This window comes from Rhinopithecus bieti, unplaced genomic scaffold (assembly GCF_001698545.2).
Source record: "Rhinopithecus bieti isolate Rb0 unplaced genomic scaffold, ASM169854v2 scaffold_30785, whole genome shotgun sequence".
Taxonomy (NCBI): Eukaryota; Metazoa; Chordata; class Mammalia; order Primates; family Cercopithecidae; genus Rhinopithecus; species Rhinopithecus bieti.
The window spans coordinates 704,698-775,050 of record NW_016813379.1 but is presented as its reverse complement, the minus strand read 5'-3'; the positions used below and the strand labels follow the sequence as shown (position 1 = coordinate 775,050).

Sequence of the window (70,353 nt, the reverse complement as noted above, 5' to 3'; positions counted from 1 at the left end):
TAAATATTTTATAAAATATAAAATATAAAAAATGTAAAAATAAAAAATATAAAATATGACTATACACACACAAATGCATGTATAGATACATTCATAAGAATTAAAACACAAGGATTGGAACCTAAGAGTTATTACATTTTGTGGTTCAGAAACAAGCAGAAAACGCATGAGATAAAATTGCAGAAAAAGCTATAGCTTAGGACATTGGTGGAAAGTGCAGCTGTTAAAGATGAGAAAAACAAAGAAGATGATCCATGTTCAGAGGTAGTCTAGCTCTGGGGTCTCTGATGAGAGCAGTAAGGTAGCCAGGTTAACTAACCAGTCTACCACACACACACACACACACACACACACACACATACTCACACATGCATATGCACAAGCACACACAGAATCTGCCTTGAGAGGTATTCTTTCATGAATGTGGGAGCTTGAGACAGAAAGATGGGGCAATTCCTAGGTGCGAGTGGTGCGGATCCCATCCCTAGAAGCATGGCTGATGGTGCCAGGAGCCCCACTGCTCCCATTGGAAACGGTGGAGAGGGAGCTACAGTGATGGCTCTCAGATCTGCTCTCAAATAAACAGAAAGTTAAACTTGCAATCTTAACTGCACAAAATTACCACAAAATGAGAAACACTAAACATCCAAGAAAAACCTATTGCACAAAAGAGGCAATAAACTTGATAAACAGAACTTATACCCAAAGAGATAGAGTTAACAGAGCAATTTTAACTGGATTTGAGAAAAAGAATACACACTTTCTATATTATTTCTGAGAGTAAATCTCAGGCCAATAGATGAAAGTAACAGGCAGATGTCAGCATAGCATAAAGTGAGAACTTTTCAAATAATTATGTTCATCCAACAATGGACTTCAACAGAGTATACACAAGCTCTACTCTTGACTCTATCACACATGGCGATTTTATTTTATTTTATTTTATTTTATTTTATTTTATTTTATTTTATTTTATTTTATTTTTGAGACAGAATCTTGCTCTGTAGCTTAGGCTGGAGTGCAGTGGCGATCTTGGCTCACTGCAACCTCCACTACCTCCCAGGTTCAAGTTACTCTCATGCCTTGGCCTGCCGAGTAGCTGGGACTACAGGCCTGTGCCACCACGCCTGGCTAATTTTTGTATTTTTTGGTAGAGAAGGGGTTTTGCCATGTTGGCCAGTCTGGTCTTGAACTCTTGGCCTCAAGTGATCTGCCCGCCTGGGTCCCCAAAGTGCTGGGATTATAGGCATCAGCCACCGTGCCCAGCCCACATATGGCATATTAATCAAACTCTCAGTGAAAGATACAGAAAGGTGCATTATCAAAGAGCAGCTTAGCTAAATTTAAAACAAAACAGCTGAGCCAATATACTAAAATTAATTATCCTGGATACCACAGAACAAATAACTTTCTGTTTATTTGAGAGCAGATCTGAGAACCATCACTGTAGCTCCCTCTCCACCGTTTCCAGTGGGAGCAGTGGGGCTCCTGGCACCATCAGCCATGCTTCCAGGGATGGGATCCTGCATCACTCGCACCTAGGAATTGCCCCATCTTTCTGTCTCAAGCTCCCACATTCATGAAAGAATACTAGGAACAAATAACCTATAATTACGGAGCCTGGCACAAAGTAGCCCTATAATCAATATTTGTCAAATAAACTTAAGCATCATCAGGGCAAATGCATGTCCATCTTGTTCACCAGCAAAAGGACAGATATTTTGTTCACTGAATTTTCATTCTAATAGGGGAGATAGCTAACAAATAAATTTATGATATAAATGTAGGTAGTGGACAATTGCTATGAAGAAAAACAAGATGGGTAAGGTGTGAGAGAATAATGTGTGATCATTTTGTTTGGTTTGGTTTGTGTTAGAGACTACTTTAGAGAGGAAAACATTTGAGCAAAGATCTAAATAAATAAGGCATTGCTTCAGTTATCTATCACTACATAGATCTCACTGGCTTAAAACAGTATCTATTATCTTGCAGTTTCAGTGTGTCTAGAGCCTGTACTTGGCTTAGCTAAGTCCTCTGGCTCAGCCTGTCTCACAAGGCAGCAGTCAAGATGTCTTCTGAAGCTGCAGTCATTGCCAAGCTCTATTGAGAAGGATCTTCTTCTAATCTCACTCAGGAGGTTGTTGGCAGGATTTAGTTCCTCCCAAACTGCTGAACTGAGCGTCTGAGCTCCTGGTTGGCTCTTGGCCAGCAGCCTTGTCACATTGACCTTCCATAGGGCACTCATAATTAGCAACTTGCTTCATGAGAGAAAACAAGTGAGACAATCCAGAGAGAGAAAGTGAGCAAAAATGGACGAAGGTACAGTCTTACAATTTAATCTTGAATGTGACATCCCATCACTCTTGCTCTACTCTATTCTTTAGAGGCAAGTCACCAGGTCCACCCCACATACAGAGGAGGACATTCCACAAAGAGGTGAATATCGAGACATGGGGATCATTGGGTGCTACGTCAGAAAGCTGCCTACCATAGGCAGTGTGCTATATACAGATGTGGGGAAGAGCACTCCAGACGTTGGGGACAGTAAATGCAAAGCCCACGGTATGTTTGAGGAGCAGAGAAAAGGCTAGAGAGGAATAAGTCAAGGAGGAAGTGGAGCTTGAAGAGCAGGCATGGGCCCTGCCCGATCCTAGGTCATATGGAATTTTTTAGGTCTCAGTAGTCTGGATTTGATTATAAGTATAAAGAAAAGACTTTGGATGCATTAGAGCGGAAGAAGTTTAAAACTTTCTTTTATGAAATCATAGTGATGGTAAATGGTACATTGTATTACTTTTTGTCTTATTTTTAATGACCTTTCCATGGGGAAGATGACAATTACATGTCAGCTGTTCCCTGTATTATGAAAAATATTTTATTTTACTGGCTGTTAATACCCCAACTCTGACAAGCTAGTGATCTCTAAAGAGATTATTTGAAATCAGATTGTTTAGAATTTGAGCTCCTCTATGTTGTTTGGGGGAAGAATAATTCATTGATATTATTATTATAGTTGTTATTATTATTACACTGCAGTCTGTTGAGCTTGTGTCACGTCAACCTTACGCAAAAGCCAGGGAAAATAAAAAGTTGGGATAGGAAGAAATATGGTGGACGCAATCCCGACTGTGTATGTGGAGCCATCGGGGGAAGGTCTCCTACAGCCATAGATATTTAGAGAGTGGAAAGGAGGCCGTCTACTTCCTGCTGGAGAACAAACACTTGGATTGCCAATTCCTTCTCCCTAGTTATCTGGGTCAGTTAATCCCAGCACACAGCTGCCAGCTGAGCTCTTCCCTGGCCAAGCTGCTCTGCTTTGAAATTCTCCCCCAGGCCACCTCGCCCAATGATGTCAGACGGGGTGAGTGCACCGCCAGCCCTCCCCTCTCACAAGATGATGTGCAAGGGGAAACGCATGCTGTCTTTGCTCAGGAAACATCTGGTTGATCCGCTAGTCCTCAAGCGGGTCACTGGCTGTTTTATAAGTTAGTGGAACAGAATAGGATGGGAAGACATGGAGCTTCAGCGATTACTCAACCTCGCCATCAAGTTACAAACTAAAATGAGAGGTGAGGAAACGGCCTCCCTGGCAGGCGCTCTCCAGGGACTCGGCACCGTCGCTGAAGTCACATTTCCTAGCTTGTCATGGAAAACGAATGCTGTTTACAACAGCTTAAAGTAGCCGAAATGGGAACAAGAGCCAAACTGTGTAGTGAAGGGCGAACTCCTACTCGGAAGCTTTCAGCAGTCCAGTAATTATTCAATACCAGGCCTAAAACGTAGGCTTCTCAGGAAGAATATCATTCACTCTTCCTTGGAAAAATGAAACACCACATTCGCTGGTAAGCAGAATTCATGACCACTTAAAAGCAGATCCAGCCCCTCATAAGCTGTCTGACATATAACAAAAGTTGCTGTATGCCCTGCATGGAGTTCTAAGTGCTGTTTTTGTCCTGATTGGTTTCTATTGACTTTTTCTCAGTTTATGAACCACTAGAGAGGAATTGGATAAAACAGATAAGAGAAAATGAATTCGGCGTACTGTCCCCGAATTCATATCTACCCACAGCCCCCTCCCCATATCTGTCCCTGGGGGATACAGGTTTTCTTCTTTCAGGATTCTGGCCTGCAAATGAACAGATCTTCTCTTCTAGCCCTGTTTTGCCTCCAGCCTCTCTCCCTTCCCCAGTTACATCAGTGATATCATTCTGATGAGGACTTTTAGGGGCTAGTATGAGCTCTCCAAAGGTGTTAAATCAGAATGAAAATCAAAAAAGTTAATAAAGAACAAAACCCCAGAAAACAAAGCAATTCTAGCTTAAAAAAAAAAAAAAACTAAACTGAAAACTAATTTGTCCTCAATGTTCCCTCTTTGGTAAAAATTAGGTGGAACACAAGATTAAGAATACATTTTTTTGGACCTATCTTTCAGGCATTATTGGTCAAATTGAGATCCTGGAGCTTTGAGGTTGTTGCCCCACCATTGATTCATTTATTCCTTCAGCAGATAATTTAGAATATATTTGTGCTCTATGTATTGAGTATATAATTTGGGAATAAGACAAAGTTCTATACCCTTTTGGAGCTGAAATAAATGAACAGAAAATAAATACATTTAATAGAAAGTATTACATACTATGCAGACAAGGTAATGAAATAGGGAATGACTTCTGCAAATCTCTCAGAGGAGGTGACATTTAAACAATGACTTGCATGATTTAAAGATTTCAGGCTTGTGTGGATCAGGGAGCAGGGCACTCTGGGCAGAGAGCACAACTGGTACAATGATGCAAAAACAAGCTTGGCATCAGTCATTGTACCCAGAAGGAAAATTAAAAGGGTTGGAATGTGAGGGGGAATGTGGAAGCATGGGATCTAGGATCAAAGAAGCCTAGCTTTGAGTTCCAGTCTCTCACCTAACTAGCTGAGTTACCTTAGGCACATTATTTAGCCTCTCTGAGCCTATATTAATGATCAGTAAGTTGGAAATAGTATTTCCTATCTCACCAAAGACTAAGCTGTAAGTAAAGCATCCAATCTAGTGCCCAGCACACAATAAGAGCTTCATAATGTGAAATCATTTTCCTTATCTGAGAACACTGGGCTCTTACCAAATATAATGTTTAATTTTATGTGTCAACTTGACTAGGCTATGGGCTGTCCAGATATTTGGTAAAACATTATTCTGAGTGTGACTGTAGGGGTGTTTAAGATTAATATTTGAATTAAGTAGCCGATGGCTCTCCCTAACATAGGAGGTTCTCATCTAATCAGTTGAAAGCCTGAATTGAACAAAAAGGCTGACTCTCTTCTGAGGAAGGGGGAATGCCTCCTGCCTGACTGCTTTGAGCTGAGGTACTGGTGTTTCTGGCCTTCAGACTTGAACTGAAACATCATTTATTTGAGTTTCTAGCTTGCCAGCTTTTGGACTGGAACTAAATCATGAGGTCTCCTGCGTCTCCAGCTTGCCAAGTGAAGATTTTGGGACTTCTCAGCCTCCATAATTGTATGAGCCAATTCCATAATTCCACACCTATGCGCGCGCGCGTGCACACACACACACACAATCAGGTGCTGTTTAACAACAGAATACATTCTGAGAAATGCGTCAGGTGATCTGGCCATCGTGCAAACATCAAAGTATATACTTACACAACCCTAGATGATATAGCCTACTACACAAATAGGCTATATGGTGTAACCTGTTTTCCTAGGCTACAAACCTGTACAACATGTTTTAATTGCCTACAGTATTCAGTACACAATGGTATATATCAGTGTATCTAAAAAAGGTGCATTAAAAATATAGGATTATATTCTTATGGGACCACTGCCATATATATCGTTGAGGTTTTTAGTTTATTTTGTTTATTTGTTTTTAGTTAGTGGTATGAATTGGAATGCAGTCTGTGGTTGACCGAAACATCATGATGTGGTGCATGACACGGTATATCCTGATGGTTTTGTTTCTCTGGAGAGTCTGGACTAATACAGTGTCTATCAAAGATGATTAATAGAAGTTGCTCCAATCTGAAGGTGCTGGATTTCATGTATTCTGCACCATGATAAATTAGGTTTTTTCTAAATCCAAGGAATATCTTAGAGGGAATAGATTTACAGTAAGCCTTCAACTTTGTCAGAAATTTCACAAAACTTGGGGAAGATTTCTACACAGACAAAAAGAGTAGCCTGAGGCAAAGCATGGGGCAGGAGAACGGCAGGCAGATAGAGATGTACAATTGAGAGTAACAGCTAATAACAGCCAACACTTATTGACCACATTAAATGAAACTGGAACAAGTCAGAGAGATTTGCTGACCACTTATTAAGTGCTTGGCATAGGCCAGGAGATCCAAAGTCTATAGATGAGGAGGCATTTGAGCTGATTCCTGATCTCCTGGTCCAAAGGGACACTCTCTTTGAGCTATTCATGAGTTGGTATAGGCAAAGCTGCTGTTTTTTTTCACATGCTGTGGCTTAAATAAGAAAGAAGTCTATTTGTCTGTCTTATAACAGTCCAAGGGAGGCAGGGTTATTTTGTCATCCTTAATCTTAGGCTTTCATCCTTGATTCCAAGGCATTTGTTTCAGTTCTTATCATTTCCCAGACAGGGTGAAGGGGGTAAGAACAAGCTGAGTTCATACCTTTCCCTTTTGAGATCCTAAGCTGGAAGTGGCACATATTATTTATGCTCATATATTGACCAGAATTAAATCCCATGGCCACACTTTACTGCAGGGGTGGCTGGGTGGCTGTGCACTCAACTAAAATGCACTGACTTTGGAATCATAAGATACAATAATAAAACAACTAAGCAGTACTTGAGTGACTCCAAGTTTTCTACATGTTATGCCAGGTCCATTGCTAAGCAGTGGACTACGTGAATGTGGGGCGCATTCTTCCATTCAGGAATTATAGCAGTCTGCAGAGGACATGGAATATGTGCACAAGTGTTTATAATAATCAGAAAGGATGCGACCACCATCAGATGGAAGGAAAATGTAATACTTTAAGAGCTTGTAGCCAACTCATTGTCCTACAGGATCTGTTGTCTACTAATTCTAAAGTCATTGCATCCCACCTTTATGTACTCCACTGCCTGGCAATGGGCCTGGCATATCACCCAGGAAACTTAGAAAGTCACTTACATAGTGTACTGTTTAATTGTTGTTCCATTATTATATCTTATGAAACGCAGCATCTATGATGTGTATCCAAAGAGACATACATTGGACGTGTATACACATATATAAGTAGATGAGCAACGTAAATAATTTTTCTGAAGTCCTCCCATTTTGTTGGTTCTAAACTCTGCAACCTGAACAAACAATATGTTATGCTTCTGTCTTCTCAAGCAAAAAAAAAAAAAAGTTCTTCCTTGTAGTTAAGGATGAATATTAAAAAAGGAACTTGGGGAAAGTGGACCCGCTTACATTTTTTTGCCTTTCATTTTTTTCTCTCCCACTTCTGGCCCCTTAAATGGCTCTGCTCTGATGGGCTGCATGATGCAGATGTGTGGGAGGGCATGCTGCACCCCAACATGGGCCAGGAGAGACACAGGGGATGTGCATAGGTGATCCCCTCCCTCCAGCCTTTTGTTTTTCAGTTAAACTTCAGAAGCTGATGTTCCACTTTGGAAACTCAATTTAAGTATGGGCTACTCTGCATGCTGTCTGACAATGGAGAGGATTCAAAGTAATAGGGCTTAAAACACTTTGGGTAGCCTCACACAATGCTACCGGAGAGGCTGTCAGAGATGCTGGGGAATCATGGAGAAAAATGAGTGGTGTTAAGCATAATACATATTTTCAGGTCACTCGTCAATCTAAAATCTTTCAAAGCTTATTGGGACTCTTAGGATAAAGTCCCAAATCCTTATTGTTGCTCTCAGGACCCTCCATGGACTAACTGTCTACTTCTCCAGCCACATCCAAGATGCCTCTCCTTCATGTCAACGCCCCAGTCACACCGGCCTTCTGTCATTCTTCAGATGTGACTGACTCTCCTGCTGAGTCCTTCCTCCTTAGAGGTTTTGTGCAAATGGTTCTTCTGTCATGAACAGCTTTCTTCTGCAACCTTCACCCAGCCACAATTCCAACACGTTCTCCTCTGCTCCTCAAACTTGGTTAGTGCATTTTTTTACTAGCATCTTTTATTTTCCTTTTCTGAGCACTTATCATCCTTCAGCAGCTTGTTCACTGAGTTTCCATTAGACCATAAACGCCTTAGGGGCAGACACCATGTCTTTCTCATTCATCCCACAAACGCCATGCCTATCCCAATGCCAATGGACTCCAGCCTCTTGAGAAATATCTGTTAAAGAACTAAATGTCTCGATGCATTTAAAGATAATTCTCTGGGCTGACTGGGTGGTGCTACTAGAAATGTGAGAACTGAATGAGGCTCTTCCTGCCTCATCTCTTGCAAGTCCAGCTAGGAAGTGGGAGGTTGGAAGGGCAAGCATTATAGATGTGGATTCTGGGTGAGGAATCTCAGCCAGGGAGTCAGGCCAGGACTCTCGCTGTGACATAGGAACATTTTCAAGGGAAGTGACCCTCTGCTGGAACTCCTCGGTTCCAAGGTGGTCATTAACTTTGAATTGTTATGCAGTGTGAATAATTTGCCTGTGGAAAAAATTTAGCACCAACAGTAGTGCTAGTTTTGCCATTAAATTTCAACTGCAATCCTGACTCATCTCAGCCGGACTCAATTCTAACTGTGCCATTTCTGTAACATTAAAATATAACCCATAGCCACACCAGCAAAGCCCACCACTTAACAGAGAGAGGACCTTGGTACTTTCAAGGAAGGACCAATGGGAACCGGGGAAATCTAGAAACCACCCCCCACCCGGCACCCAACAAAACGCTGACTTGGGGAAAAATCTGGCTTGAATCCATGGGGATTGAGCCTCTATATCCGAACGGATTTAGTCTTCCAGGTTCATGCCATTTGGTCAATCTTCTCTAAATCATTTATTCACTCATTTAGTCACCATTCGAGTGCCTACTATATACTACCCCAAGGACCAGTAATCAAAGTGAAATAACTGCTTCTATCCACAAAATGCTTATTGTCTACTTGGAAAGACAGATATGGGGAAAATAAGCAGAACAAAGTCCTAGAGGAATGACAATATAACTTACGAATTCCAAGTGATACATCCAGCTGTTGCAGAAAAACATATCCTGAGAACTCAGGTGCAAACCCCTCTAAGTAAAGGCCTAAACCATCAGTTATCCTATTTTTTTTTTTTTTTTTTTTGTTTAACCTTTGGCACTTACTATAGCTCAAGAGTTTTTAGTTTCCTACATAACCTCAGCTCGTGAGGACTGTCCACTACTCCAAATTAGCAAGTAAAAATGCTAAAAGTCATAACTCCATTCATTACAGCAAATGCTGTGACCTTTTAAAATAAGTACCTTACCTAGAAACTCAGCATTCTTAGTATTTTCAGAGTTCTTAGCAAATTATTTAATGTTATTTAAAGAAATGGTTTACATGACACCATTTCACGCCAATTCTGTTTCAGTGACTATAATCTCAGTGCTTTTATTTGAAAGAATCTATTCATAAGATTTCAACTTGACTTCTATTAACAGGAGGCATTCAGATGTAGTTTATCCAGAATAGATTCCAGCTACATTACTGATAATGATATTTTAATGATAATTTTATGAGGTATTCACTTACTTGTATAATTCTATCCAGATGACCATAATGAGCAGGACATAGATAAGCATATGTTTTAGAGGGGCTCTAAATTATGGAATAGTGCAGGTCCTACTAGAAAGAAACATTGTCTTTTTTGTTTTGCTTGGCATGAGCCTAGGACGATGCAAACCTACCTATTGCTGTTAGTGACAATGCTACCAGCAAATGCAGACCAATACTAAAAGATCTGAATTCTCATCTCAGTTTGAGCACCTGTATTGACCCCTACCTGAGGCTACCTACACCTGACCTTGCATATAAGTAAGCCCAAAATTATGTTTTATGTTCAAGTCTACAAATTAGGCTGCATATCACTTGCAAATAAAGGAGATCTAACTGATGCATTCTCACAAAAGGAAGAAGGTAGGAAGGAAGTGGTACACAGGACAAGTAAAAACCACTCTATATTTATTCATTATAGAACACACTTTTCTTCCCAGAAAGAAAACAAACAGTCTGAGGTATCCCAGGTTCACAAATCCCATTCTATGGGTTTACATCCTGAATTTCTGTTATTAATCAAGGTTTAGCATCATTATACACAGTGATTAAAATTTTTCCCTGAGATCATCAAGGCTGTGCCTTTGACTATAGAAATACCTTACCCTACCAAAATTCAGGAGAAACCATAGAAAACTAAAAGACTTTTTGGTGGTAGAAAAGGCAGATAACTTAGGCAGAATTCCTGAGAAAAAGATGCAGAGTCTTTAAGCCACCAGTTAAATTTTACCTGGCTGTGAACTGTTATCCCTTCTACATTTCTAAATACTCTGGAAGGAAAATTCATCTTATTACATAGAAAGACACTTTTTCACAAGGCTATGCACAAAGCATCTTTGCTTTTGCTAACTGCCACAGCCATCTTGATGCCTCAGTTTCCAGTAAAATCCAAAGCTTGAGAGGTACAGGCAGCCTTTCCCCAGTGACATATGGAAAAGAGAAAAAAAGAGACATAGATGATGAGGAAAAATGGGGTTGTCATATTATGTGTCCCCCTTAGACCTGTGATACTTCTCCAAATGGTCTGGCATCATAATAGCTACTGATCCTCCACAAGTAGGAATGAGGAACGACTTACTGGATTATCACCTCAAATCCCAGCCTCATCAGCTCCACAAAGCATAAGGCAAATGGCCACCGGCACACGTCGTCCAGTTTGGGTGCACTGAAAGTCAGCTCTGAACGGAATGCCACTTCCAGCAGCCCCTCCCAAGTTGGAAGAAATCACAAGCTGCAAAAGAGCCAGCCTGCCCAAATAGTCATTCTTAAATTGTGTTGTGTCCCTCTGCCCACCCATCCCCATAAAACTACACAATGGAATGACTGTGTTCCCTACTGAAGACTTCCCCTCCTAATAGTAAGCAAGCAAAGGTTTCCCTAGTCTGCCCCATATTGAATTGCAGAAGAAGGCAGCCCACCCCAAGATGCGGGGAGTGAGAAAGGAAGCAGGCGAGTGAGCTGGATGTCAGGCGAACATGCTTAGAAGGGACGTGGTAGAGTGTGTAGGCCTCCGAAGATGGAAACAGCAGGGGAAGGCTGAGCAGCGGTGGGTGGTGGCACTTCCAGAGACATTGGGTGGCTGCACTTCCAGAGACATCATCCCATGGATGCAATGTTCCCAATTCTCTTTCTTAGGTTTTCTTGAGGTAGTTCTGACAGGCTCTTGCTATGTCTTTCAAGAAGTTAGGAACTCCATTCTGCAAAGGAAATGAGACTGTCATTTCTATGTCTTCACAGTGGTTACTCTTGATTCGTTGGGATGTGGCAGAAGGTAAACAATGTTGGCTTTAGGACTAACAAAAATGAATAGGCTCCCTAACTGGATTTCAACAGAATGTTGTTGCAGATGATGACAAAAAGTAGGACCCAGGACAAAAGGAACACCAGTCAACAGGAACTTCTGTTGCAAAAAGGCCTTATATGTTAGCTTTCTCTAGGAAAAAGCAAAGATGTTTCTGAAACAGTGTTTCTTGAAAAAAGAAAACACAAGAAATGGGGTTGGGCTGGATTGTTACATTCTTCCAAAGAAATGAGAGGAAGGACTTGCTTTACTGAATTAGAAAATGGTAAGGATTGGGGATCAAGGAGTAGGATATATGATTATTTAGTTAATGTTGAGCATTGGGCAAGACTTCTCCTGAATATTGTCTTATTTACTCCCCTTCTATGCAGTAGAAGACATCTATCTTCATTTTTAAAAAGGAAGAAATGCATGGCTTCCTTAAATACAACAAGACAGTCAGTAGCAGAGCCAGGATTCAAAATTGCATCTGTTTGACTCCAAAGTTGATGTGCTTTTTCACTCTTCCAAGGAATCTGTTGACCTCTCAAGTAGTAGATCTCATGCAAAGCACGCTGATGGTCCCCACAATGCCAGGCTCCTGGGCGGTCTCTAGTGATACAAACTACCACTGCGGTTCCCTCCCTTATAGGAAAAAAAAAAAAAAAAAAAAAAAGCAAAAACAACAAAAGTGGAAGCTTCCCCCAGGCTTGGACACATCTGGTTGTCTCCAAGCCAGGTCAGTCTGTCTTATTCCTCAATAAGCAGAGGAATATAGGCTCCAAAGGCACTATTGCTCCTACCAGGAGCAGACTATTGTCCAGAGGTTCCAGAGAGTGATTCTGGCGGGGTCTTGGGGCACAAGCAGGGAGAAGCTGGCATTCCAAGCTGACAATTCTTTGTCTTTTGTCCCAGCCTCCGTCTTGGATGTTGGCAACCCCAGCCCTAACCAGAGTCACTCAACCAAACTCTTCATAAAGAGCCTCATTACGCCTGAGACAATGTGTCTCTTCAGCCTGACAGCCCCAAGGGCTAAGTCAACATTTGTCAAACACACTTCCCCATCCCTCCCCCCTGCCCCGCCTCCTGGGATCTCACCTTGGCAGCCCAGTTAATGAGCCAGGACGGAATTTGGCCACCCGGGTTATCGAGGTAATACATGAAAACTAGAGAGGGAAAGAAAGGACAATTCAGAAAAAGCAAAAATACCAGAAAAATACAGCAACAAAACTGTGCAAACTTTATATCTTCATATTCAAGCTCAGAAACTGCAGAGGGAGGTAGCATATATTTCAGATGGACTTCTCTCCACTGACTTCACTTACAGCATACTTAAATATAGGCACTTTTGAAAACATAGCCACAGACACATTTTGCTGCTATTTATTAAATACCTGGCAAGTGCTGGACACTTGAATATAGCCTCTCATTCAATTATTCTTGCAATCCTAAGGAGATGGTCAAATTAATCCCATTTTACAAATGATGAAACAGATACTCATGAAAATTAGGTGACATATTCAAGGTGACCATCTAACTATGGTTCAGATTTTTGCCTAGGACGCAAGGCCACACTCATTCTGGTAGAGCAGGTGACCTCGCGCCCCACTCTGTCGGCAGCTTTCCTCCCTGGGGGCTGGAACTCAAGCTGGGCAGGTCTTGAGCTTCTGAGTTTGTACTGAGCTGGAGCTGAGATCTCCAAGACAAACCTGACAGCTTTCTTGCCTAACCTTAGGCCCAGTGTATGTATCCACGGGACCAGCTGGAAGTGAATTTCTAAACTCTCTGGTTTCATCTGGACAATCCATGAGTCTGGAGAAAATAGACTGGGTCAGAGTTAAACATCAACTTCATACTCTACTCAAGTCTGCTGGGGTGGAATGAGGCTCTCTCTAGGTGCTGATCCTGGTCTGCTCTGCATCTGTGCCTGTCCTCTGACCTTCAAGGATATGCTTCATGTACTCAACATGCCCCCACCATCGGCCTGGCCCTTCAGTGGGGACCCCTGGCTGGGTGCACTGACAGGCACCATGGGTTTTACCTTTGCTCCCCTTCTTGCCGTCACTCTCGATCGCCAGGCTCTGCTTGTATTGCTTCACCCGGATCACCCCAGACCTCTCGACAAGCTGAGGCACGGAGGTGCTCTGGGCCAGGACCACGTGGATCTTCCGCCCTTCCACGTCCAGGTCTCGCCGCTGCCGGAGGTAGACATACTGCATGGCCAGTCAAGGCAAGACACCAATGCCAGCATTGTAGACAGACAGAAAGAAAGCGCCACAAGCTGGAAGCAAAGGGAGGTAATTCTGTGCCTCCCACTTAGCATTTGCTCCCTTCTACTGCTAGTTCACTTACCTGCCCTGTCTCCCTACCTGCACTGTAACACTATGCCTCACACCACCTAGTGTTCTCACCTAAGAGCATGCATTACTTACCTGTGAGTGGTCCCTTCATGCTTTTTAATTATGTGAGGAAACCACTTTTCCTTTCTCCAAGAAGGCACTAGGAGATGACAGAGGAATGGTCACTTAATAGCTATGTGGTCCTAGGTAAGCTACTCAGCCTTGCTGAGACTCAGATTCCCTGTGTAGGAAAGGGAGTAACACTGCTTTCCAGACAGGCTTGGTGGGGCCATTAGAGAAAGACCTGGGCAGAATAAGCACTCGACAGAAAATGGTGTCATTCCTTTTTGTTCTGGCCTCACCCAATGCTCTAATTACTGACCTCTATGCATAGTAAATGATCAAGCAATGTTACAACTGATGACCATAGGAAGACATGGGACCACCTGAATATTTCATAGGCAGATGCCCTCTCTGGGCTAACACTAGTTCACCAAGAATAACAAAGCCATTTCATGTCCATCAGCCTTGACAGAAGAACCCTTAAGTTTACAGCACTATTCTAGGGAGGATAATGAAAGTCTATGAAGCAACAGGAATCACTACTTATCGAGCCCTTATCATGTAACATCATGCACTTGACATACAGCTTAAATTTCGATCCTTACAAAGACCCTGTGAGTTTGTATGAGTATCCCCATACTACAGATGACAAAAGTGAGGCTCAGAGAGGAAAAGAACCTTGCCAAAAATCCCACATCCCAGCCGAAGTGATGAAACCTGAATTTTTATCCCAGATCTGGCTCCAAAACCTACTTAGAATTTCATAGCTGGAGGAGGCTCGGATATTTAGTTTGTTAGTTACACTTTCATACAACAGAATTTTGGGTTTCGCACTCAAAGGAATCAAAACCTAAAAGAATCAAAAGTCACCACGCACAACACAATTACACTTACTATAACACAGCAGCCGTTTTAGCCCCCACCCACCTCAGTGTCTTTTTTTTTTTTTGAGATAGAGTCTCACCCAGACTGGAGTGGGGTGTCGCAATCTTGGTTCACTGCAACCTCCACCTCCTGGGTTCAAGTGATCCTCCCACCTCAGCCTCTGGAGTAGCTGGGATTACAGGCGCCCACCACACCCAGCTAATTTTTTTTTTTTTTTTTTTGTATTTTTAATAGAGACGGGGTTTCTCCATGTTGGCCAGGCTGATCTCGAACTCTGACATCAAGTGATCTGCCCACTTTGGACTCCCAAAGTGTTGGGATTACAGGCATGAGTTACCGCATTCAGCCCCACCTCAGTGTCTTGACAGCGCCCCCTGTTGCCCCACCCTCACACTGGACAGTCTGTGTCTCCATGCTCTTATGTACTGGTGAGTAAAGTTCTTAAATGTTTCAGGAAAGAGAAGATGTTGATTTGTCTCTGGGTTCCTTTCTCCTACACCTTTTACATTTTCCTTTTAGCAAATATTGTTGCACTCTCTCCCCCAACTTTCTCAGCTCATGTGATAGATATCATCTGATACTCCACAGCGGAAGAATTACCTTGATATAGTGATTAAAATTTGGCAGAACACCTTTGAAGTGTTGGCAGTTTATCTAATTCAGCAGCTTCCAAACTTTTTTCTGACTCCACGAGACCCTTTGCTAAAAGGATCTTATATGGAAATTGAATCTGTAAAACACCTCGCTGCTGGGATTGAAGAGGATGGTGAAGGAGAAAAAATCTTACCGAGGAGTCATCCTACCTCCATCCTACCCACCCCCAAAATTCCATCCTAGCCCCCCAGCTTAGTCCTAAGGGGGCTTCTGAAAACCTTACAGTGCCAGCCAAGCCTCCCTACATTTCATCCAACTGCTTCATTTCATAAACAAGGACATTGAGAGGAAGAAGCTTACAATCAGTGTCTAGAGCCAACAATCAAGGAGGGATTGCTGTGGGGTCTACTGAGATGGGGAAGGTGGAGAGAGCTGGAAATGCAGGGGCCTGAGTTCCAGCACCCACTCTGCCACTAACCACCTATGTGCCCCGGGAGCCCTTTATTTCTCTGTAGACTGAAGGAGCTGTATCAAGTACTCTTTATAAAAAGTTCCTTCCAGGTCCCCAATTTTGTGGCCTGACAATTTCAAGGCCTAGGAAACTTCTTAGGAAAGTAAGAGTTGCTCTCCAGTGACCATAATTACAGACACTCCATGTGGTCAGGCCCAGAAATCACACTCTGAGCTCTCCAAACACCACACAAGAAGCAACATCTTTAGCAAATGCTGCTGCAAGAATCAGAGACAATGTTATCTGTGCCTGCTGACAAACCAGCTCTACCTCTCTGCAATAGACTGCAGCTGAGGAACACAGAAACACTTAGAAGGTCAGGGAATGAGTATCTTGTGGAAAGGATACATCTCTGTTGGACATGGGAAAAGGGTACTTCACTTCCCAGTAGACCACAGTCTGTCCATTGCATTCTTGTTCATAGAGTTCTAAAGGAGAGCAAAAGAAGTTAATGCATCTGGAAGCCGTTTTAGCTACAACTAATAAGATGACCTCTTAGGCCAAGCACAGTGGCTCATGCCTGTAATCCCAGCACTTTTTGAGGCCAAGGCGAGTGGATTGCTTAAGTCCAAGAGTTCAAGACCAGCCTGGGCAATATGGTGAAACCCCATCTCTCTCTAAAAAAAAAAAAAAAAGCAAAAAAATCAGCCAGGCATGGTGGTGCATGTCTGTAGTCCCAGCTACTCTGGAGGCTGAGGTAGGAGGATCATCCAAGCCTAGGAGGTCAAGGTTGCAGTGAGCCACGCCATGATTGCACCACTGCACTCCAGCCTGGGTGACAGAATGACACCACGTCTCAAGAAAAAAAAAAGATAACCTCTTAGGGTATGATAAACCACTAACTCATAAGGTATAAAATTCTAGAAAAAAGTCAAACCGATTAATTTGCACTGAAAGCTTACTGCCTAAGAAGCCAACAAATCTTGTCCATTCTATAGCATAAATAATATTCTTGATAGAATGCAATGAAATAAAATCAGACATCAAAAAAACAGTCAGAGGTTTAAAATTCAGGATAACCACCAGATGTCACTAGAGTACCAATAGTTCTGCTTCTGAGCCCCTTAATTCCCCTTTAGGATTCCTTGACCCATTACAGCTAACCTGGAACCGAGTCACCCAGTATAGCACATTCACAGGTCGGAAATGAAGTTTCCAGAATGAGCAACATCCTTCTTAAATAGTTAGAAATCAGCAGAACTATGGCTTACCCCAAGTTTCTTTCTTCTCTCCCATGTTTCTTTGCACTATGCCACAGCTAGGGTGACCGAATTTCCCTAATAATCTTTCCATCTTACTATTATGTGCAAACAGCAGCCAACACTTGGAGGGAGATAGCAAAGAAATTTAATGGCATGCACACCCTCTGTCCCCAGACTGCTGTGCAGTAAACTTCTTTCTACCTCCAGTTACAGAAGGAGCCCAAAGTCCTTGGAGGAGATGCTAAGGAGGGATAATTTAGCTTTTGAAAAAAAATCTATTAGAAGCACACTGTAGATTAAGGAGCATGCCAGCCCATTATGGTCACAGGAGGCTGATGAGAGTCCTTAAAGGAAAGGGAGAAGTGGACCTCTGTTGCTTTTACATCCTCAGCATTAATCCCTCCTTGAACATCTCAATTTTCCTTCAGGGCATCACCCTTCCCCTACTTCTCAGCTGCATGGTTTCAGCAAGACTGACTCTGCAGTAATTTCAGGGCTGGGAAGCCGGGCGCGGTGGCTCAAGCCTGTAATCCCAGCACTTTGGGAGGCCGAGACGGGCGGATCACGAGGTCAGGAGATCGAGACCACCCTGGCTAACACGGTGAAACCCCATCTCTACTCAAAATACAAAAAAACTAGCCGGGCGAAGTGGCGGCGCCTGTAGTCCCAGCTACTCGGGAGGCTGAGGCAGGAGAATGGCGTGAACCCGGGAGGCGGAGCTTGCAGTGAGCTGAGATCTGGCCACTGCACTCCAGCCTGGGTGACAGAGCGAGAAAAAAAAAAAAAAAAAAAAAAAAAAAAAACTGTCAGGGCTGGGAAAATGAGCAAGACTTGGCCATGGTGACTAATTCAGGGATGGCAGATCTGTCCAGAGTCGTAATTAGTCACTCTAGCAAGTTGAGAGCAAAAAGTGATTTAGTAAAGCTCTTGGATGGACCAGAGTGAGATTCCAAACCTCAACACTGTTCTAGCAAAGCCTAACTGCTCCTTCCACTGGATCAGAACCCAGAGTAAAAGCTGTTGATGTTGGGGAGCAAACATCAGAGGCTCAGCAGTTGTTTGCCCTAAAATCAGATGCCTTCACTGGTCACTGAAAAATGGATCTTCCATGCTGCCTGCTTCCTCGCATGTCTCTTTTCCAAATTGAAGCCACATGTGGGTCTTATCGGCAGAGTCTATGTCACATGACTGTATCTTGGCTGCAAGGGAGGCCTAGACAGTGTCTGGCTGTTCCCTTGGACAGGTAAGCATCCCACTGCCCCCTAAATAGGAAGGGTATTTGAGAATGCTAAGTTGCCGAAAACCATGATGAATGTCCACAGAAAATAAGCACAAACTCCAAGCTGAGCTGACAAGAGCCAATCCTGGCATCTGGCTGCCATCCCTAGAAAAGTAGAATTCTCTTTCCTCTGGGGTTATCTGTATGGTTAGAATATAAACCTGGATTTTCTGGCGGACATCTTGGCCATGACATAAGAATCTGCCCAGGAATTAGGTCAACACAGAAGAAAACAGAGTCTAGAGATAGAGAAAGAAACAATCCTGATGAAATTATTTAAGTTCCCTGTTGCAGCTGTTCTCAAAGTTAGAAACACCTGAACTCTTTTTCAGTGCCATGAACTAATAAACTCCTTTTTCTCTTCTTACGCGGTCTTTAGTTGGCTTTCTGTTACTTGCCGCCAAGAGTCTTGACTAAAGGCTTTATGTGCCTTTGGCTAGTTCCATAGTTCCATTCCACTATGACTGGGTTGGCAGAGGCTACTCCAGCTCTAAGTGGCAGGAGAATTCCCTGTGTGATGTCTTTCATAACGTAACACTTACAGGGAAAAATCCAAGACCCATAGCCTGGTCACCATGCTAGGCCCTGGAGGATCTGGACCCAACAGCTGCCCTAGTTCACCTAGTAGTAGAAGCACCTACCCTAGCTCTTCGACTACTACTAGTACTAGTTCTATTAGCTAGTTCTACTAGTACAACAGTACTAGCAATAGTAGTAGTAGAACTAGTACGAACAGTAGTTGAAGACATAGGATAGGTTCTCTTACTCCAACCAACCCAACACCACCAAACTGCTGGTGGTTGTTGAACATATTGCTTCGTGCTTTCCTGACTTTACTAATGCTGATCCCTGGGCCTAGAATGCCCTTAACCAGTCATCCCATCACTCTCTCACCTCCTCATATACATGTATTCTTCTCTGTTTGGAAAATTCTGATTCAACTCTCAAACCAAAACTTGGATCGCACCTCCTCCCCTTTCATGACAACCTAGATACATGGGAGGATCACACAACTTAAAAGTGGCAGCAAAGGAGCCCCAAGAGCAAACTGTGGGGAGGGTCTAAGACTATGTAAGGAACAAGTCCTAGCAATAGCAAAAGTGCATTTCAGTCCCACATTTAGAATGCTTTTGTTTCAAAATTTAATAGGAAGCACTATGTAGTAGAAGTTAACTTTATTTTTTTCTACTGGCAAGAATAAATAAAAAGAGATTATACCTTTTTTTTTTTTTTCTTTTTTGAGACAGGGTCTCCCTCTGTTGTCCATGCTGAAGTGCAGTCTTGGCTCACTGCAACCTCTGCCTCTTGGGTTCAAGCAATTCTTAGTGCCTCAGCCTCCTGAGTAGCTGGGACTACAGGCATGCACCACCATGCCCAGCTAAGTTTTGTATTTTTAGTAGAGACAGGATTTCACCATGCTGGCCAGGCTGGTCTCAAAGTCCTGGCCTCAAGTTATCTGCCTGTTTCAGCCTCCCCAAGTGCTGGGATTACAAGCGTGAGTCACTGCACCTGGTCAGAATAGATCTACGTTCTAATGATTTGGGGGAAAAAAAAAAAAAAAAGTGCTGGGTGCAGTGGCTCATGCCTGTAATCCCAGCTCTTTGCGAGGCGGAGACAGGCAGATCACCTGAAGTCAGGAGTTCAAGACCAGCCTGACCAACATGGAGAAACCCTATCTCTACCAAAGATACAAAAATTAGCTGGGTGTGGTGGCACATGCCTGTAATCCCAGCTACTCAGTAGGCTGAGGCAGGAGAATCGCTTGAACTCGGGAGGGGGAGGTTGCAGTGGGCTGAGATTACACCACTGCACTTCACCCTGGGCTACAAGAGTGAAACTGTGTCTCAAAAATAAAAAAAAAAGCAAGCATCACTCACCTTTAACATACTGGTCCCATTGTTTTCTGTAGTCTAAGTCCATATAGACGTCTGCCAGTAGAGTTGGTGAGCAGTCCTCCAGAACACCAAAGACTTTATATTCATAAAGTCCAGTCTTCTATAAAAACAGAACAGGTAGAAATGTCTATTGGTTCCCAAGTTGAGGGAAAGCTGGATTCCACATTATATGAAAAGCAGCTGATGATGGAGTTCATGCCACACCAAACACTGACCTCCTCTGTGGTCTTAGTGACACAATGGTAAAAAAGCAGGTAAAGGCCCTACTCTCAGGGATCTTAAATTCAGGTAGGCAGCAGTGCTAGAGATAGCTGTAAGTGCCATCCAGGTAATTTAAATAGGGTAAGAAGAGTTGTGTGATAAATGGTGCCTTGCAAGGGCAGGGATGGGGAGGACATCTATGTAATCAGGTGATCAGGAAAGGCCTCTATGAGAGTTAACATTTATCAGAGCATCTTGTTCCAAATGCTAGAAGAAGTCAGCCATAGGAAGACAAGAAAAGCCCGTTCCTGGTAGAAGGAAGGTCCTCAGATTGATGGCCTGGCATCTTTAAAGAACCTGGGGTCTGGAGAACTCTGGATGAAAGAGAGAGTGGCAGAAGCTGAGTTTACAGAGGTTGTCAGGCTGGACCCCAAGGACTTTGGAAACCAGGGTAAGAGGTAAAGATTTTATTCTCGTTGCTATGGAAAACTAATGGATGGCTTTAAACAGAGGGATGACCAGATCTGATTCAGAATTCAGTTTAAGAATGACCCAATCAAATTAATTTTTTAAAGGTGATTCTTGCTGCTTGGTAGAAAATAGATCATAAGAGAACAAGGAGATGGGTGAGAAGACCAGTGCAATAGTTCAGATAAGAGATGATGGTGATTTGAACAGGGAGGTAACAACAGTGACGGCAAGGAGTCAGTGATTTAAGGATACATTTTGGAGGTAAAGTAAAAAGGAATTGTTGATAGATCCTGGGGAAAGGGAAAGCAAAGAATCGAGGATAATTTTTATAACCCAAGTTGGGCAGATGGGAATGCCATCTTCCAAGACAGAAAACACTTGGAGAAGAGGTGATTGGTGGGCTTTGGGCATAATTAAGAGTTCTCTTTTGAACAAGTTGAGGTTAAGATGTTTATTAAGCATCCAAGTAAGGGTGTCACATAGGCAGCTACAGTTCTTGGGACAGGTTATATTTACATAGCCATGTGGCATAGTGAAACCCAACACATTGTTTTATCAATTCCAAGACAGAATCTTTCAACAACTGCTTCTTTTTGATTCTGCATAAAAGACTAAAAATGAAAAACAAAAGAAATCTGCTTCAAATCATGTAAGTTCCTTTTATTTGGAAAAAGGCCTTTCTAGATTCCAAATGATAAGAGAGTTCCTTGTTTTCTTGGTAAGCCATGTGCTTGTCCATGAGGGTCCTGGCCTAGAGTTGCCCCAGCACACATTTCACTTTCTCTACGGTGGCAACTTACAATTCCTGACCCTCAGCTCTGCCTAAAGGCTCTATTATTAAAATTAAAGCAATGGCTGTTAGATTAATTTCAACACAAAGGCAAATAAACAAATGAACAAACATGAACTTTTGGATGAACTCTCGCGTCCATGTGCTAAGACCGTGTTACTGGTTAATCGTGCACGAATGAAGCCCTCTCCTTAAACACCGTGCCATGGACTAAGGGGAAGTCAAGGAATAAACATGCTGAATCTTTCTAGAGATCCTGAAGCTTTAAGGGTCATCCGGGTTGGGTGGTATAACCTAGGGATAAATACATCCCGGTTTAGGAATCTTAGATGTATGTGAAAGTACCTGGCAAAAAATGAACTTAAAATTGAAATGGAATCGATAAGAATCTTCCAGCTCTAAAAGCATGTGATTTTATACCAAGAATTTCCAACCAGCAAATACCAAACTAGTCTATCTGAACCCCTTATGTGTCATGCCATGGATACCCCAGTAGAAGGGCAGACCTCAGGGTCCAATGAGAAATGTCAGGAAGATAAACATCTTATCTCTCTTGCCCTCTCCCCTCACACACACACAAGAGAACTTAGTAAGGATTTATATATACCCACACATTTACACTTACACACACTTGTTTTCATCAATAGGCTTTAGAAGGGAGACAACCAGCAATTATTCAAGAATATTGAGGCCTTGTTTTCTACACATTCTAAGCAAAAATAATTCTTATGTGTTAAGATAATAACCTCCTCAACCTTTAAATAAGTTAGCATTGGATATCTGTATAAATTAAGACACACTGTTCCCTTAAACTGGTTCCCTTCTTCTCCTAAATGTAGTTACAAACCTTAGTGACTTCCATCCTGTTATATGGCACAGAAAAAAAGAACAGAAAGTTCTCGAGGAAGAGAAAAATAGAACAACCATGATTTGCGTGAATACAGAAGAATGAACTATTGTGACAACTTCCTTTAAACATTCCCTTTGAGGCAGGACTGAGCAATGCCAGAGCTCCAGAGGAACCAAATGCTCAATAACACGGCAACACCTTTCCTACTTCATTAATACAATGTTCAAGTGCTGGACAGCCTCGTCCGCATTCTCTAATCAAAGCATTTTCTCACCCATTATTTCTTTTTAAAAAGGATCTCAGCAACCACACTCATTTTTACTTCATATTTAAAAAAATAGAGTTTTTTTATAATTAAAAGATTACAAAAAAAATTTTAAAAAGCGACATGCAACCCCATAACGAAAATAATAAAATATCTTACGAAATATTTGACATATTCCTTAAGTCAAATTACAATATATTCTGTAAGTTTATCAAATTCGGAATCATATGTATAGTTGTTAACTTATTTTAACTAAGAATTATACTGAGTATGAAGACTCCAACCTAAACTCAATTATTCTCAAAAAATACTTGTTCCAAATATTTTATGAAAAAAATGTCCATACATATCATGTTTGTGTAGAATACTTTGCGTCCAAAATCTGTGTTTTTTTTTTTTTTTTTTTGTTTTTTTACTCAAAAGCGCTTTCTTAGGGGGGATAAATTTTAGGTTAAGTAGATAACATTTTAAGTCTCTTTATACTTCTTACAAACCTTGTAGAATGTGTGTACCAAGTGTGTACTCTCACCAGTTCCAAAGGAGCATCTCACCAGCATTGGGTGCCATTGATTATACAAACAATTTGATATGAAAAAGCAAAATGTATTTGGCAAAGCTTTTATTGCTACTATAATAAGATCTGATGTGTAAGATCTCTTTAAAATTAGAGATATAAATCCTTTGCAACATCGGCTTTATTTTTCCAAGCTTACTAACATTTGAATAAATGACTCCAAAGAAGTTTACTCAAGAGATTCTTGGCTTTTCCTGAAGCTCCTCCAGAAAACCACCTCTAACAGTGGCTCAGTTTCCTTATCTAGACTAAAATATACTGGATACTTTTCTAATGCTCCAGTTATAAGACATTGAGTTTCCTACAATTCAAATAGTAAAAGGGTTATGTTAGTAGTAGAGAATTAGCCAGTATCATGTACACAATACAACTGCCAGAAGAAACGTAAGACTTGATGTGGTAAACACTCCTTCTGTTTATTAAGAGAACCCCTGTGGCAATGTAAACAGCCAACAACTTCCCTGGCCTCCTCTGCAAGGAGAGGTAGCCATGTGACTTCTCCCTATTTTAAATGTGGACATGATGGTGGGAACTGCTGCAACTATCCTATGACCAAGAGGCAATCAACATGAGAAATCGAGTAGAAAGACTCAGAGGGTTGCTGGCATCACTGATTGCTAAACCAATGACAGCAATTCTACCAATAGGTAGAACTCTGACCTACTTATTAGGTGAGATAAACATGCCTCTGTTTGTCATTGATTGTCCGATTTTCTATTACTTGTAGCTAAAAACAATCGTAATTGACATAGTGGTCCTTATCAACAATGCTGAATTTTATTTGAACCTTGCCATCCTAGATTACAGTGAAGGTTAAGAAATCCCCCATCTTTTGTGTTTCATAAAGTTTACCGCGGAGATCCACTACCCTTCCCTATATGACTTAGATAAGACTCACGGATGCCCCCGTTTACCTACAACAAGGCCAGACACAGACCCTCCAAATTTCCCTTTCTTTGTCTTATAAATGATTAGCTGAGCTGCCCACTCTGACTGATCAACCAGAACAAAATGCTTGTTAACCCAACTGCCTGAACTTTTCTTCTTCCTCTAGGCCCCTGAACTTTGGCCTATTCTAAACCTGAGCCAGCATACAGTCCCTCCTGAAAACAGGCTGGGCTTAGGGCAAAGTATTCTCCGGTCTGCTATCCGATCACACCATCCTTTCATCCCACATCCCTGCATACCGTTCTAATGTTCTTTGCTCCTGTTTATAAAAGAACAGCTCTGTAACTCCCAAGATGCCTGTAGAGCTTATCGGCAAAGCACTCTTCCTACTGTAATACTTCTTTCCCTAACTCCTGGAAATAACCCATTTGAATACAAGTCTCTCCTTACCAAGTCCAGATTTATTTTTAAAAATTTGACATCAAGGTAAAAAAGTAGGCTGACAGAATAGTGCTGATAAGACTTACGAATATTTATAAGAAATATAATAACACGTAAATTCATTAAAACAGTACAGAAGTACATAAATGTTGCTAAAATGCACTGTCAAGGAAAAGAAGAGATAATGGACACTTTAATGGATATTAAATTGAGGTACAACATTTAGTTTTACACAAAGGCATACAAAACCCTACATGCCATGTTATAAAAAGTACTGTCTCCTTTGAATTAGTAACTCAGAAAAAACATATATAAATGTATATATAATATATACTATTCTATATAAATATGTTATATATAGAATATGTTACACATTTTTATATATTTTATATATAATATCAGCAGATATATATGTTTATATATAATGCCAATAGGTATATATATTTTTATATATACCTGCTACAGTAGATAGAGTGAATACCCACTGGTATTCACTACATCTTGATCCCAAGAAGAAATCAAGCAGAGGCTTCTACTTGACTGCAGATTGGATTCTGTTTCCCTTGGTGATTTATTAGCAATACTGCAAGAGTCATGTATTTTGTGTTTGAAGGAGTTTTCTAATCCCTTTGACCTGCTATAAAGTCTTTCAATAATACTAGTAATTGTTTTTCTAAGCATGGTCCACTTTCCAAAGTTTTATATTCATTCTCTCATGTAACAGCGAAGATAGTCCTGTGATGTAGACAGGGAAGTTGGTGTTATCTCTACCTTTACAGAAGGAAATGATGCTTAGAGAGGCCAACTTACCTGCCTAAGTCCTACAGCTAGTAACAGGACAGACAGAAAGAAATGGTGTGTCTTTGCACACTGGCCCCTTCTATTCCCTACAGTGTCTCCTTATTTAGCTGTATTTTCTCTGCATGTCATCCCCAAATCATTGTTCCAGACCACAAACTAATGATAAAGATAAAGAAGACCCATCACACAGGATCTTAGAGCAGGAAGGGGTCTTAGCTCAACTGCGTAATGTGAGTGACTTGCCAAGAGTCAGCTGATGACGCTGTTGGTGGCAAAGCCTGGATGAGAATCCATTTCTTCCCTAAGCCAGTACTCCTGCTCCAGGCCACCCAGAATGGACCTCCCACTGAGATGTTCCCCTGAGTCCCTAAGCCTGGTGTGTTTGCCCAACAGGCCTCCAAAGGGCCAGAAGAAGTATTTTTTTTTTTAGATGCTGCTTCTGAGGGGTTCAGGAAAGAACCAGGAGAAAGGTAGGTATAGGGAAAGGATGAATATCATTACTTTCAACAGATGAGGTACTTTGCCAAGTTTTTCCATACACTATTCCAAAGTGCTGTCTCATAAATCAGAAAAGCTAGTCAGAAAAGACAGTGTGGTGGTTATAACATGGGCTCAGATTCACTGTCTGGGTAGAGTCTAAACTCTCCACTACTAACCTGCAAAATGGGTCTAATAAGTTTCTACTTCATGGAATGATTATGAGGATTAAACTAGATAATCCATCTAAAGTTCTAGTATGTGGTGTACATAATAAGTACTTAGTAAATATTAGATATTATTCCCATTAATAAGTTAGGTTATTATTTCATTAATAAGGTAGGTATGATGATCTCCTTTTTCCAGATTAAAGAACTAGGACTGAGAACTGTAACGTATATTTTCAGGAAAACCAATATCTATAGTGCACCTGCTCTAAGCCAGGCTGTGCTTAATCATGAATACTTGTAATAATCCTGTGATGTAAGCATCGTTAGCTCCAATTCATAAGTGAAGAAATGGAGGCTGGAGATAGGGGAATGCATGGTCAGGAAATCTGTTACTGTTGTCACTAATTTTTGAGATGCTATTACTCTGGCTAACTTGTCTAAGCATTAAACTGGTATATTTCTTAGTAATGATGATTCAAATGCATGAAAAAAAACAGCTGTGCAATATATTTTCAATTATATTTATAGGGTTAAAGTATTCTGAGAAATATTATTGTCAATAGTACACTTACTTGTCCCAAGCAGAATAAACTCTGAAAGAGATGTTATGCATTTACATATGAGATGTGTCAAAATGTCATAATGTTTCCAAATGACTTTTGCAAGCCCCACACAGGAGTAATCTCCTGTAGATGTCCCACCACCCAACCAGGCCTGGAGAAAGCCCACTCATTCCCTCCAATTTATGGTGTTTATCTGAATTTATACCACCAACTACAAGGCGGTCTTGATAAATCACATGTTCTCAAATCCTGTGAATGCACTCATGAGCGTGCATTGAGTTCTCTTTGCCTGTCACGGAAGAGCTCATTTCCATTCCTCAGAGGGACAGGAAACCTCCCCTGCCCCAGTCTATTTATCTAAAAGCTGTCCAAGTCCATCCACTTTTGGGCAAGTAATAGACTCAGATGGTATGAAAAGTAAGCATTTTTAATCAAAGTAAAGCAGTTCTAATGGCAGAAGTCAAAGCTGCAGCTGCTGCTGGGAAGTATGTGCCAAGACTCTACAAAGACAGACAGTTGGCTAAATCTGATTAAACATTTAAGACCTCTCTAAGAAAATGTGATAGGTCTAATCCCTAAGGTTGCACACAGCTGGGTAAAATACTGATAGCTGATATTTACTGAATATTTACTGAATAGCAGGCACAGGTCCAAGTGCTTTTACATGGATTATCCCACTTAATCCAAATAATGATACGAGGTATGGACCATCAGTAAACCCACTTTTCAGACAGGAAAACTGAGGCTTAAAGATGTTCTGCAAAATGTCCAGAAAAGGCACATTTATAGAGACAAGAACCTCCATTCAGCACTGCCCCCGATTCAGCTGCTGGTTCACTCCAGATGTTGGTATGGTATTATGTCCAAGCATTCTGAATGCCTATACCCTTCCCTACAAGTCACCTCTCTTCTCAAGGGATTCCCAAGGCTGAATGAAACACTGGTGTTTTGTTTCATTAATAGCCACCTGTGTAATTGCCACACAGCAATCTGGTGAAAGACAGAGTGAGAGCATAAAGCTTGGCTTATACCTGGAGACAGAAGGGAGGCATCTTACTCCTTGCTCTCCCCTCCTTCCACCAAATCTGAACCTTGAGACCAGCATTCTCGCATGGCCTCATACCCACAGGCTTATCCTAAGAGAGAAAAGCAAGGAGAGGGAAAAACTGAGGCTCTAACTTATCTATCCAGTTGCACACTCAAGGGAGACAGAAATGAAGGAGCTGGCCTTGGTCTATGGTGGGAAGTAGAATGCCACAGATGGGTGTCCTGGAGACATGGTGGCCCTGCCCACAATTAAGTTTCAGCTCCATAAGTGACCAGGGCTCAAGAATTATCCTATCAATCACGCTGTTAATCAGAAGGGTGAGAGAAAGGAGCAGAACAGTTTTACAATCCTGAAGTAAAGTGGTTCATGATGCCAACTGGGGAAATAGGAGTAGGGATTTCACATCTATAGAGTGAAATCTGTCCGCCTGTGAGTTGAATCTGTGTTTCTCTCTAAAGGCCAAACTTTCTCTCAGCCCAGCCTGCCCAAACGCAGTTTTTCCCATCTTGCTGGCCTTTTGAGTATTTTAGTAGGTCAAGAGCACAGGAAAGAACAGTCCCTGGGAAAGTACTGTCTGCTCCTCACCAAACTCTTTGATTAGAAGCCCTATTCAAGGACAAAAACACAATTTAGGCTGTCCCTTCTCACAGTGCCAGGCATTTAGATTTAAAAACTTAATAAGTCAAGCCATCAGCCAGAGTTTTTCAGTCCAACATTTATTTTGTCTAAATTGAAGCTGTGAGCCTCTGAGCGCTGGTTTCACCCTCTACGGGCATGCTGCAGTGGTTAATGGCATAGTAACGAAGCCCAAAGCTCCTGCAAGGCCTGCCTGCAGATCACTGGAAGAGCTTTTCTAAGTGATCCATGGCCCTTCTCCCAGGGGAACTTCTCAGCACTGCTCAGGGGACCACATTTACTCCCGAGTGGCCACTAACTTAAACATCAGGGAGAGGGAGTCCTAAGATGGACATTGCTTTTGTTTTAAGACATTTTTTGTTCTCACTTTCACCTTTCAATTTCCATTGCATCTCATCTCTAGGGTATTCTACTGCCTCTGACTTTAGCTCTCAATGTCAGAACTGCCTCAGCACCATGCTAGATGCTCCCCATCCACCAGTGGTTCTCCAAGTGTGGTTCCTGGACCTGTAGCCTCAGCATCACTCAGCAGCTGGTTAGAAATATAATGCACAAAAAAAGAAGAGTATCTATCTATACACATACATACATGAACATAGAACATATTCATTGATAAGAATGTGGGTTACATTCATTGATGAGTGTGATTAGAATATATATACACACACATATATACATGTGTATATATTCATATATATGTGTGTATATATACACATATGTATTTTCCACATATATATGCACACATATGTGTGTGCGTATCTCAGTTTCCTCATTTGCAAAACCAGGATAATACTTACCTTTCAGAGTTGTTGAGACGATTGTATGAAATATATAGAATACATATATGTGTGTGCATATATATGTGTGTATATATATTCTCATGCACACTCAATGCATGCTTGTGTGTACATATATATCCAAATGCACACTCAATACATGCTCAAGTTTGAGATTCTAACACACACTCAGTTTGAGAACCATTCTGCTATGTATCATTTCATTCAATCCTCTCAACAACCCTGAAAGGTAAGTATTATCCAGGCTTTGCAAATGAGGAAACTGAGATTTCAAAATGAAAAAGTAACTGATCAATATCACCTGGCCAGTAAGTGGGGCCTGGCCCCTGGCCACTCTTCAATCTCATATCCACTCCAGTCCTGTGGGCCTCCTGGCTTCTGCTGGAAAACGAGGCAAGCTCAGCCTAGCTGAGGGACTAGCATCCAGTGTTCCCTCTATCTCAGTAGCTTAAAAGCCAGCATGCTCATATGAATCTCCTGATAAGCTTATATATATATACACACACACTCACATATTCATAATACACACACACATGTGTAAAAAATGGTTTATTATGAAAGATTTCAAACATACACAGAAGTAGAGAGGACAAAATAATTAACCCCTATGTGAAGGGGAGCCTAGCAAAAGGACCACCCAAGCCCCATCGTAGACCAGTTAAACCTGAATCCCTAAGGTAGGGCTTGGTATTGTTTGTAAAGCTCTCTCAAGTGATTCCAATGTGCTTGAACTTTAAGAAACACTCAGATTCATTTCTCCTCCAGATATTTGCATTATTCAAATTGGCCAAATGTTACCTCCACAGGGGGCCTTTCTGGACTCCCTTATCTGAAACACATCACATCACCCCTGGCTACCCTCCCATGCCATCTCTCTATCCCTTTATCTCGCTTTATTTTCTTTATAGCATTTTCTTTAAAGCACTTTATAGCATTTCCCACTGGACATTTCATCATATACTACGGGCTTATTCTCATCAATGAATATGATCCATGTTCAAGAAGTTCATTCATTGAAGCAGCAGCACTACGTTCCTCCTTCACCACTTATCCCCAGGGTCTGCAAAGACAGTAGCACATGGGAGGCAGTTGATGAGTATCTCCCAAATGAATGAATGAATGATAGAGGAACAGAGCTGAAACTCTCACACAGGACTATCTGACTCCAAAATCCATGCTTTTCCCACAATACCCATGGCAGCCCTGGTCTAGTTTTGCTTTAGCCTCCGGAAACAGAATGTAGTTCTTGTCTTGAAGCAAGCTGTGTACTTAGTACTGAGTTTATCATAGTAGACTGTTCATGATAGTTACTAGTTATGAGGTCTTACGTAGCTTGCTCAACAACTCTGAATCTAATTTCCATTTGTAAAGTAAGCCCGTTCTTGCCTATCTTCCACATCTGTTTAGAAGGATAAATGAAAACTTATAGGACAGCATTTATAATTTGCAGCATCAGATAAAGTTATTATCATTACAACATGGAGAAGAAATAAGAGAGGAAGGAAATAGAGTAGGCAGAGAAAGAAGAAGTAGAGGAAAAAGATGATGGTGTTGGACAGCATGGCTTAGAAGTAACTTTCCAGTCCAAAACTTTGTGATTTAATAGAAAAATAGAAAACAAATAAATTATCAGAATTTTGTACATCAAATGTTGTACATCAAAATTACCCACTTGTCTAAGAACAGGATTCAGAATCATTTGTGTCTACTAAATAAAGGACACAATTCTATTATTTTTATTTTAAAATACAATTTGCTACATTGAAATCTCTTTTAAGAGCCTTTGTTCTTGTTTCAGTCTTTTAAAAACACGTAACAGTAACTTTGTTACAGCATCATTTAAATCATGGTCACAATTTTCTTTTTCTCTATCCTTGTTTCCAATCCTGTTCAAGAGCCCCAAGAAGTCACATAGCTTTGGCCTTAGGTTGGCCACCTCTATGCTGACTGTGGGAAGCAAAGCAAAGGGTCATCACAACCAGCTCATACCACACAGTGGCAAGCATGCTATGCACAATTGGGTCCTTAAAGGACCATCAGTCCAGCCAATGCCCATAACTTCAAAACAAAGCCACTAGAATCTTCAGGGGAGCAACTCTATCTTAGATCCATTTCCATAGATGGAAATCTGACCCACTGCAGATCCTCAATAAAGGCTGAATGAAGTATATAAACAAATGGTCTCTGGTCTCCTTTCTGAATACAGTACTTGTGATATTATGAGCTACATATATAAAATATATACATATACATATATTTATGTGTATATATAAATATATAATTTACATATGTGTGTATACATATGTGTTGGGGTGTGTGTGTGTATTGGACATAGAGTATACACACACACCCACATATATACTCCAGTACTGTACATCCAACACACACACACACATACACACACACACACACACACACACACACATATAGGTTTCTATCCACTGTTCTTGGCTCATAACTTTCATAGCCCTTGTTATAACCTTTTGTATGTTGGTGCATTTTAGGCCTCAGGAGTTGAGCCAAGAGTTGTAAGACCTTCATCCCAGGGAGGGTCCTGCCCCATACCCTGGAAGAAGGAATGCTGCATGGAGAGGCCTGAAGAATCTGGACAGGCCTTCTTGGCTTTCCTCAATCAGTCTATTAATATGAGCTCAGACCCTTTCTGTCCAGTCACATTTCAACACTGTTGTCCATGCTTCAGTCATGCCTAGCCAATGAAGTTTCCATAAAAGGCCCAAGAGGACGGGGTTCAGAGAGTTTCTGGATAGCTGAACTCAAAGAGGTTCCTGGAGAGTGACGCATCCAAGGAGGGCATGGAAGTTCCAAGACCCTTCCCCCATACCTCATCTTATGCATCTGTATCCTTTGTAATATCCTTTGTAATAAACCAGTAAATACAAGCAAGTGTTTCCCTGAGTTCTGTCAGCCTCTCTAGTAAATTAATTGAATCCAAGGAGAGGGCCATGGGATCCCCTATTTATAGCCAGTTGGTCAGAAGCACAGGTAAAACACCCTGGGGCTTTCAACTGGCACTGCAAGTGGCAGGGAAGAGGGGGTTAATCTTGTGGGACTGGGACCTCAACCTATGGGATCTGACACTATTTCCAGGTAGGTAGTGTCAACACTGAACAGGAGGACACCTAGGTGATGTCCACTGCACAACTGACTGCTTACTTGGTGTTTGGGGAGAAATCCTCAGACATTTGGTCACAGGAGTCTTCTGTGCTACTGTGTTGTCGGTGATGTTGAGATAACGAAAAAAACACAGTTTGAGTTTTTTTCTCCAACACAATACTGTACCTCCAATAAGGAGGACTCACCCTCCTAAGATGGTCCAACCCACATGTGGGAAGCTTTATTACAAAAAGAGCGTGTGTGGCTTGGGCAAAGAGTAGGGGCTTCATGGGCAGATGGACTTGGATCTAAATCCCAGTTTCATTCACCACTTCTTAGCCATGTGCCTTGCATATGTCACTGACTTTCCCTAGACCTCAACTGCCTTGTCTATATACAGGGAAGATGGCAAAGTGGTCTGGGCTGGCTAGAGGAGAAGATGCCAGGTCTATGGACAAGTAATGGAAGAGAATGATGGAAATGTGAGTTGAGACCAAATTAGTTCAGTGTACCCACTAGGCAGCATTTGCCTTCTGTTTGGAGAGGCAATGTAGGAGCATGTTGAAGGCACAGAACTGGAGGCAGACAGCTGGGCTTGGATCCTAGCTGGAATCTTGAGCAACCAACTTAACCTTTCTATGCAATCATTTACATATAGGTAAAAAGGTGATCATCATAGCACCTTATCATAGAGTTGATGCAAGTATTGAGTAAATCAATACTTCCAAAACACTTAGCACCTGAATTATAAGAAATCACGCAATAAATGTTAGCTATTACAGTGATGATTATTACTATTTCTGCAATCAATAGGCCACTGAAAATGTAGTGATAAGATCACTGCTTCTCAGATGTTTGATTGCACTGTAAGGTGTACGATAGACAGGAGCAGAGAGATGGTAGGCCAAGAAACTAGTTAAGAGGTCACTGCAATTCTAAGTGAGGGGTGCTGAGTACCCAAAGTCGCAAAGATAAAGGAAAGAAAATGGGAGGAAATAAGCCAGATGCTAGATATGTCTGAGCAGTTGAATCAACAAAACTTGGCAAAGTCTTGATGTGGCTGGTAAGAAAAACGGAATAGCAGAGAATATAAAAGAATTTTGTCTGACTGAGTGTGGTGACTCATCCCTGTAATCCCAGCACTTTGGGAGGCTGAGGGCTGAGGCAGGAGGATTGCTTAAGCCCAGAAGTTCAAGACCAACCTGGGCAACATAGCAAGGCCTCATCTCTAAAACATAAAAAATAAAAGAAAGACTTTGTCTGAAAATGTATCAATTTTCAAACTAAGGTACCTTTTAAAGTTACCCTAAGAAATTAATTCTGTCTGTTCTAGATTGTGAGCTCTTGATCATCTTGTTATACCCAATGGTCCTTGTACACAGCAAGCATTCAGAGTTTCTTAAGTGAGTAATCCATCAAGACATAACATCTGTATACAGAAAAAAAGTAAATACGGTGCTTATCTACTTGTAGTATCTGCTGTGTTCTGGATTATGAAAAGGCCAGCTGTACTAATTTGTAAGTATTCAAAGTAGCATGCTTTATAGTCCCATTAACTGGAGAGGGACGGACTGCCTCCAAAGCAAATATGTATGTATTTAGACAGGAAATTTCTTCATAATACCTATATTCTCCATTTATTTAGAGTAGGATTTCTCAATCTTGGCAATATTACAATTTGGGACCGGATAATTCTTCCCTGGGAGAGCTATGGGGTCACTATCCTGTGCATTGTAGAGTTATCTATAGCTATCAAATTTTCACACATATCTGACAGATTGGATTTGAACCCCTTAACAACCCTGCAATGAGACAAGCAAGGTTTTCATTCCTGTTTAACAGGTGAGCAACTTCTAAATATTGCAAACGTTTGTTTTCTGTTTTAAAAGATAAAATACTATATTTGATGTAAACAAAATGCAATTGCCTAAAAGGCAACCACATGTTTGACATTCACAGGATCATGAACCCTCCAATCCCACCTCTGGTATTCACTTATCTGGGCCCTTTCAGGAGTGACTTCACCCTCGAGGTCTGTTGCTTTCACCTATGAAACTTGGTGTTTAACCAGGTGAGCATGAGGTATCCTCCTAACTCTAACACTATAATACCCTGATCCTGTATTAGGAAACTTCAATTTCACCCACATTGCCTGCAGGTGACTTTTAACCTACTTGCCATGCTGCGACTATTACACAAAGCAACTGATAACAAGCCTTGGATGACAGGCCTCAGGGGCAATGCCTTCCACCTGGATGGCTACCTGGTTGCAAAGACTTTAACAACCAATCCCGTTCCTCCTACGTCTTTACTCCTTCTGCCTGAAGCTTCGGACTCAACTTACCAAGTGCAACCAGGAAGGAAGGGTCAACAACCAAAAGAAACGAGTCACTAAAATAGCAGGGCCCTTCTTGCCAACCCCCGACACTCACCACCCTGCACATCCAGTCCTTTTAAAGTTCTGTTTCTTTTCCTCCTATATCCAAGCCCCAAGATACCGTCCCTCACCCACCCCCAGACCCCCATATGCCACGCATTGGAGAGTGAGGATCAACGTCCCTTGCAGACGTGTGCACGGGCCTAGGAACCAGCTTACCCACGTTTCAACTGTCATTAACTTCTAACTAACTACATGCCCCATCGGGCCTGACCTGAGGCTGAACTCCTATGACTTTCCAACTTCCCTGGATCTGCACGCAGTCACTTGGAGGCACCGCCCATGCGCTAGCTCCAGAACTTGAGACAGGGTCCGGGCAGAGCTCCTCCCTGAGCCGGAGAAGACCCGCCCCTGTCCCTTCCGCGACTGCCGCCCCGCGCTCCCTGCGGGGAGGTCGACCCCGGCGCATTCTAGGCCCCGCGGTCCTCCAGCGGGTTGGCAGCTACCTGGTCTAGCAGCCGGTAGATGCTGATGCCCGAGGTCTCCACTAGAAGCTGCCAGTCGGCCCCGGCCAGAGCGGGCTGCTGGAGCTCGGCGCAGGCCTCCCGGAACTGCTCTCCCGAGAAGCCGCCCGCAGCCAGCTCCATCCTTCCGCAGTCTGGGCTCCTCCGCGTGGAGGACAGGCCGCGGACACCCTTGTTGTGGGCCTCGGGGCGGGGCGACCGTGCGGCCCCAGCGTCATTGACAGGAAACTGAGGAGGAGGCGGGGCCTAGACTGGAGGAGCGGCCTGAGGGTGGGGCCCTGGAGGGGCGGGCCTAGAAAAGTGGGCGGGACTGAGCAAGGAGTGAGGAGGATAGAGGAGAAGTAAAAGGAGAAAAATTGGACTTGATGTGGGGAAGGAAGGAAGAGCTAGAGAAGTGAGGAAGCTTTCAGAGGGAAGGGAAAAGGAAGAGGAAGGGAGACAGTGATGTCACCTCAAAAACACCTCCTCAGTAGCCCATCTCATACTCCGTTACCCCCATAATCTACAGAGCTGTTTGAGTGTCTCTCATTTTCCTTTCTAAATAAAGTAGAGGAAAGCCTGTTTGGTAGACGCGAGAGGAGAGGTGGGCAGAGTAGAAACACTGGAAAAATCCGAAGGGGTCAAATGGCAGAACTGTATTTCAATATAATTTCTCTTCTTTCTGCTATACATTTTAAAACATTATTCTGAGACAAGGTCCATTGGATTCACCAGAAGACTCAAGGGGTTCATGACACCAAAACAGTTTAGAAACCTAATCCATAATGGATCTACAAGGTTGTTGCCATCCTAGAGGGTAGAAACTGATCAGAAATGCGTCATACTAGGTGTCATACACCTAGGATTAATGCAACTTGCATAATTTAGCTCACTGTGCAACTCACACATCTTCTTGTTTCTTTGAAGTCCCTTGGGTAATACTGTATTTCCCATCAGCAGACTGTACTACCTGACTTCGAATAAAGTAGGTCGTTTAAACATCAAAACGATGTAACAGCCACATGAGTGCCAATAAACTCTGAAAACTCATGTTTCCTAATCTGTAAAATGGGTCAAGAATTGTGCTACCAGTTACAGCTGAGGAGGTGGTTGGACAAGGAATAATTTTGCACAGTGCCTGTCCAAGTAAATGCTCAATAAAAATTTCCACTTGTTTTGCATTAACTATATTGAAATGTTTTTCTTTCCTTACTTGAAAGAAAGTTGATGGCAAACTCTTCATTTATGTGAATTTCCAGTCAGGCAAATGATCACATTTGACAGCTTCCTTAGTTAGAAACAGCAGAGATAAATACTTGCTTTCCTCAAGTCAGTCCTGGTTCTGTTTTGTTTTATAGGTGTGGAAAGAGAGATGTGAAATTTTCCTAGACTAAATGCACAAAAGTTTAGACTTGACATACTTTCCAACTGTTTTATAATGCCTTGTAAATTTTCTATGTTTTGTAAATCTGTATTTTATTTAAATCGAAATTCATTGCTTGAAAAAGCAATTGTGTAAAAAAACTCTTGGTTATGAAGTATTTTCAAGTATCTTCAAGGAATACATTATAAAGGTTTGATTTGATAAAGCTGTATTACTGTATAGCAATAGACTAATGGAGACAAGCATAAGAGCACAAATGACATCATGCAAGATATAAGGCATGCAATTCAAACTGTATTTATTGTATGTGTTTAAAAGTGTGTTGCCTATTAAACTCAGGAGAAAAATAAATATACCCTTGAATATGCTGAGATTTACACTCAGTTATTTTATTACAGTTAATGAAAGAATAATGTTAGGAAATATTTTATGGTATCTCTAAAGTCTAAACACAGCTTGGAAAGGGATCCAAGAAGGCCTGTTCTTGAGCAATTGCCTTAATAGCCTGTTTCCTTTGTGGAAAAAAAAAAAAAACTCTGAAAGAACTTCTGGCAAAATGGCAGCTGATGCTCCTGGCTTCAAACATGGAAATGTTGGTGAAAACGTGTTGAAAATAGTTGTAAATACATACCTTAGCTGAAAAGTGAAAAAGGGTACTTCCAGGTTTCAGAAAGGGATGAGAGAATGAAAGTCAGCAACACCAGCTCCTGGATATTCTTACAATGGATGACTGGTCCTCACTCCACCTCCCCATGCAATGTTTCCCTGTGGAAGAACTTCCATTAGGGAAATATGTTTGGCCTCACTCATCTGCTCAACTCCTACTCTGGAGAAGATGGGTGATTTAAATGCAGTCATGCATTGCTTAACGACAGGGATATTTTCTGAGAAATGTGTCATCAGGCAATTGCATCCTAAAGCATACATCATAGAGTGCACTTACACAAACCCAGATGGTAGAGCCTAATACATATGTGGGCTATATGGTAGAGCCTCTTGTTCCTGGGCTACAAACTTGTACAGCAGGTTACTGTATTGAATACTGAAGGCAATTGTAACACAACGGTATTTGTGTATCTAAACCTAATTAACATAGAAAAGTAAAATAAAAATATGGTGCTATAATTGTAAGGGACCATCACTATCTATGCAATCCAACATCGACCAAAATGTTATTATGGTATGCATGACTGTAGTTGATGAGTTTGGGAGAAAGAACTACTGGTCATATCTAGATCAACCCTTCTGGCTCTTCCTTTTTGGCAACTGTCTACTCGTAGAAAATATGCATTCTCACCTGCCCTAGGTTATATAGTAGACTCAAGAGGACAGGCTCTGACACCAGAATCCAGGTTTCCTAATGATGCCTGTGCCTGGAGGGCAAGTTTGATTATAGGCAGAGTGTTATAATTCTGTTGTTGCCAAAAATCCAAGCCCTGTTCTCCAAGCAGCTTTATTTGTAATAAAGGTGAAATGCTGATCCAGTGTCTGATTAGCATCTACCTTTTATTTGATTCAGAATGCAGGTGGGGAAGAGAAGACATTGACTTGAAAAATAACTAAGTAGACCCTCCATAAATAGAAAATATAGTTATTAAAATTAAAAACTTAGAAGAGAGGTAAAAGAGTTGCCCTACCACAGTTCAAGAGAGATCAGGGAATAAGAAAGTAGCTGTGGTGAGTAAATTCCCCAGGAAGCAGAACAGAGGTATAAAAAAATGGAAAACATGAAAGAGTAATTAAGAGACATGAAGGACATATTGAAAAGGCCAAACACTTCTGACCGAAACCCCATAAGTAGAGAATAAAGAGGCTAGGGGATGGGATGGGTGGGGGAGAATACAGAAATAAAAAGGCACATATAAAAATGAAATGGAACTAAAATTCTAACCTCCAGAAACTGGGAACAAGGGAGGGCAAGGTCAGAGTTGTGTTTAGGAGGCAGATGCAAGATATTAACTTCAATGTTGTTTAGTTCAACTGTGCATATTAAACTTTAAGGATATGAACTCTCAAAACTCAACAATAAAAAAAAAAACTACCCAATAAAATAGGTAAAAAAAAAATTTTTTTAAACACACACTTCACCAAAAAATATATACTGGTGGCAAATAAGAATATGAAGAGATGCTCAACAACATCAGTCAATAGCGTTCTGTAAATTAAAATCACAATGAGGTGCCACTATGGCTATTTTAGAATAGATAAAATTAAAAAGATTAATAAAAGCAAGTGTTGGCAAGGATGCTGAGGAACTAGAACTCTCATACATTGCTAGTAAAAATGAAAACAGTACAAATGCTTTGAAAACTCACAATTTTAAAAAAGTTAAGCATACACTTACCATACAATCCAATCATCATACTCCTAGGTATTCATCCAAGAGAAAAAAATAAAGCATTGTCCAAACATTGACTTGTACACAAGTGTTCATGGAAGCTTTATTCGTATTAGCCCAAAACTGGAAACAACCCAAATGACCTTTAATGGGTGAATGGATAAAAGCTGTGATATATTCACCAATGCAGCACAATTCAGTGTGTGTGTGTGGGTGGGTGTGCGTGAGTGGGTGTTCCTTGCTCTGTCCATTAAAATGATCTGGTAGCCTAGAAGCAGTGTCACATCATTAGCATTGAGCACACCTGTGGCCCAGTTATTGGCTTCTATATATCATTGTCTACTAAAAGGTTCTTGGAAAAAAGACTGATTCTAGAACTGGGGCAGGGAACTTCTAAAGTAAGCCTAAAACATATTGTGCCTGCGAATAAGGAGATGTTCAAAGACAATTACAGTTATGTCAAAAAGATATGGTAGTTGACTTGAAAGAGTTCCCATTCTCCAAATTTTGGGAAACTTGAGATCACAAAGAATAGTTACAGTAATAGATTATAAAATACTGAATTTATAAAGAAATCCATGTGTCCACAGTGTTACTCAATTTTTTAAAAGTAGGGAAGAAAAATAGGGAAGGCAGAGAGGAGAAAAGCTTCTTCTTTAGAAAAAAATGCCAAAACATTCAGGTAGAAAGAATGTCAAAATTTGAAAACTTGCATTCTTTGACCCCCATATGAATATAATTAATAGATTTAGGCAAGGATCATAAATGGATGCTGCAACCACTGGGTGAAAGGACATGCAGATTAGACTTTTCATTTGATTGCAAAGCATCACGTGTTGATTACTTACTACTTACAGACAGGAAAGTGTAACTTTATAATGGGAAGATCTAGTGGTTGCCACTTTAACCAGGTTATCAATTGCATCACAAATAGTGGGACAACTGATATCACAGACTCCATGACGTGATGCAATAAGTTTATAACATCATCTAAACATTTTTGCTAAAATGTCTAACTTGTAACTAGTCGTAAGACACCAATCGGATAAATCCAGTAAGTGGAATATTTCTCAAAATAACTGGTAAAACAAGTCAATATGAAAGAAATTATTCTAAAAGTCAAGGGAAATAACAATTATGTGTCATGTGTAAATATTGAATCATGGATTAGGAAAAAGCCATTAAAAGGCATTTCTGGGATAATTGGGGTATTTGTTTATGCACCACTTTTAGAAAATATTATAAAACTATTGTTAACTTTGTAGGTGTAAAAAATGCTATTGTGGTTGAGTGGAAGAATGTTCTTATTCTTGAGAAATGAATGCTGAATCATTTAGGGGTGAAGCAGCATGATACTTGGATCTTACATTCAAATGGTTCCACTGAAAAAAAGTGTGATTGATACATAGATAGAGAAGCAAAAGTGACAAAACTAAATAATTGATAAATTTAGATGAAAGGTAGACAGGCTTTTCTTTTCTATTTCTTCAACTTTTCTGCATATTTGAAATTATTCAGAATAAAATTTCGGAAAAACCCAGATATATGTATTTATAAGAGACCATAACTAAAACATAATTACACAGAAATGTGAAGTTAAAGGTATGGAAAACATATATAAGTAAATCTGAAACAAAAGAAAGCTTGTGTGACTCCTAAAATATCAGACTAAACGGACTTTAAAAGAAAAAGGTTAATAGAAGTTTCTGAGTTAATGATAAAAGGACAACTCTTCAGGTATTCAGAATGCTTAAATTTGTATATATTCATTTTACAGCTTAATCTCAAATACGTAAGGCAAAAATTACCATCAGTATAAGGAGAAATCAACAAATTCATAATTACGGTGGAACATTTTAAGACTCGTTTTTAGGAAATTGACCAAGCAGACAAAAAAACTGGTAGATAGGGAAGATTTCAGCATAAAACTCAACGTGCTTGATCTAAAGGTCATCTATAGAACCTCATACTCAATAAGTAGAACACACCTAACATCTGCAAATCCTCATAAAACATTCACTAAAATTGGCAATCTTGTAAGCCACAAAGGATGTCTTCAACAAATACAGAAGAATCAGTATTGTTCTCCAATGACAGCGCAAAAAGAAAAAGAAGAAGAAGAAGGAGCAAACAAACAAAAATAGCCAGTTTCTGCCCCGTATATATTTGGAAACAGAACAAACACATACTTATTCCAGGAGCTAGCCCATAACTCTCTGTATTAAATTCATTTCTGCTTAGATACCTAGAGAGTGTTTGTTTTCTGCACTGACCTCTCACTGATACTATACACATGGCTTAAGATATTTAATATTTAAACACCATTTCTATCTATCCAAACTATAAATCCAATGGTATTTAAATAGAATCCCATAAAGGGTGTTCAAGGAACTTGACACGCCAATTCCAAAATTTATAAGAAAGTGTTAAATGTCAAGTGATTTGAAAACATAGAAAAGCAATTTTAACATAAGAGGGAAAAAATAAAAATATTCCCTATAAGATATTAGGATTTATCATGAAGAAAATAATATAATATTGACCTAGGGCTAGGGAAAAAATGATTTTATAAAAACTCATGTAACAGCTTTCTATCCATAATCAAGTCCATGTACGTTTTGAAACAGTACATAAGCAAGGATGGACAATTTTAAAACTGCTGTTGGAACAACTGGCTATCATTTTTAAAATTATATTCCTGTATCATATCATACAAAAATGGAAATTTCAGATATATAAAGAACCAACTGCATAAGACAAAACGTGGAAACTTTTAAATTATAATATAGGAGTAAAACTTTATGATCTAAAAGTGAAAAAAAATCTTAAAGACACAACACAGAACAAACCATAAAAGATTAATTATTGCCTACTTTAAAAAGCAAGAGTTTCTGTTCAATTATACACTATAAATAAATTAAAATCCATCACATCGATTGGCAGAAGATATTTGTTACTCACATAGCCAACAAAGGATCAATATTGAAAATATACAATGAAATTTTAGAAATCAATAAGAAAGCCCAAATAATGCAACTGAAAATATGAACAGTGGGGAAAAAAAACCCAAACAGCATATAAACAAGGAAAAGCTGGTCTACTTACACAGTAATTGGAAAAATGCAAAATCAATTGTACCATTTCATTTACAGAAAATTGGCAAAAACTTTAAAATCTGACTTTAGGTATTGGTGAATTTTCAGGGAAATGAAAGTTCCAGCATAAAACATTCTGGTTAAAGTGCAAATAGTAGTTTTAAAAACAACCTAACAAGACGTATTAAATGTGAGAATACACACAGTCTGATCCAGCAGTTCCACTTTTGAGTATACCTGAGAGAACTGATAATATTGCATAAGAATGCACATTATTTCAGTGGCAAAAACTTGGAAACAACATAAATATCCACCAACCACAGAGCAAATAAATAAATATGTTCATCTGATAGTTTTTGAAATAAAAAATATATATACTTGAGTGTCATGGATAAATCTTGAAAACTGTTAAATGAAAAAAGCAGGTCACAGAAGGATATATGGGATAAGAAATTTTACACTGTTTATAAACTATACGTATGCCCTGAAGTGTTTAAAATGTCAATAGGAAGGATTCAGATTAACTTCAATGGTAGCTGTAATGTTTTATTTCTTTAAAACATTATGAACTAAATAAGGCATAATATTAATGTATATGCTGGGTGGTGAGTTCATGAATGTTCTATTACTATCTGCCCTTTTGGTGTTTTGAATTATACATAATTTAAATTTAAAATTCTAATAATGGTATAACTGTAAGGCAAAAAATAGCAGAAGAAAACACCATTTTGGAATGCTATTAAAATGAATGAATAAACGTTCACAGATGTCTAACTGCACAGAGAACACAAGTGCATTACCTGTTGATAAAAATTTTTAAAGAAATTGAGATACTAAAAGTATACTGTAAGTATACAGTAGTCCCCCCTTATCCTCAGGGGATGTGTTTCAAGACCCCCCCCCCCGTGGGTACCAGAAACCATGGATAGTACTGAACCCTACATAGACTATGATTTTTCTTTACTGACCCCTATATACACTATGTTTTTCCCTACCTGTACATACCTATGATAAAATTTAATTCATACATTATGCACAGTAAGACATTAATAACAATAACTAATAATCAAATGGGATAATTAAGTAAAATAAGGGTTACTTGAAGAAAGACACCGAATTATCATGACAATCTGATAACTGAGCTGCCTTCCTTCCAGCAGGTGAGTCACTTCATGTACACAGAGTGGATACACTGGCCAAAGGAATAATTCATGTCCCAGGTGGAAGGGGGTGAGGTGGTGCAAGATTTCACCATGCTGTTCAGAATGGCACACAATTTAAAACTTATGAATTCTTTTATTTCTGGAATTTTTCCATTGAATATTTTCAGACCTCAGTTGACAAGTAACTGAAACCTGGGAAAAGGAAACCATGGCTAAGGGGAGGCTGCTAGATCTGTTCTTATTTACTAGTAAAAGCTATTATGCACCAAGCAATTGAGAAAGAAATAGGTGGTATCACAGAAAAAACATCTGGGTAAGATCAGAACTTCTCACTTTCTCACAGATAATATGAGCAAAAGCACTCTGAAAAGTGAAAGTGAACACTTGATAGGCATTTCTAAATTCTGCAGCAGAACCAATTTTAATGTTTCAATTGCCACCCAAATCTGTTTAGTTCTAGTCTATTCAACTTACACTATTGAATGTCTACTCCTATTAAAGTACAGTAGAACACCTGTAATCCCAGCTATTCAGGAGGTTGAGGCAGGAGAATCTCTGGAACCCAGGAGGCAGAGGTTACAGTGAGCCAACATCGTATCACTGCACTCCCACCTGGGGAACAAAGTGAGAATACATCACACACACACACATACCACACACACACAAACACACACACACACACACACACACAAATACTAGAGTTTTATCATGGTAGGGCAATGGAGAAGCAAAAATAAAAAAAAAATGTCATTTTATAAGCTTTAGAGATCACTGTTGCTGGCCTCTAAAGCTAATAAAATAACTTGCAACAGTCAGTTAATAATAGTTTAAGCCTGCCGAGTACTCATTATGGACCAGGAACTATGCTAAGTGTTTGCATTTAATCCCAACAATGCCACTGCGAAGTCAGTTCTATTATAATCTCCAGGTTGCACAGGAAGAAACTGAAGTTTAGAGAAGTGAAATAACTTGTCCAAGGTCTCATGGGCAGGTCAAAGGCAGAGCTGGGGTTTAGAGTCAGTTCTGTGAGATTTTAGAGCCCCCTTTCTCATGTTTTGGGCGCCTATTATGGATGTCAAATCTGCAGGCATGAAGCAGCGAACATAGCTTCTAACCCCATTACATTTATAAAGGTCTTCATTACCAAAAGGCTTTTTATGAACCATTATAGCCATAAATGTCATATAATGTCATGCTGAAAAATATTTCAGATATCACCTTTAATGTATTCTCTTTCTTATTTATGTATTCACTCATTTGACAATTGTGTATCATTAATAAATATTTGTCAAATGAGTGAGTACACTAATAGATAAAAGAATACATTAAAGGCTACATCTGAAAGCTCCTTCAGTATGAATTTTTATGGTTTCATGGCCATAATGGCTGTTGTAGAGGACAAAGATGTATCAGATGCAATATCTCATCCTTAACCAGTAGTCCCTGTAAACACATGAACACAAACAACGAAATGGAGAAATCATTTTAGGTACATGTTATGTATTATCGAGTCTACCACTTTCACTTTATAGATGAGGGAATTGAGGCACAAGGATACGCTGGATAATAACTTTGTTATTCAGTTAGTCAAACCATGTTGTCATACATCCATGAAGACTGAGAGTCCATCGTATATTTAGCCTGCTAACATAAGTAAAATAAGAATGAAAATCAGATGTTAGGAAAGATGAGTTTACAGTTTTGCCTGTTAATACAGATACTTTATGTGAAACTTACTAAATAAAATTGACAGTTCAGAACACTAGGTTTGTTTGAATCCTGGAAGGGATCAGAGAATAAAGTCATCATTCACCTTTCTTCCAGTAACGGGATTCCACAGACAAGCTGGATGTATTGTATTACGAAGTCCCTTCCGCTCCCTGATTCATCATGGCAGGAGATCCAAGTTCAACACCAGGATATTTCAGCCCGAAAGTCTAGAGTTACACTTGGGCTGTGATCCCCAGACTACAGAACTGCACCCTCATACTAATCAGCATAAATATCAGTGCCTTTTTTCCTGCACCTGAAATCTTCTCTTTATAGTGGAGGTCTCAAGTTTGGATCAGAGTCCTGGCTGTCTTTCTCTGGGAAAGTCGACTATGCTCCAGGTGACTTCAGCAGACTTAATATAGACCACTTCCACCAGGGAAGATAACTTATTTGGGTGCCTCCTACTTGCTTTATCTCTAAGGTTGTATGTCCATGAGGACAAATCAGGTTTGTTTGGAAGTTTGAAAACCTTACAACTATATTTTTTTGCTTTCTTCAAACCCTATATCTGATTTGTCAACAATTGAAACATTTATACTTCCCATATAGCTGAAATCTGTTCATTTCTTTCTATCTGTACCGCCCAACCAGCTGAAGCCACTATCAATGTTGCCCTGATGATTCAGTGACCTTCTGACATCTCCCTGCTGGATCCACTCCCTACACAGAGACAGAAAGAGCTGTGTTAAAATGCTAAGGAGATCATGCCACACCCTCCCTAAAATCCTCCCATGACATCACAGAGCATTAAATATAATTCAGACTCCTTGCCTACAAAGTCCTGTGTTCTCTTTTCAACATCCCCCCCCAACCCCCAGGCTGTTCTCTCCACTTCACCTTTCCTCCTCAGCACTTCACCCATCCTTACCCTTTGGGTATCAGCTTGAGCACTCCTTCCATAGACTCTCCTCCCCTAGCCCCAACCCTTTCCCAACTCTTGTTTTTTTCAGCCTTTTCTTTTCTTCTTGCATGAAATGTATTGCATTTATTATTGGACTTGTACCCCAGTGGGGGTAGGAGGAAAACAATAAAAAGTAAATAAGTAAATAAATAAATAAATAAATAAATAAATAAATAAATAAATATTAATTGCTTTCCAACACTAATCTCAGTAATTAGTTAAGTGTCTGTCTCCCGCATCAGAGCACAAGCTGGACAGTGAGACCTGCTACCCCACTCACCACAGCTTCCTGGGTCACTAGCAAACACCTGGCACATAATAAGTATGCAAATATCTATTGAGTTAAATAATATAAGAATTCTGGATATGTATCTAGAATATATATATATATATGTCCATACAGAGGGAGAGAGATTTGGATCTAGAGCTAGAGATATATATGTGTGTGTGTGTGTATATATATACACACATTTATTTATAAATACGTGTTTCATTTATCATTTATAAATTTATCATTTATAAATAAGTGAATTAGTCACCAAACTTAATTCTTTTCTTAGTTCTATTAGTTTTTAAGTTGGTTTCCTGTTTTCTAAATAGACAAACTTATTAGAAAACTTATTTTGTTTTCTAAATAGACAGTAAGGGGTAAAGGAGATAACTTTATCATAGCTTTTCTAATAGCTGTACCCATCATTTTTCTTTCCCATGCTATTAAATGAGCTGGGCCGAAACAATGGTTTTCATAATCTCTCAGCAGATGCTCCTGGTGTCTTTGTAGGAGGTAGGGTAAACTAGCAGGTACAGAGCTCTAGGCTCTCTCTTCTTTGCTTTACAAATAAAAGCTAAGTTGTTGGTTTTCTGCAGACGCTGAAGAAGTGTCTAAGAGAAGCAAAAGTTTTTATTTATTTATTTTGTAGAGATGAGGATCTCTCTGTGTTGCCTAGGCTGGTCTCAAACTTTGGGCCTCAAGCCATCCTCCCATCTTGGCTTTCCAAAGTGCTAGCATTACAGGCATTGCACCTGGCCAGAGAGGCAAAGGGTTCTACTGATGAAAACAAACTTGACAATCACTGGGCTAGAACTCCCAAGCAATGTAAACAGTAGTATCGCAGTCTTTCTTGTCGTTTTAAAAACTACCATTTAGGCCAAGCACGGTGGCTCACGCCTGTAATCCCAGCACTTTGGGAGGCCGAGGTGGGCAGATCACGAGGTTAGAAGTTTGAGACCAGCCTGGTCAACATGGTGAAACCTCGTCTCTACTAAAGATACAAAAAATTAGCCGGGCGTGGTGATGCGCGCCTGCAGTCGCAGCTACTTAGGGGGCTGAGGCAGGAGAATCGCTTGAACCTAGGAGGCGGAAGTTGCAGTGAGCCAAGATCGCGCCATTGCACTCCAGCCTGGGCAACGGGGTAAGACTCTATCTTAAGAAAAAAAAAAAAAAAAAAAAAAAAAAAAAAAAAAAAAAACAAGAAACAAAAGAGTACCATTTATTGACTGTATAGTATGTGTCAGTGACTATGCTCAGTACTTAAAAGTATATTATCTCACTATGAACCCAGTGAATTAAGTATCAATATTTCCACTTAACAGGTTTAAATGAAACATTTAGGTTTAAGAAGACTAAAGGACATCTCTACAGATACACAGAAAGTAAATATTACAAATGGGATTCAAATCCAGATCCCTCTATTCCAAGGCATTTCTCATAACCACGAAGCCAAATAAGGGCATCTATTTGGGGATTTTAAAAATACTTTTTTGTGCCAGGCACGGTGGCTCGGGTCTATAGTCCCAGCTATTTGGGAGGTTGAGGCAGGAGGATCACTTGAGCTCAGGAATTGGAGGTTATAATGAGTTATGCTTGTGTCAGCCTGAGTGACAGAGTGAAATCCATCTCTAAAAACATAAAATTAAATTTAAAATTTAGAAAAAAAGTTTTTTCCTTTAGCATTTTCAAGATGAACTCACTGTATTTTTCAAAAATGGCCACAACAGTATTTCTCTTCCCACAAAATCTCTTATATGACTTTAACACTCCTCTCACCAAGAGGTAGAGCCTATGTCCCTTCACCGTAAGCTGGAGCAGACTCTTCTGACTACATCAGAAGTGATGTTCAGTGACCTCCAAGACTTGGTCATAAAAGATGAAACAGCTTCCTGTTTCTTTTGGAGCTCTCTCAGAACCCAGAGATCATGCCACTCTCGCCCTAAAACTCTCCAATGACTTGACAGTGCATTAAATACAATTCAAACTCTTTGCCTACAAAGTCAGAACTCGGACATCATTTTAGAACCTAGAACCCAGATACCACCCCAGGAGGAAGCCCAAGCATCTTGTGAAGAGGATGCCTTGGAGGACATCCAAAGCGCCTGACCAACAGCCTGGTCTCAACAACTCTGGAGCCTGAGCTCCCTAGCCGCAGTTAACACCAACTTGCCAGCCATATATATCAAGGCGCCCTCTTGAAAGTAGATCCTCGCACTCACCCATCCAATCCTGTTGGGCTGTCCCAGCTAACACTATCTGGAGCAGAGATGAGCAGTCACGTTGTTCTTTTAAGCCACTGATATTTGGGGTGGTTTATTATGCAGGAATAGATAACTAAAATAGAAGATATCCATCCTATATGACTGTCTTTCAAAAGAAGGAACGTTAGAAATGAAGAAATGAAATTATTTTAAGAAGAAGAGAAAATCTTATTAATAGTTACTTTTAGGTTTTGAATAGATAGATCATGCATGTTAGTATACAGAAAAAACTATTGCTAATTTTCTCTGTGTAAAATAAATATGGTAAGTTTATACTTCCTCTCACTAACATCTGCCGTTTCCTGGATTTGCTTATACCTTGGAATAAAAATCTGGATTAATATTATTGTGGTTTAAAACATGCATGTTCTCTGTAAAGAACTATAGTTTTACATTTGTAAAATGTTTTTAAAGCGTGACTTTATTGCTTACTTTGAGTACTGACTTGTAAACTACATAGGCACTATTCATAAATTCCTAATTTGATTTCATGCCCAAAATTCTGTAAACAGTGACTGCTTGGCATTCAGCTTTGGGGAAAATGGCTTGACTTCTATTCCCTTATAGAATATACGAGGCTTTTAAACCTTGATTCTTATAGAAAGTTTTGTCTTTTATATTCAAGAATTTTGCCTGGATATACCTAGAAATGTGGGGATATTTTTTCCATTTCTTTTCAGTTAATCTTTTTAAGTATCAAATTTAAATATTTCTTTGACTGAAAATCTTCTTCTATTGTTTTCACCTTGTGTTCTTTCTGTTCCATTATATTCTCTGGAATTTCTACTTTGCATAGACTAAATCCCCCTTGGATTAGGAGCCCTTATTTCTTATCTTTTTCTTATTTTTATGTATTGAGATTTTACCTTCTTCATGACTGTCAACTCTCATTTTTGGAGGTGAAAAGTCTTCTTGAATCTTATTGAGAAAAAAATTTAAATCTTTACAAAATATTCACTATTGTGTGCACACTAAATGTGCACCTAATACTGCATATTTGGATGCAATTTAGTAGGAAAGAATAAGCAGTACAGGAAATGGAATGACGCAGAAGTATTTAACAAAAGAGTGTGTATATTGTGACTTGTGTCATTTGTAGCCCCCGAGATTAATTATTATCACTCTTGGCCCTAGCTTCTATCATATATTCATGGAGAAGATGAGACACGAGAGGAAATTTTTTTAAAAGCAACAAGAAAAGCTGGAAACAGACTTAATATGTGCCCACAAAGATATTGTGGGACTTCCTTGCAATGGAATACGATGTAGCCATTTCTGATGATCCATTTATTGACATGGAAAGAGTTTGCCATGGATAGTTAATACAAAAAGAGAAAATTTATACAAATTATATACAATATAATCCTATTTTGTAAGAAAATAACATGCATATTATGTAGAGAAGATAGAGTGAAGATATAAAAGTATTGGTAGCTCTATTGAAGGTGGAGTTGACGTGATTTTTATTTTCTACTTAGGTTTATCTATATTATTTCATTTTTTACGTTATAGCTAGGTTTTCCTGGTGCCACTAAAAATAGAAAAAAGACATCATGACTCTTTAAAGCAATAATTTGTGTTTTAATGACTTTCAGGTACAGGCTGGGGAAAATTGCTTTTGTTGTTGTTCAAAACAGTTAAATTTGCTAATTTAATACAGACTTGCAGTAGATAGTCGGTAGAGGGCGCAGAAGAGAGAAAGAAGTGAGTGGGTAAAGCTGGTGTGTAGCTGGATTGAAAGGTTTCCTAACACTTAAAGGTTATTTTTATTTCCTTTTCACTCATTTATCCAAGAACATTTCTGAAAGCTCATAGAAGCCTAATTTCAGTTTGGCTATCACATCGCGAAATGTTTGGCATTATTTTATAGGGAAAGTCAAAACATATTCTTTTAGTGGGTATAGGGAACTAAAAATAATTGAGTGTCTAGTTTATGCCAGGCACTGACATATACTTTATACACTGCAGTCTCCTATTTAAAATTTATTTTGAAAAGTTTAATGATAGGTTATAAACAGATTAACACAGCCTTGAGAAGGATTTTTTTTTCAAAGGATAGCAAATGATATATTAAAGTTAATGAGTACTATGAGTTGGCTGTGTCTCCACCCAAAGTTCATCTTGAATTGTGATTCCCATAATCCCCACATGTCATGGGAGGAACCAGGTGGTGATAATTGAATCAAAGGGGGCAGTTTTCCCCATCCTGTTCTCGTAATAGTGAGTTAGTTCTCATGAGATCTGATGGTTTTATAGGGAGCTTCCCCCTCCGGTGGGCATTCATTCTTCTCCTTGATGCTGCGTGTGAAAAAAGACATGTTTGCTTCCTCTTCTGCCATGAATGTAAGTTTCCTGAGGCCTCGCTAGTCATGCTGAACTGTGAGTCAATAAAACCTCTTTCCTTTATAAATTACCCAGTCTCAGACATGTCTTTATTAGCATCGTGAGAACAGACTAATACAATGAGCTAAAAAGGAAATATTCAAATAAGAATTTCCATGCCTCTAGGAAAAATATAGCAAAATGCACATTGAAAAATTTTTTCAAAGTGAGCATACTTTACTGGATAATATAGAAAACTGACTTGATTCTAATATAGTCAACAACAATTAAGTAGATCTCATATTAAGTGTTCTTAGCACAATACAATTTTAAATAAATAAATAGATGTACCATAGTAAATGGGTATATACTCTCCCATAGCTAAATATATGCAAAAAATAAAAACTTGTTAATTACTCTAAACCTCGTGCTACTGTAAAAACAAATAGAACTCAGTGTTTTAAAACAACATCTATCACGTCTTTCAGATGAAACATCTCCAAAGCCTATACTAAAAGGAACTTATTATTTTAAGCTTAAAAGAGAGGACCATTGTGATACACTAAAAGATAACAGAATGATTCAGGTTGCCTTTTGAGATGATTAGAAACGCAAAGAAAATGGTAATGAGTAAGTCGCTTAACCTCTTTAGGTTTCAATATTCCCAAGTCGAAAGTGAAAGAACTAGATTAGATAATTTCCAAGTCTTCTTGCTGCACTATCAGTATATGTGTTTAGGAGTTTTTGACGCGTTTGTATAGAATGCTACAGTTTTTAAGTGCTTTTGTACTCTAAGTGTTTGAGGCATGAAATGGTTAACAAGAAAGCCTGACCAGCTGCAGCTGGTGGGGGGTAGGGGTTGATGGTGGTGCAGGGAGAAGCACAGTCCACATTTCCATGCAACAGGGGTCCTTCTTAGTTGGACACAATCTGGAAGCTAATTATTTCTGTAAAAGTAGGGAGAGAGATACTGTACATAAATCAGCTTACCACAGTGCTGGGATGGCACGGAGGCAACAGTGATGGAATGGCCCAAGTATAAAAGGAAGTCGTAAAATAATCAGAGAGAGAGAGAGAGAGAGACAAAGAGTCAGAGAGAGAGCAAGAGAGAGTGAGAAAGCGAGAGAGAGAGAGAGAGAGAGAAACAGAGATACAGAGAGACTGATAGAGACAGAGAAAGAAATAATGAGAGACAAAGCTCTTCCTGAAGGCAATAAATAATAGGAGAGGCATCCCATAGATGCAAAACCTGCTAATTTCCTATAACTGATATTAAGAGTCAGGAAGCAAGGAAGCAGCTGGCTGTCCCAGCACAGAGCAGAAAGGAGCGAGGACAGAAGAGGGTGCAAAGAATGGGATTGGCAGTTCCTCAAGGACAGAAAATCATACAGGTCTGTAGCAGAGAAGGCTCGCTTATTTGGGCCTGGTTGAGTCTTTAGCAGGAGGCATAACGGATAGGGATGAGAATGTTTGATCTTTAGGATATTCATAGTGTGTTGTACAGCATTATGTTAAAAGAATTCTTTTAACAGTTATGTTGGTCTCATTCCATTGGAGGTTCAACCATTTTCAATAAGATTTCTTACATTTATAATGTTCTGCATTAATGAAATCTTCCAGCTATTGTTAAAGTGGATGATATTGTGTGAGTGGCCCTGAACTTTCAATGTTATCCAGAGAAAGCAAACATGAGAGCAGCAACCTTTAGGTCACGTTACTGTAACCAGGCTTCTTCCTGCACTTTATACTTTCCCATACCTGCATAATGACCCAAATAAGCAAGGTGGACACTATTACCCTTCTTTTCCAAATAAGGGAAACTGAAGCACGGAGCTGTTAACTTATTTGTCCACAGTCACAACATTGCAAACAGTAGAGCCAATCAAGATTGGCTAGGGCTTCTGACATCTAGTCCATCAATAAAGTTTTGCTCGAGAAATGTGTTATTATATGTCTAACTATGCATTAGATGTTGTGCTTTAGTGCAGGGGACAAAAAGATTAATTTTGTACACTTGTTACTCTTGAGAAATTCTCAGTCTTTTAGATTAGAGAAGATAAACAAGCAAACAACTTCTTTCCATGCTATTTGTTGAGGGCTATGACACATGTAAGCACAGAGCAGTATTTTCAGCCAGGAACATTTTCATGCCAGGGTGATTTGGCAATGTCTGAAGACATTCTTCGTTGTCACAACTGCGCAGGAGAGAAGGGGTTGTTACTGGCATGGAGCGGGTATAGGCCAGAGATGCTGCTAACCATTCTGCAATGAACAGGACAGCTCCTCACAATAAATAATTATCTAGCCTCAAATGTCAAAAGTACCCAGATTGAGAAACACTGGCATAAACATTACGGGAACATGGGGGAAGGGAACTCAAGCTGCCTAGACTGAAAATAGAGGAGGACTTATCAGGGAAGTTTTCTACAAGCAGGTGATGCTTAAGGTGGTCATGAAAAGATGAGTAGACAGCATCTTGAGTCTCCAAGAGTAGGAACCAACAAAGGATGACAAACATAAAATAATATGTTGTTTGTGATTTGTAATTTGATCCAAGCTGGAGCTGAGGCTGGAAAGGAAGGGAGAGGCAAGCTCATGGCAAGACTTGTGTGTCAAGCAGAGATTCTGGACCTCAGATGAGGGGGAATCATGGATGGGTTTTAAAGAGGGGTGAGGCCGGATTTGCAAACTTAATAGCTTGCTGTATTAGCATTAAGCAGAGGATCTCAAACTTCATGTGGATGCAGACAAGAAAACGCAAGTTCCTGACCTTTCAACACACACACACACACACACACACACACACACACACACACAATCCTGATGCAATAATGTAATAGGTCTGGGGTGGAGCCCAGAAACCTGTATATTTTGCAAGTACCCTGTGTGATTCTGAGGCAGGTAGCACAAATCCTCCTTGGTGTACAGGACATATTTGACAGTGGTAAGATTGTAATCCTACCGAAAAGAAAACAAGAAAATTTGGAGAAGAGAGGAATATATGGCGTTCTCTCTTTCTCTGCTTATGAGAACTGTTTGCTTATAAAGGAATCCACTGAATTGATGAAGTCACACAGCAGCCCAGCAGCTTCTTTCTGGATTCCGTGGGCTGGGAAGGGAGGAGCTCTAAGGAAATGCACACTCCATGTGATCAGAGCACACCCTCTTGGCAGCCTCAGGGCAGCCCAGTTGCTTCTACAAAGCCAGTCAAAGTCCTATGTTCAAAAGCCTTGTTGGTCCAGCGGTACCTGCTTCCTGTTCCCAGAGAGATTCACCCTTGGGCTTTCCTATCAGTCTTCCCTAAAGTTGGCTGCTCCTGTGTCCTGTCACATAAAACTGTGAACCGAGGTCTCCGACTTACGTCATGTCAGTCACAGCAGGGTGAGGCTCCACAAGTGTGAGTTCTGGCCCCTGCTGCTTTCCTTTCAAATGCAGTTTACAGTTTATTATGGTATTGGACACCCCATGCTCCTTACTGCATTGGCTTTGGGTAAGAAAGAGTGAAACTTAGTGTGCAAACCCTGAAAACCAAAATTTCTGATCAGGGTTGAAGAAAACCTTCGTGCTGCAGTCAGTCCCTGAGCCAGAAGCCTGTGACTCTCTTCACATGGAAATAGATGAATATCCACAGTAAAAGGTCAGTGGCTTTGCTGACAGATGTTGCATCAGGGAATATTTTTTTAAAAAAGAGGCTTCCTACAGCTGTTCTGGTAGCTTGGGTAGTAGTGTTAGCTATTTCCCCAAGTTGTCTTGTCTCAGTTCTCTGATATTCTGTGCCCAGATAGGACTTTTTTTTTTAAAGAAAAGAATAATAAAGTATCTGCAGATGGAATTCTGAGATCTGACAATAGGGCACTCAGAAGTTGGGTGACTTGCCCAAGCCACAAAGAGGAAAGAAGAATCAAACTCAAGTTTCCTGACTTTCAGCTAATGGTTATTTTCATTGCACAACAACATTGGAGAGTCAGAAATGTTCATTTTATTGTGGAAGCGATCCAAAACCTTATGCTGTAACCTAGATTCTAGAAAAAAGATGATCAAGCCTTATCAGTGCTGTAAAAAAAAAAAAGGTAATTCAGCCCTATCATTGCTGTAAAGAAAGTTTTGCAAACTAAGTTTAACTTAGAAAATAAATAGCAAGAAATAAATCAGGGAAGCAAGGTTTCCCTGAGACGACTAAGTCCATCATACTGGAAGTCATCCAAAGTTATCAATGGCAGATTCATTAACTGGGTACAAATGTACAGTTGGAATTCAAAGTAGACTCGGTGCCCCTCTGCGTGCCCTGATGGAAGAAACATCGTGTTCTCGTTCTGTGGCTGTGTACTCTCTGGGGATTATTGGTTTTACCAAGTTTTTACATTACTTTTTCAAAGACAATAATGCCTGTTTCCTGTAGAGTTTATTTAAGTAAACAAGAAGGAGACAGCAAAGTTCTGTCTCCTTTACAAAACGAGACTTTAAAAATTTTATCTAAAGAAAGAGAGCAAGAGATCTGTTCTCTGCATTGTTCCATAAGATAAGTTCATAAGATAAACAGTTCTATTTTGAACTCAGTTCAGCTGGGCAAATTGTTCTGTTTCCTACTACCCACACACATTATGAATATCAAAGACTTTTAAGAGGATAAAATGCTCCCAAAAGGTTTGTTGAACTAGTTCTATCCTCAATTAATATACCACTACAGAGGTTCTGTGGGAAGAGGATGGCATGTTTTTTTCTCTGGTGAAGCAATCATTTTAAAACCCAAGAGATTATTTGAAAGCAAGTTTACTCCTTATGAGCTACAGAAAGCATGCCATCATTTGAATACAGAAACAGTATTCCACAGGGATTAGGAATACATGCTTTGGCATCAATCAGACTTTGGTTCTAGTCCTAGGCACCATTTTCCAAATGTAATTGAATAATTATTATAATTACTATTCATTTATAAATTAATATTTATCACTATAATGATAAGGAATAATTAATGCACTTAGCACTAAATATCTGGGTACCTTAAAATAACCCATTTAAATAATTTTCTAAGTTTTAAATTTACATCCGATTTCAATGTAGAGTCATTCTTTTATTTATTCATTGAGTTATTTGGCAATGACTTTCTAAGCATGCAAAATTGATGATAATATCCTTGAGGAACTGACAGATGATTTCCCAACCAACATGATCATGCTAAGCCCCTCAACATAAAGGCTTGCTTCCATTGCATAAGGCTCAAAACAGGACATTTCAAAATAAATCTGTAGTGGATTTGGATTGCTATTTTTTAAAAGCATTCACTCACGGGGGCAACATAAAATTAGTTCTTAGTAAGGCAAAAGCGTTTCTCCATATGTGAAGTGGCAAGACGAGAACCTTCTATATATTCCTTCTTCATGAGTAGTACCTTACAGTAGTGGCCACTGCAGAAAATATTTTCGTTACCAGAAAATATCTACGTAGTGCTTATTTTAAAATAATGTCTAACACTGTAAAAAAGAATTGTATAATTGTGTTCTTATTTTCAAGGAATTTAAAATTGAACATATAATCAATACATTCTTTGCATATGGTCAGTAAAAATAAAGTCTCAAATTGGAATTCTTAAATTTTTTTTTATTCTATGCGAAACATTAGCAACCTCACATCCTGTGCATATATATTGTATGTATGTCAGCAATTATGTGCATGCATATGCCTGCGGAATGAAGTGAATTATAAAATTATTCATAATTTTACTGGATATTTTATTTGTGAGCCTATGACAGAATTTTTTGACAATTCAGACAATGCATCATAACTTACTAGTTAGGCAGTAATGCCAACCTTCAGCATTTGCCTCTCCACCGGAGAAGTGAATAGCTATACTAACAAAATTATCACGTATTCCTCACCCCACATCTACCCCTTGTCCTGACCTATTTCTGCTCACAGCAACCTCAAGCTATTAATTACTTAGGCTTTAAAACTTTACAAACTCCTCTCTCTTGATAACTTTCCCCACTTGAAATTCATTGCTGAGTTTTGCTGATTCTGCCATTGCAGTTATTTCCTACCTGTCCACATTTCCCAATATCAGGGAACACCTGCCCATTGCCTCTTACCTGGACAATCACAGAGGCATCCCAGCTGGTGTCTCAACATGCTTTCCCTCTTCCCCACATTCACTTTTCCTAGGACATCCCAACACTCTAAAGTCAGTCTACTGTTTATAATGCACAGAGCTGACTGTGCAATCCTGGTCAAAACCACATTGCTCTCAAAATAAAGTCCAAACTCGCCACTGAGGCGATAATCTGACTATAAACTATTTCCGGTCTTATTTTGACGGCTCTCTGCCTGCCCTGTGCTCTTCAAAACTCTGCCAAACAAGCTACTCAGTGCTCTTTGTAGAAGACTTGTACTTTTCAAAGCTATGCTTGAATACAGGCTGCTTCTTCCACCTAGAATCATGTTTTTTCCTTTTCTATTTATAATGTCAAATGCCTGTGTGCCATGAAGATTACAACCACCACCACACCCCACCCACTACACACACACCCCTAGGCCTGAATTGATTTCATCTTCCCTGGGCCGTTTGTTATTCCTTCTAGAAAAGGATTACCCACATTGGTGTCCCTATGACTTTCTTGTTCTGGATGGTAAACTCCATGAAAACAGAGACTACGCTTTGCCCACTGTTTTGCATCTGCTCAGCTAGAGCATTTAGCAAGTTCCTGGCACCCAAAGGAGCACAGGAAATAAAATGTTCCTGAAGGCAGAGGAATGGCCTAGATGACTTTTGAAGTGGCCCGACTGCTACGACATCTTCCACGGATTCTGCAGGTACCAAACCTATGTCTGTTCCGGCCTCAAACCTACCCAAATCTGCTTAATGCAGCTCTGTTTTAATACCCACATGTGTACAAGGCAAAATACATGGCTTAATCATTCTAGAAACAATAGGTAACCCTTTTCAGAGCACTTTCCCCAAACTAAATCTAGTGACAGTATATCACCCTGAACCCAAGAAAATGAGACTTAAGCTGAACTTAGGAAAATGTATATAATCTAATATTAAAAATGAATTCCTCACAACACAACATAGAAGAAGAAAGAGGTACCTAGATCTGAAACCTGGCTCTGCCACTTTCTCTATGAATAAAATACAAATAGCTGAGAGATGACCGTGTTATGGGTAGTGCATGTTAGATGCTTGTGTTAATGTGCCCCTTTCCTCTTCAAACTGAGCGTATTGTGTGAGTCAGTTCAGAAGGAAGGAGGCCAGCTTCTGGAGTTAAACCCAGAAACAGTGCCAGTCTCTGAACCTCCATTTCTTTTTTTTTTTTTTTTTTTTTTTTTTTCTTCTCCATTTCTTTCTCGGCAAAATAGAGAATTAAAAAGTTATTTGTGAAAAATATCCTCCATGCTCTTCTTACCAAGCCTGTAACTTAAAACCTGTGGTTTAAACTGTACTTTCAATTATTTGGAGAAGGCCAGCACTGATGAGCCCATCCTGAGCCAATCATTTTAAGGCCAGTGCTACCTAACTTGGAGGTGGCTAATCCGGTCGGAAGGTATATTCTGCTTTGTGACAATGGAATGGAGAAAAGCTAACTGATCCTTACAGAGATACCATGGATTATCAGTTTTTAGGACACTGTACATGTTGCAGGGTGATTTCCAATTTCCAGTAGCGGATTGGTGTTGAAGCCTAGAAATTGTACACTTATTAGGAGTCAATTGGGTGTCACACAATGTTTATGTACATCATTTTATGACCAGGACAAGTGATATTGGTCACCAGAGCCTGGGGGAGATTTCTCCTGTAAACAGGCATCAAAGGGCTCCATGCTATCAGGTATAGGAAGGAGTGGCAAAGGGGTGAGGTCATTGTGATCCCTTCCCTTCTCCTCCCTGAAAAAAAAAAAAAAAAAAAAACAAGTATGGTCTGTTTCCTGCAAGCCCCAGCATATGTGACCCAGAGCTCACTCACTAAGGGAGGCTGATCCTAGGAGTGTGCATTTGTCTTAGGAAAGAAAGTGTCAGCCCAATTTGAGGTAATTCTCGAACTTTGGGCTTCCTCATCTTTGGCCTCCAAAGAATAACGTACATAAATATAAAATGCTATGCAAAATGTACAGGGTTGTATCAGGATGACAAGAGTTTCAGTGTACATTCTGATTTTGAGACAAGAAAATTAATTCTTCTCATCTGAGGCCAGAATGGCAATTAGTTCTTGTTGAAGTGAGAGATTATTTACTCAGCTCTATTTTTTTATGTTTATGTGATCTTTCATAGTTACTCAGAACAAAATGGGGTAAGAAAATGTAGATTGTAATGTGCATCTACAAGATGGATGTTTCCCTTTCTATATTCACATGGATCTTATGAGATTCCCATACCTAGAAATTGACCACCAATTAGTGAAATATATATTTATATCTAAGGCACATTCATTGTTCCTTTTGGTACTGTCAGATCTCTCTATTTAATGTCCTAGACCTCAAAGAAAAGTGCTTTGGAGGAGAAAAAAAGGAAAAGAGGAATAATAACATGATATCTGCTATCCAAAATGAACACAGAAGCACAGATCACTTTCCAAAATGTCCATGATTTCAGAACATAAATGCAGGCACACCCTTAAAAGAAGCATTAGAGAGGAGAAAACCTGGCCAGCTTCCCAAATCTCCCTGCATCCAATTGGACTGGGTGATGACTGAGATCAAAGGCATGTGGTGATTGGACAGAGGGCCAAGAGGAACTGGCATCCTCAAGGCTGCTGGAAATTAGCCAGCTCAAACACACCAAGCAAAAGCAAATTGGAAATAAAGACAGGCGAGTAATCAAATGCACGTGGGGGCATGCTTCACAAAATGCAAACTTTATGTGTTCCCAAAGGAGAAATTTCCAGATCTTCAACAGCATAAACTCAATGGGAAAATCAAAACATCCCCTTTTGCAACCTTAGAGCCTGAATCTTTGGCTTCCACTTTAGGGAAATGGGCAAAATGACTTCTTTGTCATAGTACCCACCATGCTCCTTGCCCTCCTCCACTTCCAGGCCCCTCTCCCTTAAGTAACTTTATCTCTCATTTTGTTTCTTTAAAAAAAAGGAGATTTTCCCAATTTGGGGGCATTCTGTCTGGAACAGCAAATGTTCCCAGCTCTGCTGTTTACAATGCCTTTGGTGGAAGGTCACCTCAGAGGTGTGATTTTTCAGTATCACATAATTTCTATGGTGCCTTGACATCCTCTGATGAAGAGCACCAATAGGACCACCCCTCTGACGTTATGGAGAGGGTCCACTCAGGCACTAAATGCAGTTTTCACCACTGATCTTTATCTTCCTTGTACTCCTTTTATTACCTGCATGTTATGGTGAAAGAGGATAGTTTATGGTCCTATTCCGCTACATACACACTTTCAACCCCATGCTCCCTTAGAAATGTAGAGCAAAGTTTACAAATTCTTTTCTGCAGGTTCTGATTCACAGAGGGAGAGCATCAGAATGAGGGCTTTGGATAGAAAAAATCTTGCAAATTGGTGCCTGAATAAAGATATAAACAGCAAGAAGTGAAGGAAGATATTCTTTTCAAACTTGGTGCCCTTTCTCTCTCTCTATGTGCATATATATAACGCGCGCGCGCACACACACACACACACACACACACACACACACATATATGGATTACATTTTCATGGAGGAAAACAGAGTAAAATCTAGCAGCATTTAAGGGATTTCCTCTCACCAAATTGTCTCCGATCCCTTGTGTTTAAGCCTTGCTGAGTACTTTGTTTACGGTCCCTAGTGTGGTGATTTGCATCCCCTTCTCTGGGTTGCTCTTGGCGGGGCAGGCAGCTGTCTCAGTCTAACTCTGGCTGGGAAAGGTAAGGATCTTTGCTTTGCTCTTTGAAAGATATGGGAAGGAAATGTTGAATGCCCATGGGGGTTAGGGGCATAGATACAATTCATGCATTGGAGGCTTTGAGAAAAGTTCTCCAAACTTAAAGGAGTCTCCTAAAGCCATGTGCTTTAGAAAGAGCTAGAGAGATTTCCTCTTCCTTGTGAAAATAGAGGGCTTGCAGAAATAAGGCTGGTCACATTGTGGATGAAAGTTTGCATTTGGGGGCAGCTGTCCCTGAAGGATGCCCAGGAGTGTTTCATACCTTATAGACACAGAGTGCAAGGAGGAATAAACATTCAGAGGCAACAGGCATAGATCACTAGGAATTCTCTTTGAATTTCAACTTGAAGAGGTAAAGTCGGTTAAAGCGTGTGTCAGTGGTTAGGATGACAGGCATCTATTCTTCTGATAAAATTTCTGCTTTATATCAAAACTTTCTACCTCTTTGAATTTAATATACAAATCATCAGTTGTCTACTCAGAGTCTAGAGATGTGTGACTGTGTATCAAGGCAGGTGCACACACCCTGTGAAGGAGCATTGGTGTGAATGAGGCACCTGAGCCTGACAAGGTTGAAGAAAGCTTTGGTATTGGAAGTGATGACAGCTTCGCCCATGCTCCCAGGGCACAGACACACTCACTGTGCCGCATTGTAGACTCAGTCAAGGGCTTACCATGCAAAAAGGTGCCACTGTCCTCTCTCTAGAAGTTCAGTTTTTGCACCTTTAGCTTTGGTAACAGGAAAGCATGTTTTCAACAGAATAAGGTGATATTCAGAGCTTCAGTGCGGTTATTGGGCTATCTTGCAGGCGAAGTGGTACTAGAAAATAGAGGGGAATTGCCCTCAAGGGCCAGAGTTGGCAGGTGATAAGACAGCTCTGTTAAGGAGCTTCTCAAGAACCTCCATTGTGCGTAGCCAGCGGCCCCCATCTCACCATCTTCCAGGGGCAACTTTGGCAAGTTCTGAAATGCCCTTGTTCTAAGTATTCCTGACCCTCAACACCAAGTGACAGCACTCCTCAGGGACGAAGGCTGTCTCTTTAGGTCCGACATTTTTGAAGTGTGAGGATCATGGCGACCAAGGTCCTCCGGGTACTTGCCATGACTCCCCCAAACCTCAGGGACTTTTCAACTTTATTTTTTATAATGACATAACCCTCTCTCTGGCTTTCATTCTAGAATAAACAACTTCTGGTCCCTCTCTTTATGTGACAAGTCGTCAGGGTATTGCTACAACGCAAGGCTGGAGAGGCTGTGCTGTGGTAAAGGAGAGGTGAGATGTTTGAGAACATCCAAGCCCTTTGCCAGCAATTAGAGAAATATAACAATTTGACAGAAAAACGGAAAACAAATCTCTTCCAAGAGTTAATTTGGATTTATGGTTCACAGTATTAATTAGAAGGGGTTATTAACACATGTGCAGATGAAGAAAATGGAGGATGAAAAACTCTTAACTACAAAGTGTAGGATGAGCTCCCAGTATTATCTTTTCTCCTCAAAAAGACAATCTTGGGCTTTATGTATTTCAAGGTTTTAAAATGTTCACAGTTTGTCTGTAAGAAATGATAAACCTATAAAGCCACTTACAAGTTTATGGGTGTGGGAAATAGATGTTTAACTTTATTGTTTGAGCGTATGATGTGTCAAGCTGTGTATGTTTGAATGTTTAAAATACCTTGTTCCTTAAAGTGGGCCAAGGAACAGAGGTCTTGACATAGGTAGGAGCTTGTTACAGACTTACTGAATCAGAATCTAAGTTTAACAGTCTCCCCAGATGATATGTGTATCCATTAAAGATTAGGGTTCAAACCAAGGGTTTCTCTGTTACTGGGTGATCTTCATTAAATTCCTTAGCCTCTCTGAGCCTGTTTCCTCATTAATTCTGAACTAGTGAGAATTAATGTTAATGTGTGACATTTCTTAATATTGTGCCATGTCCAGAGTAGGTGCTCTATAAATGGTAGCAATTATCATGATGATGATAATCTTGGTGCTGCTAAAGTTACCTCCTTGCAAGAGCAGTAAACAATCATGTTTAAATCAATGTGACTGGCTTCCCCCCTTAACCGCAAACATTTGTGCCTCCCACCCTCATTCCTAAATGAATTAACAGTGAACAAGTGGGGTTTTAAGCTTCAGATGACTATCACGCACATATAAAGAATAATGGGAAAACCTAGGAACATGGATTTTTGCTGGCTTAGAGACTGAATTCAGCTGCCCGATGACTTCACAGCTGTTTCTGCCGCCCTAGAGTGTCTGTCCCCTCAGCTCTGTCCCCTCAGCCGGGTCTGCAACGCTGACTCTGGGATTTTCTTATAAAAATGCCTGATGGACGGGAGGAAGATCTGGAGGTCGGCAGGGGAAAAAGTGAGTCATTCAAATTCACAAAGCAGTCCGCTTAGTAAATGCTGCAAGAGAAAGAAAAGTAAAAGCTGGCTCCTGTCTCTGGGGTATCTGGAGAAATGATTCGGACTTATCATGTCACTGAGCAAAGTTGGGGGAAGCCAAAACTCAGAATCTGCTGGCAAGGAAAAGAACGAAGGAGAAAAAAAAAAAAAATGTTAGGGAGGGGCAAACTGGAGGGGAGGGAATAAAAGAGAGAGGGAGGGAAAGACAAGCGTCATTTAGGAACAGAGGTAGCCTGAAAGAAGCAGGAACTCCAGGATCCCAAACCAGACCAGACCTTATAGTAAAGTATTTTTACATCTTTTCTTTTCCCCAGAAGAGATCCCTAACCTATTATTTTATTGACAGCCTTGCTGTTAGAGGCTCTTTCCCAGAAGTTGGACGAAGAGACTCAAGCGTTGCTGTTTCTTCCCTTCCAAGTCAAGTGGTTACTCTGGTAATGGATTGCCTCTCTCGGAGGTGAGTGTAAGTAATTTGGGGACAGATCTTGATTTTCAGATTAGCTCAATCTCAGCTTTGGGGTGAAGATATCTTTTTTGGACATAATCTCAAATATCTTTTAACTGGCCTCACCAGAAGTCAGGGTGTCGTTGGACAACAGTGATTAATTAGTTTGGTGATTAAAAATGACATGTGAGTAGGCAGCTCTAAGGTTTAGTTCCTTGCTCAGGGAGTGATATTTTGACTTTCCAGAGCAGGGAAGAGCCAGCGATGTTTGATCTGGAGTTGAATTTATTTTCAGTGGATGCTTAATATATTCAAAATATTAATCTCATGGAAACAGTCTCAAGTATCTTTCTTTAAACTTGTTCCTTAACTACAACTGCTCAACTGTGGAGCAGCTAGACGGCTTTCTGAGAATGGAAGACAGTGACTCAACCATGTCTGGGCAGCAGACACGTTTTCACTGATTTCTCATAGACAGCATTTCAACCAGATGCTTTTGATCAAAAGTCTCAAGCTTTGTCCTGAAATGTTCAGGTTTAAAATACTTAGAAAGCATCATTGCAGCCAGTTTTATACACAAGGGCATGGAGGGAAATGAGATTTCCTGAAAACCTAGCATGCTTATCTGTTTCTGCATGTTGTAGTATACATAATATCAAAATTTTGTGTTGAGCTTAATAGAAAATTTGCAAATTGATAACTAATTACTGTAATAATTGATTTTATTTTTGCCAGGAGAAAGCACAAAATTATATCCTATGAAGGGATTGAATTTTTTTCTTATTTTTTCTCTTTCATAGCAGATTGGAAGATAGTATTACATTTCATATCAAAAATCCCCACCTCATTGTCAATGAATTTTTTGCTGAACTGTCCACCTAAAATGGTTAATAAAAAGATCCCAGGGAGTAGGTTGCACTGTGTTTAACAGTAACACAATAAAGATTTTTTGACTGTCATTCAATGGAGAAGAACATCATTTATTGCTGGCCACTTGCCTTGACATTGATTTTGTGGGCAGCGAATAGGTGATAGTTTGGAAAGAATGCGTGTTATGCCCAGCAAGATTGGTGGAGTCTGAGCTGCTGTAAGTTCTGGGATTAACGGTGTGAAATATTGTTTGTAATGTATTCTCTCTTGAATGAAACCATTTTTGGATTAGGATTCAGGCATTTCTGTGTGTTTAGAGGAAGGAGAAGCAATAGACAAAGGAGAAAAGCTTGTAAAACATTTGTAGACCGCCAGGGTATATTAAACACTGTAAGTGCTTCCTGCTTTTTCTGTCTTCCCTTCACATGCATCTGCTTCATCTTATTTTTTGCCTAAATGCAAAGAAAATGCAACCAATTCAAAAAAAGAGTAAAGTTGCTTTTCACACGGATCTATGCCTCCTGGAAAAGAGGTGCCTGCCCAGCTTTTTATTTCTGCTTGCAGGGTTCATTCTGATACATGCAGCTGACATCTCCTGTTATCTTCACAGCTTTCACCCTGGTGAGACTGTCCAGATCTAGTCTGCAAACCCAGCTTAGAAGCACTGTTGTAAAAATGACTGAAGAGCCCATCAAGGAGATCCTGGGAGCCCCAAAGGCTCACATGGCAGCGACGATGGAGAAGAGCCCCAAGAGTGAAGTCGTGGTCACCACAGTCCCCCTGGTCAGTGAGATTCAGTTGATGGCTGCTACAGGGGGTACCGAGCTCTCCTGCTACCGCTGCATCATCCCCTTCGCTGTGGTTGTCTTCATCGCTGGCATCGTGGTCACCGCGGTGGCTTACAGCTTCAATTCCCATGGCTCCATCATCTCCATCTTTGGCCTGGTTGTTCTGTCATCTGGACTTTTTTTACTAGCCTCCAGCGCCTTGTGCTGGAAAGTGAGACAAAGGAGCAAGAAAGCCAAGAGACGGGAGAGTCAGACAGCTCTCGTGGCAAATCAGAGAAGCTTGTTTGCTTGAGACTGAATAAGACCAAATGGTCTATTGGGCCTGGAAAACCTGCTCTGACTTTGTCACCCAATTCACCCAGAACCATGGTGGGAGAGAACAGATTCGGCATTGGAGCAGACTGGAAGAATAGGGGTGGGAGGGTGGAGGGGCTTCTCCTTTGTGAGGAATGACTCATGTCTTCTTTAACGACAAACTTAATCCTAAGGGCTGTTTCTGAGACTGCAAAATCAGCTTTCTATTTACATTAAACATTTTGGGGGTCACGGGAGTGCACGGCATTAGACAGCGTTTGGTTCACCCTGTAAAGTAGCCAAGAAAAGATGAGAAAATAACAAGATAGGCCTGGCACACTAGACATTTGCCTCCAAAAGAAATAACCCACAGTCTTAAGATGTACCATAAAAATGTTCTGCCAAGGATCTAAATTACCTTGGGCTTCGCATATATCTATGAAATTCTGTGATAATTTTTTTCAATACATTGATTCACTGGCATCTGTTTTATTTTCACTTTTAATAACTCATCACTGGTGGTACTTTATCTTGAAGAGTAAACTAATATTTTTTATATTTTAACATTGGACAGTTTTAGCCAGTTGTAATGATGTGTCAGAAGTAAAGAAAAACCCATTAAAGGTATAGCTAATAGATGCTGTTGGGGTTAAATTAATAGTAAAATAATCCAATATAGCACTTTTGATGATTTTATATAAAATCAAGTGTACATTTCATTCAGAATAATAAATACTTATTGCTGCTAAAACTTCTTAAGTGGTTGTTTCTGTTGTAGTTATTTCTATTGCAGTTCCAAATTGCTATATTCCCTTGTCTCATTTACAAGTTCTCTATTATATTTCTCTCAAATGGACAGGTTCCTTCTTTACTAGAGGATTTTGTTTTATCATATTGGTTTTCATTTGTTCTGAATAGTCTTAATTACGTTTACTAAATTCTAAAGGAGTTCTGTGCTATTATAATTAGGAAATCAGTGTCTTTGGTCAGGAACTTTATAATGTGCTATTAAATGTGTATTACATTTTTGTGGAATCAGTTGTTAATTATTTGCTGAACACATACACAAGCACCAACTATATGCCAGGCATAATGTAGATTCTCAGGCTTCTTACTCAGTTAGATCTAATACAATGCAAATAAAGTTACCGCTTGAATCCTTCAGTGGACATTTAGCTAATCCACAGCTAGGATTCTACCCTACAACTCCAGCCAGAAATACAGCTCATTCATTTAGTTTAAACCATTTAAACTAGAATAGAAAGATAGGCATGAAGGTTTCTTAAAACTTGGAAAACAAAATCAGCCTAGCATAGCACAGTCATTGAAAGTCTTTCTATCCAGGAATTTAATTAAGCATGACAGGAGCCCTTGAGCCCTTACTACTCCCTCTTGCACAGGTAGTTTTTGTAAGTGGAAACACCCTAATAATGACTTTGCAGGTCAGATGGTGTCACATACAAATCAACATTCCTCCCAACCAAATGCAAGTTTAGGGGGCTGTGCTCATTTCAATGCAAGTGACTCTGTGCCTTCACATACCTCTTCTCTGTGCAAAGATATTCAAAGCCCACACCCACCTCCCTCCCACCGCCACCACATTGCTGTATGAATAAATTACTCAGACAAGGTTCAAGATTCTCCAGTCTGATCCAAAAGGATGTATCCAGTTTTCATGCTCATTCTAACCCCCAAACCTCCTCATGAGTTAGCCAGAATAGACTATTCACCATTCTTGCACCTGACTCTGGTTTTCCTGCCTCTATGTCTGTCCAAACTTGTGCTTTCCCTCGCTTATAATGCATTGTTTCCTTGATTTTAATCTCCCCAAATCCTGCTTCTCATCAGCACTCAGCTCAAATGCTACCTTTTCCCGGAAGCCTTCCCTTTTATCTGAATGTAAATGCTCTTTTGTGAGTTCATCTTTTATTGTCTGATGGTACCTTTTATTTTCTGACGTGTTCGTGGCATAAGTGTTATCCTTATTCCAAAGCTCCTTAGAAGTGTGTGATAGATCCTCTTTTAAACCCTAGTGTAATACCTAACATAATGGTTTAAGCAGATTAAGTATTCAATAAATACCTAATTAAGGTGCTAAATGAGCCAAAGAATAAAAAATCACAAAGTGAATGGTTTATCCAGAATTATAGTCCATCCTAAACTCGTTAAAGAAAAAACTTTAGTTCTCATTTTTCCCCCAAAGAGGCCATCTCACTCTCTATTATGCCTCCACCGTAAGCAGCAGTTGGAGGTGAATATTTACTCTCTTTACTTCTCTAGCCTGACCTGGCCTTCAAAATGCTTGAAAAGCAAACTCATGATTTCTGGCCACCAGGGGGCCCCATGCTGCTATTTGAGTCCCAAAAGAAACAGTTCTATGGAATGGCCTAAATTGTAATGACCAAAATGGGATCAGATCTCTCCTAGATGTGAGTTGGCAGAGATTCCCCATTTATCCCACCCTTACACACTTCCCTAAGTCACTTCACAGTGCCTATCTTGGCGTTCTGTTAGTACAGGAAAGATTTGCCCCGTTTAGGGAGCTTCTAGTCACATTAGAAGGTATATACTATTACAGTGTAAGACACAGAGATAGTTCTACACACTGTGAATCCCAACTCCCGCGAGGAGAATAAACCCAAATTGGGATTACAAATTATCACAATTATATCATAACATGTCTTTATTGGGTAAGGTCTATCTTTACAAATGGTTGTATTACATACAAAATTATGCAGATGTTAAATGAATGCACATAAAATGCATGCATAAGTATATTAAAAAGATATTCTGACTCTTCTTTAGAATATCAGAAACCAGCTGTATCACCTAGTGGAATTCCCCCTAAACCCACGCATCCCAGAGTGCACAGAAACAATTTTTGGCCTTTTTCTGTGCAGCTGGTCTCTGGCCCAGGTGAGAACCACAGCTGCGTGGTGGCTCTGCTCTCCCCACCTTACTATCTTGTTTAATCTAGGGAATCTTGCCTAGAGAAACTGCAAAAGAGATCATGTGATAGCAAAGAAATTTGAGGCCAGAGGATGAACCCCAAAGAGACAGATCACAAGCCCTCAAACCTACTTTCCACCCCCACCATCCCTAAAGAGAAAGAGAGGAACACAGGAGAGAGACAGAGAGAGAGATGTTAAATAGACAATAGATATCCTGGTCTCCAGGGAAGTATTATGGTTTTGAACTTGGAAGATCTTGATATTAAAGTGCTTGATAGTGTAACAGGACTCAACTGTACTTGATACTCTTCACCACACTCTGAGGCTAGGAGCGTACGTGTCCACTGCACTTTACAATTGAGGAAACTATAGTTCAGAGAGGTTAAGTGACTGTTCAGCTAAGAGCTCACAGCAGGCAAGCCCTAGCACCAGGACCAATACGTTGACCACACATTGTAGTTGCCTCAGTGTCTTAAACCTTTGGGCTGCTATAGCAAAAGTACCACAGACTGGGTGACTTACAAACAACAGAAATGTTTCTCTCTCACAGTTCTGAAGGCTGCGAAGTCCAATATCAAGGTGCCAGTATGTTCCATGTCTGGGGAAGGCCCACTCTCTGGTTCATAAGTGAAGCCTTCTTGCTGTGCCCTTGGGATGGCAGAAGGGGCGAAGGAGTTCCCTGTGGCCTGTTTTACAAGGGTGGTAGTGCTATTCAAGAGAATTTCACCTTCATAATCGAATCAACTCCCAAAAGCACCACCTCCAAATACCACATTGAAGATTAGGTTTCAACATATAAATTGGGGGATGGAAGAGAACAGATATTCAGTCTATAATACCCAATTGTTTTTTGTTTTTTTGTTTGTTTTCTTTTTTGAGATGGAGTCTCACTCTATTGCCCAGGCTGGAGTGCAACGGTGCGATCTCGGCTCACTGCAATCTCCGCCTTCCAGGTTCAAGTGATTCTTCTGCCTCAGCCTCCTGAGTGGCTGGGATTACAGGTGCCCGCCACCATGCCTAGCTAATTTTTTGTGTGTGTTTTAGTAGAGACAGGGTTTCACCATATTGGTCAGACTGGTCCCCAACTCCTGACCTCGTGATCCGTCCACCTCAGCCTGCCAAAGTGCTGGGATTACAGGTGTGAGCCACTACTCCCGGCCTACAGCACCCAGTTTTATGCTCAGCCATAACCAAAATCATTTCCAGAATGTCTCTTTAGCAAAAGGAGACAATACAGGTATTACAACACCTACTTTTGAAAAACTCTTGTTAAAGTATAATTTACACAGAGAAAGTTGTATAGCTCAATGAATTTTCATAAACTTGTGGAATTAACATCCAGACAAAGATACTGAGTATTGCCAGCACCCAAAAGCTCCCTTTGTATCTACTTTCCATCAATATCTCTCCGGGCGAAACCACTACCTGGCCTCTAACACCCAGAGTTGTGTTGCCTGTTTTTTAACTTTGCATCGGTGGAATCATATCGAGTATACTATTTGTTCCTGGCTTCTTCTTGCAACATTATGTTTATGAGCTACAATCTACATTGTTGTATGTAGTTATAAATGGTTCGTTCTTATTGCTGTGTAGAATTCCGTTGTATAAATACAGTATCATGTATTTGTTGTTTCTACTGTTGATAAACATTTGGATAGTTTCTGTTTTTTAACGATTCAAGATAGTATTTTGGGTAGCCAGCCTCTAACAGGGCACCACACGATCCTGGACTCCTGGTATTCACCCGATTCTGTGGTCTCCTCCCACGCTGTCCCAGAGTTGGTTTGTGTAAACAATAGAATACGGCAGAAGGGATAGAAGTTGACTTCCAAGACGAGATTATGAAAGATACCTTGGCATCTTGGTTTTTCTCTCTTCTGATTGCTCCTACTCTCCCTCTCTCCCTCTTTCTCTGAGGGAAGCCATCTACCATGTCCTGAGGACACCCAGGCAGCCATGGAGGGGCCCATGTGGTGATAAACTGAGACC

The 70,353-nt window shown here is 40.3% G+C and overlaps 2 protein-coding genes across 8 annotated transcripts; one reads left to right on the top strand and one right to left on the bottom strand.

Moving 5' to 3' along the window:
- Window positions 1-10,105: 10,105 nt before the first annotated feature.
- PCTP (phosphatidylcholine transfer protein) lies at window positions 10,106-56,892 on the bottom strand. 3 transcript variants are annotated; one of them, XM_017848148.1, is made up of 6 exons: window positions 56,823-56,892; window positions 20,245-20,362; window positions 16,235-16,314; window positions 13,536-13,707; window positions 12,593-12,660; window positions 10,106-11,411 (listed from the first exon to the last, which is right to left on the bottom strand). In XM_017848148.1, the coding sequence occupies exons 2-6, from the start codon at window positions 20,285-20,287 to the stop codon at window positions 11,346-11,348; spliced, it is 429 nt and encodes a 142-aa protein (XP_017703637.1). In that variant the 5' UTR covers window positions 20,288-20,362; window positions 56,823-56,892; the 3' UTR covers window positions 10,106-11,345. The 3 variants fall into 3 exon arrangements, with proteins under 3 accessions (XP_017703637.1, XP_017703636.1, XP_017703635.1); XM_017848147.1 differs by lacking the exon at window positions 56,823-56,892 and adding an exon at window positions 35,232-35,473; XM_017848146.1 differs by lacking the exon at window positions 56,823-56,892 and adding an exon at window positions 35,000-35,371.
- A 3,626-nt stretch (window positions 56,893-60,518) lies between these two features.
- Window positions 60,519-66,448, top strand: TMEM100 (transmembrane protein 100). Of its 5 annotated transcripts, XM_017848149.1 has the most exons (4): window positions 60,519-60,588; window positions 61,785-61,878; window positions 63,363-63,473; window positions 64,942-66,448. In XM_017848149.1, the coding sequence occupies exon 4, from the start codon at window positions 65,007-65,009 to the stop codon at window positions 65,409-65,411; it is 405 nt and encodes a 134-aa protein (XP_017703638.1). In that variant the 5' UTR covers window positions 60,519-60,588; window positions 61,785-61,878; window positions 63,363-63,473; window positions 64,942-65,006; the 3' UTR covers window positions 65,412-66,448. The 5 variants fall into 5 exon arrangements, with proteins under 5 accessions (XP_017703638.1, XP_017703640.1, XP_017703639.1 ...); XM_017848151.1 differs by lacking the exon at window positions 61,785-61,878 and having other exon boundaries at window positions 60,542-60,588; XM_017848150.1 differs by lacking the exons at window positions 60,519-60,588; window positions 61,785-61,878 and adding an exon at window positions 62,810-62,975.
- The last annotated feature ends 3,905 nt before the right edge of the window (window positions 66,449-70,353 follow it).

Excerpts from the sequence above, each read along its gene's own strand:
- TMEM100 (XM_017848149.1), top strand. The coding sequence starts at position 65,007 with ATGACTGAAGAGCCCATCAAGGAGATCCTGGGAGCCCCAAAGGCTCAC.
- PCTP (XM_017848146.1), bottom strand. The coding sequence starts at position 35,194 with ATGCGCCGGGGTCGACCTCCCCGCAGGGAGCGCGGGGCGGCAGTCGCG. Across the intron at positions 16,315-20,244 it reads ATGGGACCAGTATGTTAAAG|AACTCTATGAACAAGAATGC; the intron begins GTGAGTGATGCT and ends GCTCTCCTTTAG. Across the intron at positions 13,708-16,234 it reads TTCCCATGTCCAACAGAGAT|TATGTCTACCTCCGGCAGCG; the intron begins GTATCCTTTCCA and ends CTGGCCATGCAG.